The sequence below is a fragment of the Cryptomeria japonica genome, chromosome 2, assembly GCF_030272615.1.
Source record: "Cryptomeria japonica chromosome 2, Sugi_1.0, whole genome shotgun sequence".
Lineage (NCBI taxonomy): Eukaryota > Viridiplantae > Streptophyta > Pinopsida > Cupressales > Cupressaceae > Cryptomeria > Cryptomeria japonica.
Window position 1 is genome coordinate 403,424,403 of NC_081406.1, and position 72,089 is coordinate 403,496,491.

Genomic DNA, 72,089 nt, shown 5'->3' on the forward strand with positions numbered 1-72,089 from the left:
ACTTGATTACAAAGTATAACTCCCAATGAGATATCACAGTGGTCTAGACTCTGAGTAACCTAGCTGTCTACTCTCCATGACCCCCCAGTCACTCACTTGGAAGACCACTCCCCCTAGCATGCACCTAGACCTTATGGATACACATATACAACATATAAACATAGCATAGCATAACATGACCAAGGGCTCTCAAAAAATCAAGACCTAGTAAACTATAGTTCCAAATCAAATCAATAACAACAATTGCAACATGACCACCTCTTAAGAAATATATGAGAAAATCCACCATATAAGGATATAACCAATATGAGCCCAGTAAAATTAACAACATATATCCAATAACCAGTCCTGGTACAACTTAGGAGTCAAAATAATAGCCTCTGGAACTCAAAATCTAAATATAGAAAAACTCAAAAAGCTCAAAAATTGATCCATATACAAGGATACATAGATTAGTGCATTCATTGACTATTTTGGCACTTCCACAAAGTCTTATAATGCATACGACACCTCAATTAATGCATACACAAGAAAATTTGGCATACATGAACAATATTTTAGTGCTTTTGTGACAAAAAGTGCTCCTCTTGGTGCATTTGAGATAGGAAGTAGCACATCTACCACATAGTCTAGTGCATTTGTGATAGGAAGTAGCACATTTGCCACCTAGTCTAGCACATTAGCGATAGGAACTTGAAAAGTCTCAGGCACAAAAAGTAGGAAATTTTGAACAAAACCTGGAATTTATAAGGACTACAAATGACTCTAAAAATTTAGACAATAGGGCGTAATAGGCACACAAAGCCAATGGACAAGATTAAACACTCATATAAGAATTGAACATGACTCAATCGTGGTTTTATTCATGACACAACAAACACGGGATTGCACTGAGACATTCCCATAAAACATAAGGAATATAAACAATAATTTTCCCCAATATATATTTATTTCCTCTTAACTATACAATTAATTTCCAAAATATTTAAATCCTCCCAATTCCTCACAAACAATATTTACATAGACATGGTGCAGACAATCCTTTTGAAAATCAAATGCAAGAGACACGGGAGTAAAATCTCCAACCTGAAAAATATAGAAGTGATGGCCAAATGGAAATGAAGAAGAGAAATCCAAACCTTGAACAAGCCAAACCAAGAAAAGCTCCAAGCAAACAAAATCTAGACTCAATCTTTAACAAATGCAAAATTCTTCCCTGAAGCCAACCCAGGCAAATGCATAGAAAATTCAATAAATAGAAAATCATAGCCAAAACTGTAGAAAATGTTAGCCAATAGAAATAATTAAATAAAATATATCTCTTACCAACCCTTTCAAAAGCCAAGGAAAATATTAATAAAATAATATTTAATTAACTCACCCAATACACTCAACCAATCATAAGATAGGGTAGGTAAGGAATATAATATTTAATTAACCTAGTAGATAAGGGAGCAATAACAATATAATCAACCAATAATAAATTAAACCATGGACACAATTAAATATAAAATCCCATTAATAAAATAACCAAGGGTGTATAAATAAATACCCAAATTAATATAGGATAAGTGCACCAAGATGGTGAACAAAAAGGGGGTATAAGTGGTCACTTTTTTTCTTCTGAAAAATAGGTAAACCTGAACTTCAAAGAGATATTTGAAGGTCATGCACTAAAAAATAGGAGTTGAGAAAATAATAAGAATTGTATTGCTCTAAATCTAGTTTCTAAACTACTAAAGTTTTTAAAAATTGGATAAGATTACGAGGGTCAAACCTCTCACACACGAAAAATTGTTCTTGATTTTTTTAGAAAACTATAACATAGCTGTTTTCGTGCACTGCACAAAATTTATAGTTAGATTTACTAGTTTTAAAAACCCTTTGGTAGGATGATAGGTAAGAGTGAGATCTATAAGTTGTGTATTTTTTTATAATTTTCTGTTGAATATTTTTTTCTATGTTTTTTTGAAGTGACCGCATCCTGAAAATTTGGTACCTGTTCGTGCGCTAGCCATAACTTGAATAAAAATAATTGAAAATATAAACTTTTTTTTTTTAAAGTGTATAGAATCTAGTGTAGAACAATAATATGTAATTTATTTTTAATTTGGTCAAGTATATCAAAAGTTATTAAAAAATAGTAGACATATGTCTGTGAGGACTGTCAAGGCACTGGTAAAGAAAATTAAAGAAAGTTATTAAAAAAATGGTAGACATATGTCTGTGAAGACTGTCAAGGCACTGGTAAATAGAATTAAAGTTTACTATGCTAATGTTGTCCAAAAATAGAAAAAATTATATGGTTAGAAAACTGAGAAGACGTGTGAGATTATGGTGGTAATTTTAGAGATACCCACTTGATCATTTGTAAACTTGATGATGACAAAGTTGAGAAAAGATGTTGGAAGATGAAAAAATGTGTAGGGGACAAAAATGGGGGGAAAATGGGCTTGCAAGCCTTAGGTTCATTTTCCAACCCTTTTACCAAGCCAAAACCCGCATGGGTTTTGAAAAACAAAAAGTAGTATTCACAGTTCTTCATAAACGGCATGGGTTTTGAAAAACAAAAAGTACTATTCATAGTTCTACATAACCCGTACGGGTTATGTAGAACTAAAACCTTTATTTTGTGTTTCACAAAACTCGTATGGGTTATGAAGACATAATAATGTATGCTTGTAAACTTAGCATTTACTACACATGTATAGACATACATATATAATATGTGTTTATGTATGTATATATGCATATCTCTAGTTATATATACATATATTTATATAGATATATGTATATATGTTTGTATACATGCATGTCTCTCTTCTTTTCCTCTCTCTCTCTCTTCTTCCTTCCCCCATCACCGTATTTGTCTATTCTGAGCTCTAATTATCCTCCTTGAGTTCTATCTCATCTCTCTCCCCCACACACTTCTCTCTCTGTCGAGTCTCACCCTTTTCTCCTTCTTGTTCTCTCTCTACCTCATGTCTCTCACCCTCTCCTCCTTTTCCTCCTCTCTCTCTCTCTCTCTCTTGTTATCCTATCCTATTATCACCCTCTCCCCCTTCTCTCTCTTTCTCTCCCCCTCCCCCTCCCTCTCCCCCCTCTCCCTCCCCCTTTCGTTATCTTATCCTATTATCTCTCTCCCCCTCCCCCTCTCTTGACCCTATTCTCTCTATCTCTCTCTCCCTCATTTTCCTAATCTCTCTCTCTCTCTCTCTCTCTCTCTCTCTCTCTCTTTCTCTCTCTCTCTATTATATTCTCCCCATCTCCTCCTTGCCTCTCCCTCTCTCCCAATATCCTCTCTCTCTCTCTCCCCCTCTCCTTATCCAATTATCTCCCTCTCTTCCTACCTCCTATTATCTCTCTTACCCCCTCTCCCCTATCCCTCTCTCTGTCTCTCTGTCTCTCTCTTCTCTCTTTCTCTCTCTCTCTCTCTCTCCTTTTCCCAATCTCCCTCTCTCTCTCTCTCCCTCTCCCCCTCTCCTTTTCCTAATCTCCCTCTCTCCCTCTCCCTCAATCCCCCTCTCCTTATCCTACACTCTCTCTCTCTCCTTTTCCCAATATCCCTCCCTCCCCCTCTCCTTATCCTTCTCTCTCTCTCTCTCTCTCTCTCTCTCTCTCTCTCTCTCTCCTCTCCCCCTCTCCTTTTACTAATCTCCCTCCCTCTCTCTCTCTCTCTCTCTCTCTCTCTCTCTCTCCCTTCTCTTTCTTTCCCTATCTCTCTCCCTCTCTTCCTATCCCCTTCTCTCTCTATCTCTATCTCTCTCTCCCTCTCCCCCTCTCCTTTTCCCAATATCCCTCCCTCCCCCTCTTCTTATCCTCTCTCTCTCTCTCTCTCTCTCTCTCTCTCTCCTTTTCCCAATCTCCCCCTCTCTCTACCTCTTCCTCCATCCCACTCTCCTTATCCTATTCTCTCTCTCTCTCTCTCTCTCTCTCTCTCTCTCTCTCTCTCTCTCTCTCTCCCCACTTCCTATTTGGTTCCTAGTTCTATATAAACCGTACAGGTTATGTAGAACTAAGGCCAAAACTTCTAGTTCTGCATAACCCGCGGGTTTCTAAAAAGTATAATGTTTTTGAGAAACTTTTGATTTTTTTTATAATAAAATATAATGTTCCTCAAAACCAGTATGAGTTTTGAGGAACTTTTGATTTTTTATTATAAAATATAATGTTCCTCAAAACCCGAACTTTTTGGTTTTTTAATTGTTTTTGGCTCACGTTTTGATTTCCAGAACATGCACGGGTTATGAATTTTTTTTTGCATGTGGCCACTTTTATGTTCACCATCTTGGTGCACTTACCTTATAAAAGCCAAAAATTAATAATTAAATAAATAAAAAATAATCCTTGATAGATAATAATGATATAAAATCATTAACTAAATATAAATCCAAAGGATAAGTATTTTTAAATAATAATTCCTAAATAATAATGACACATCAATATTAAAATTTTATATCAACTATTTATTAATTTATTATTATAAACTATGTAAATCCATTAATTTAATTTAATATTATTAAACTATATAAATCAATTAATTATGATTAGATATGTTCTTTCTGCCATTCCTGTGTATAGCATGTCGTGCTTCAAAATGCCACAGGCTATTGGAAGGAAACTTGATAGTCTTCTAAGGAAATTTGTATGGGAAGGAGCAAAAGATGCAAGTAAAATACCACTCATCAATTGGGAAACTATGTGTATGTAAAAGGAATTTGGAGGAGCTGGCCTTCAGAAAATGGAACTTCAAAACATAGCCTTAGGGGCAAAACTAACATGGAAAATGTACAGAGAACCTAAAAAATTATGGTGCAAAATTTTTAGGAAAAAATATTTGGACTCTGACAACCCAAACAGGATTCTAACCATTGCAAATTCTGAAAGAGGATCGACTACGTGGAATTTTTTATGGGATTGCAGATTTGTGATTACTGACCATATATCTTGGCACATAGGAAATGGTAATTCTACCCAGTTCTGGTTCGACTCTTGGGATGGGGAATCGACAATCTGTGACCTCATTGAAGATCAATCATGGATTAATTTGGTTATGTCGATATTTGGGACAAAAGTTAGTGATTACTTTGACACAAAAACAACATATGGATAGGATATGGAAATAGGAAAACATAGGTAACCCATCAATGTGCAATTTACTTCGGGAAATTTTAAATAGCAGACATATTCCAATCTCAAATGATGATGATGATATCTTCTGGTGTGCATCCAAGTCAGGAGAATATAAGGTGAAACTGGGATATGAGGTACAAAGAAATAAAGGAGTATTTTTGAAATGACCATATAACCTCTGCTGGAATAAAAGAATTCTTCCTAAAGCTAGGGCCTTTCTATGGATTGCACTTCATAACAGAATCTTAACTGGAGATAGACTCAAACAATTTGGAATCTCTGGACTGAACTGGTGTGTTATGTGCAAAATGAGTGAAGAAACCTCCAACCATTTACTTTTTAATTGCCCAATAGCGGTCGCATGTTGGAATTGGTTTTTGGATAACATCAATTATAGTACTATAATGAATGAAACACTTTCAGATTTTCTTTTGTCCTGGCCATCTAATTTGCATTTGAGGTGGAGTGATATTCGGATGTCAGGACCTTCCCTAATTGTTTGGCATAGCTGGAAGGAAAGAAATAGACAAATATTCAAAGATAAAAGTCTTCCCCTCGACAGAATCATCAAAAATATAAAAATGGCTATAGAAGAAGTGGTCAATGGTAAAATCAAAAAACATGTATAGTATTATATTGATTGGGATAGGTGCATGGAAAAGAAGTGGCTGCTTAAAAATTCCAATCCGAGGAATGTACTATATAAAAATAGAAAGGACAGAAAACAAATTAGATTGAGGCCACCTGCTGCTGACTGGGTAAAAATGAATTTTGATGGAGCATGTAGAGGGAATCCCAGTGCATCAGGCTTTGGGGCTATAGTTTGGAATGCTGAAGGAAACATATTAATAGGCACATATGGCACAATAGGGAAAAGAACCAATAATGAGGCAAAACTTTAGGCTCTTATTGAAGGACTAAACCTCTATGTTAGATATGGTCTTTCCAAAGTTATTATAGAGGGAGATTCGTTAATAGTCATCAATGGGATCTCCAAATCAAAATTTTAGAATAGATGTCTAAATAAGTGGATTCCATGCATTACCAAACTATTAAATCAAATTGGGACATATGAAATTAAACACACATACAGAGAAGGAAATCGGGTGGCGGATTTATTAGCCAATTTGGGAATTAATTATGCTAATGATTCGGTAATTTTTGATAACGTCTTTGTCACAGAGAATATCAAAGATCAAGTCACATTGGACATCTCAGGATAAGGGAAAGAAAAGGCTAATCCAACCAGACATGTTTGAGATGTGGTGGCAGCATAGTAGTTGAAAGTACCTTCTCATCAGCTTTTGACATTTGTTGTTTGAGAAACACATGTATTGTTTGTACCTAATCGGATCAAGAGGGAAGATTTCATTCTGATTTTTTGGCATTCGTTCTACCTCTAGGGTGTTGATGTGGATTCTTGGGATTAGTAGAGCTTCTTAGATCAAATGGATTACTAGATAGAAGGTACATTCCTACTGGTACGAATTGATATGAGGTGGCATCAAGAAGTTAAATCATAGATAGAAAGTACCCCCTCTTCGATTTTTGCCCTCTAAGATCGAATTAACTTAAGAGATCAGGTGAAGGATTTATTCACAACAAAGGACCATGTCCATGATGCTATTGAAGGTTTCATCAAAATTTCCCTCAACCTTCACAGACACTGGTGCGACACGTCGGTGCTTGAGGCTGTCCTGCTGCTGGTAGTTGATGTACTGGAGTCAAATGAAAAAGTTGTGGAGCTTCTCAATGGGTTCATTAAACCAGCTATCGTAGATTGTGTTGCCAACTCACTACTTAGCCTGCCAACGGATAGAAGGTTGAGCATTCTCAAGGTGTATTTCTACCCTAAGAAGTAGAACAGATTGGTTATGAGGCATCTGGCGATGGAAGTGGTAAAGGAAAGAATAGAGACATTTGGTAAAAATGCCTAGGAGGTTTGTCACTATGTTGTAAGAAAGAGAAACATGGCCCCCTTCCGTAGACTTTCCAATTCTGATGAATGGCAGTACTTAGAGAAATCCACCAACAACGTGGTTAATGTTGGAGAGTATACTGCTGAAACAATAGAGGCCATTCATGGCAATTATTATGAATAGTTTGTTAAATATGAATATGATTAAAAATGCCATTTTAAAAATTTTAGGCATTTGGGCCTAAATATGCCATTTTGTAATTCTCAGTCATTTGGGCAACCCGTTATGTAATAGTTTTTCCTGCTTTTAATATAGGGCGCTATCCCCTGACCTGATAGCACTTATCCTTAATTTTTTTTTTTTAAAAATCAATTAATTAATTAATAATATAATCATTCAATCATCATAACACTACAAAGCAATCCAACATAGGACAATTCAAGAGACCACTTGATGGTAAATAACAACTCACACCAAGACACTAAACTGACAAGGGTAATCAACTTAAACCTAGAGTATAGAATGGGTTTTCATTATTGGATGGTTCCAGCTATGCATTCGGGAATGTGCGAATGCAAAATTATCTTATGTCTCTTGGTTTTGATGTTTGGAATAGTGTGGTGTTTGGTTACACAATTCCTTCAAATCCTCCAACTGATGTTGATGGGAAGATGGCTTTTGAAAGCAATGCAAAAGATATGAATGCAATCTTATGTAGTTTATCAGAGACCAAAGTTGTGAAAGTCATGCATTGTGATATAGCTCATGACATATGGGAGAAACTCCAAAATACATATGAAGGAGATGATAAAGTTAAGAAAGCCAAACTTCAAACTCATAGGATGTAGTTTGAAAGTCTCAGAATGAGGGAAGAAGAGAACCTTGCTTCGTATTTTTTGTGAATTGATGAAGTTATAAACTCTCTTATGGGCCTAGGTAAAAAGGTTGAAGATAATGTTGTAGTTCAGAAAATCTTAAGGTCTTTACCTTTGAGATTTAATGCAAAATTTTCAGCAATTGAAGAGATGGCTGATCTTGACAAGATGGTTGTTGACAAGATTCATTATATTTTAACAACCTATGAGATGAGGACAAATTATGGTTCTTTATAGTTTATCCAAAAGGGAGAAAATCTTTAAAGTATCAAAGAAAAGTAAAGATAAGTAACATGTGTCAAGTTATAGTTCTGATGGAGAATCTGATTTTGAAGAGGTACACTTTGTAAGAAAGTTAAAAAAGGGTATTGGTAAATATAAAGGCAAGTTGCCTTTCAAGTGTTTTCATTTAAGGAGGAGAAAAAAAAGGGGAGATCAACTTGGGGAATAATTTATTACTCAAAGGTAGCAATGAAGGGTGGTGACTCAAGTCTTATGAAAGGTGGTTACCTTTTCACCAATGAAATATAAAAGACATCATTCCAAATCATTCAAGGATCACTTATCAATCATCATTCCAACCAAGAAAATAAATCAATCAACAAATCATTCTATTAGATCAACATTCATTCAATCACCATTATGCATTATATCAAACCAGCGCATCATTACATTATCACTCACCAATACCTCAAATAATATAATCGAAGGAATTCATTCAATTGATCTGACTTTGGATATATTGGATAAGGCATTGAGTATACATCAGAGAAATTAACTAAAACAGTGTGGTATGAGTTCTCTATGCATATATATTGGGCATCGTGACTGTGTAGGCACTGTGATTATGTATTTATATTTTTGCCTATTTGTTATTATTATTGATATATTGTTGTCATAATTAATTATACATACTCTAATAGATACCAGTTTGATTTAGTAGAATTTTGCAATTAAGTGTGTGTTACTATATTCCTTCATATTTTATGAGTCTTTCCAGCCATGAAGGAAATGGATCTGTAAGAAGGGTATAGTGAAGAGGTATTCCTCTAGGTATGCCACCTCTATGAGGGGACTAAATTGTCCCATGAGGCCATGGGTTACAAAGGGTACTTTCCTTGGGCCTAGAGGAGATGGTTTATAGGGTACCCTATTGCAACCTCTTTCTCCTATCATTGTGCATAAATACAAGGAGACCAATCAAAAAGAGAAGGAGAAGGTTGGCAAGATGAGGGGATAATGGAAAGGGGGCACCTCATTGGGTAGACCACATCATATGGATGGCATGGGCCACACAAGGCCAAGAGGGATGGTATATCCGCTCTTGGGCCTAGGATAGAGGGTCTGAGACACCCCATTGAAGTCACATTCTCCCATGCTATCCTATGGTTGAGCCCCCTAAGGCATTTAGAATGTTGAATGATTGAATCAATAATTATGCTACTAATTATTATAATCTGATTTATTGTTCTAAGATGAATTCACTAATCTGATTTACCGTGCTAACATGATTTCTTGTACTGATATGGATTCACTAATCTGACTACTGCTCTGATATGAACTCACTAATCTGTTTATTAGGATTATTGTTGTAAGAGATTTTCTAATCTGCTTGCATGGCTTCAATTAGGTAAAAGGTACTCTCTAAATCCACTTATTCATCTAGAAATCAAGAATTAGGGTAAACCTAGGGCATACCCAATTAGTAGACATTATATATGGTATCAGAGCACCGTTCCTACAAACCTAAGGGAACGAAGAGTAGATTAATAAGTCATAAGATGCAACACTTATCTCAAAGAAAATTAAATACAAAGTGATTAGTTACATGCCTATCAGTGAATTGAAGACATATTGACATTGTCATTATTAGAAAATGGTAGCAATGGAGTCTAAAAGGAAAGGACGGCTCTACTTGAATAAACGTCTCCTTCCATAAAGTCACCCCATTCCAAATGGTATAAATAACCATAAAAGGAGAATGAGAAGTGTGTCTAAATAGTACATGAGAATGAGATGTTCTATCATAAAAACATAAGTTGATGTATGAGTTGAAGTGAGATATATGAAGAGTTTATAAGGAACAAATAATAAATATTTTTATAAAAAACAGATTTATGTATGAAGAAAATATAAGAAAACAAGATATAAACTCAGTCCATTTAAGAGTAGGCTTTTGAGTATAACTGCAGATACATGAATATGTTGTAAGAAGATTCAAGAAAGAGAGTAGTATGGAGTAAAAAGGAAAATCTTTTAAGGGATAAATGTATGAAGAATACAAGGGATAATATATATACTCCAACAAGCAAGGAGAAGAGGTAGATCTTGTGAGAAATAAAGTTATATCAGATATATGTATTAGAAAAGGAGTTAATGCAGATATAGAAGAGATGTAATATGAATAAAAGACAACAATTAGTGAATATTGTGCAAAAAATTGTTAAAACAGAATAAAATTATAATTAAGGAGAAATATAACAGCACATGGGAATCTAGGATAATAAATCAATATGGAACTAAAAGTCATGTCTTTTGGAAAGAAGTTTTTTGTTGAAGAGATCCATCATTCCATTTGGTGATGAAGATATAAATTAAGTTTGTGGCATGTAAAGAATATGATGCGGAAGAAGTGGAAACTGCATTAAATGTGAATGATAAAACAAATACATACCAACAGATAAAAGGCATTCCCAGGGAGATTATTTGCATATTTTATGAGGTTTTGAGGAAAATTGGAGCATAATTTAAAAGGAATATATGCAGATTTGTGGGAGAGATTTATTGTGAATTGTGGAATAATGATTACCCCAAGAGATGGATTTGGTCCTGGTTGTACGTTCCTGCATCTTGTGGGCTAAGTGATGAATTTTTTACCCCAAGAGATGGATCTGGTCCAGTTGCACATTCCTGCCTCTTGTGGGCTAAGTGATGAATTTATTACCCCAAGAGATGGATCTAGTCTTGGTTGGACACTTCTGCCTCTTGTGGGCTAAGTGATGAATTGATTACACCAAGAGATAGATCTAGTCTTGGGTGGACATTCCTGCCACCTATGGGCTAAGTGATGAATTGAACACCTCAAGAGATGGATCTAGTCCTAGTTGGACGTTCCTACCTCTTGTAGGCTAAGTGATGAATTGATTACCCCAAGAGATGGATCTGGTCTTGGTTGGATGCTCTTGCTTCTTGTGGGCTAAGTGATGGATTTATTACCCCAAGGGATGGATTTGGTCCTGGTTAAACGTTCCTACCACTTATGAGATGTGATGCAAATGACCATGACTTGGATATTGTGTGCTCCTAGGCTTAGTTGGGTTGCGCAGATTGTAGGTGCCCTTTTGAGTCTCCTACCAAACTAAGCAATGATTGGTTATAGGATAATTAGCTAGTCATAATGTTTATCATAACTTGCTTATTCACTAAATTCTCATTATTTCTTAAAACCATCAATGGTAGATTGAATTTACTTAGCACCTTATATTTGAATTGTTGTCTCCTTGCATAAACAAGTTGATTCCAAAATGTGTTATGGTAAATCTACGGATGTATTCTAGTCAATGAGAAGGATCTAAAAACACTTGTATTTGTGTGTGTACATTGTGTGTACATATATTCAAGTATATACTACATATTTTTATGTGTATACTCTCTGTTTGGCATATCTACTACATGAATATTTATGATTATTGATTTCTATCATCATGAATTATATTTTTTGTTGACCTCAAAAATGAGAATAACAAGAGTAAACCAAAAGAGATGAGTTTATTTAGGAAAGAATGTTGCAATTAAGGTCTTATATGTGTGTCATTCTTGTAATCCTCATCTTGATATATAATAAGTCCTTGCATTAACACAAATATAAAATAAACATAGCGAAAGGGAAGATTACAAACTAGATTCCATGATCATCCCACTATTGCTTGAGGACAAGCAACTTTGGGAAGAGAAGACTATAATGTCCCTTGTTGAAAAAGGATTTATTAATAAATAATAATAATAAATTACAATATCAAATAATAAAAATAAAATTTAATATAATGAAAAATTAATTAACTTTAATGAATGGTAAAAAGTCATGAAATGAAAAGTTGTGACTCCCTCAAACATGAGATATAAAAGGGAGAGAAGAGACCTGCATTTGGGAAGAAAAGAGACTAAGGAAAAAAGAATGGAGAAAAAGAATAAAGGAATCATTAATAGGAAGAAGATAAGGAAGTGACTCTTCCAAATGAGCAACAATGATGAAGGTTTGTGACCCTTTCAAAGGGTGGTAATTCTGAAAGGTTGTGACAATTATGAAGAGGCGTGAATCTCCCTCATATTGGAGGATATAAAGGGGAGAAGTTTTCATTTGAGGAAGATAAAAACAAAGGGGAGATCAACTTGGGGAATGATTTAATTATTCTCAAAGGTAGCAATGAAGGATGGTGACTCAATTCTAATGAAGGGTGGTGACTCGAGTCTTATGAAAGGTGGTTACCCTTTCACCAATGAAGTATAAAAGAGATTGTTCCAATCATTCAAGAATCACTTATCAATCATCATTCCAACCAAGAAAATAATCAATCAACAAATTATTCTATCAGATCAACATTCATTCAATTGCCATTCTGCAATATATCAAACCAGCGCATCATTACATTATCACTCACCAATACCTCAAATCATACAATCAAAGAAATTCATTCAATCGACCTCTGACTCTGGATATATTGGATAAGGCATTGAGTATACAACAAAGAAATTAACTAAAATAGTATGGTATGAGTTCCCTATGCATACATATTGGGCATCCTGACTGTGTATTTATATTTTTGCCTATTTTTTATTATTATTAATATACTACTCTCGTAATTGATTATACATACTCTAATAGATACCAGTTCAATTTAGTAACATTTTGCAGTTAATTTTGTGTTACTGTATTCCTTCATCTTTTCTGAGTGTTTCCAGCCATGAGGGAAATGCCTCTGCAAGAGGGGTACAGTGAAGGGGCATTTTTCTAGGTATGCCAAATCTATGAGGGGACTAGATGGTCCCATGAGGCCATAATGTACACAAGGGTACTGCCCTTGGGCCTAGAAGAGATGGTTTCCTAGGTACCCTGTTGTGACCTCTTTCTCCTATCATGGTGCATAAATACAAGGAAACCAATCATAGAGAGAAGGAGAAGGTTGGCAAGATGAGAGGATGATAGAAAGGGGGCACCTCACTAGCTAGACCACCTCATCTAGATGGCATGGGCCATATGAGACCAAAAGGGATGGTATATCCACTCTTGGGCCTAGGGTAGAGGGTCCAAGACACCCCATCAAAGTCATTTTCTCCCACGCTCTCCTATGGTTGTTCCCTCCAAGAAATTTACAATGTTTAATGATTGAACCAATAATTCTGCTACTGATTATGATAATCTGGTTTACTATTCTGAGATGAATTCGCTAATCTGATTTACTGCTCTAACCCGATTTCCTATTCTGATATGGATTCACTAATCTAACTACTGTACTGATATGAACTCACTAATCCATTTACTATTATTAGTGTTGTAAGAAATTTTCTAATCCACTTGTAGTGCTTCAGTCAAGTGAAAGGAACTCTCTAAATCCACTTATTCATTTGGAAATCAAGAATTTGGGAAAACTTAGGGCATACCCAATTACAAGACATTACATACCTCCTTGTCGTGTGCTCCATATTTTGAGTAGCAATAAAATTAAATAAAAGATACTTATGTTGGACCGACCTTGTGAAGTTGAGAAGCCATTTTTAGAGGCAAATTTAACCTTGCTACCTTGGGTGACCTAGTGAGTAGGTGCATGAGATAGATATAAATAAGAGATCATTTGAGGTCTTTCAATTAAGTATTCAATTGAATATATTTCCCATTCATAGCAATTCTTGTGCAAACCTTAGAGGCAGATTTAGGAAACATAGATGAGCAGTCATCATTGAAGATGGTTGCAGACATATGAGGAGATAATTGCAGACCTTATGATCAAATGATTGCAGACCTTATGAGCAAATATTTCAAATCTTACAGAAGAGATAAAGAGTATATGTGAGTAGAAATTTTTTAAGGATATGAGCATATTGTTGTAGACCTTATGAGCAAAATTTTACGAGGACATGAGCAAACTATTTCAGACTTTATGAGCCAATTATTGAAGGCCTTATGAACATAAATTTTAGAATGGCGTGAGCAGATTGTTTCACTTCTAAGCGTCGATCTCGAAGGTGAATTAATGTAGATCTAAGGGAAGATTTTGGAAGAAAATTGTTGCAAGATCTTGAGCAGAAATATTGCAGATTTACTGATATATTTTGGGTAGATTTTTGAGATATTTAAGGTAAATCCTGAAGATTTTTGGAGCAGCCATTTAAAGCAGATTTGTAGCAGATTTAAGAGACCCAATTCTTGTCTTCTGAGGTTGGCACCTCTCATTAAAAGAGATTGGTGTCTCTTGGTGAGTTAGTGCTCAGTTGTAGGGATTGGTGTCTCTAGTGGGTTGGTACCTACAAATCATCTAAAGGGGATTGGTGTCTCTTGTGGGTTAGTGCCTAGTACAACCGTGTGCTCTTCAAATGGGTACATTTAGGTATGTCGATACAAAAATCATAAATATATACATGAAAAATTTAAATACATTAATTATAAATATAAATATAAATATAAATTATGTAACTATATATTAAAAATTAAACGTATACATTACATGAAAAGTCCCCTTCCTAATTTTCCCTAAAATCACAATTACAACAAATTAGGGCCAGGCTTACATCTTTACCAAATAAACATCTCTTTAATGATGCAATTCTATGATTTGAATCATACAATCACAACATGACAAATATATATATATAAGGCTAGGGTTAGACAAATCAATCATAATCATAGATTATTAATAATACTACCAAGCACATTAGAGTTTGAAGGAAGTGACACAGTGGGTTTGCTGAAGCCATCTCTACACCAAGCCCAAGGGAAAGTCTACCACAACCCTCTTGCTTGCTTGGCAACTTGTCCCTACTTTCCCCATTCATGTCGCATTTTCCTAAAGAGACATGCCCTCTTGCAGGATCGAGGGGAGGTTGTAAGGGGGTTACTTGACTCTATAAGTGCCCTGTTTGTTTAAGGCTACAATGGTTCTATTAGGACGACCTCCTTACAGACCTGCTCGCCACCCATCTCTTACACCTTAGGGCTTCTCCCACAAGAGGGGTTTCAGACTAGTATATATGAACATTATTTATTAACAGTCCCTCAATGTAGGAGTTGCAAGAGAAATTTCAATAGGGCTCCCTTAGTTGTTCTCTCCCTTTCATAGTGCAATAGGGTGCCCTACTAGCTATTCTCCCTACTAGCCACTATTAGCAGGGTTCCCTAAGTTGTTCCCCCTAATTTCAAATTCTTTCCTTAATTACTCTACATGATGGATCATTGTCATCATATCATTAAATACATAAATGCTTAGATTAGACAATCAAGCACCCTTATATACTTAAGAATTATTTATTATGCATAAGCCAACCATAGTAAGAGTAACATATACATAAACATACAAAATAACAAGGTGTTATCTATATAGTATTCTACTTTCTACCAATGTGTTGATGCACAAAAAGTATGCTTCTCTTTCGGTCAGCACAAAATAGAATTCTAATTATCTTATCCTCTCCTTCATAAGGAAATCCGTAATGTAGTTTTCAATGATCAAAGAGGACAACCTCAAGGTTCCAATTATCAAGTCTTGCTTGCTCAGGATAACTCAGCGGTTTATATATTTTGTTTCTAAACACAAAGGGGCTTATGAATGTAACAAGCTACTCTACATCTAGTGATGCTTTGAATTTAGACTGGAGAAATAAATAACAAAAGGAATAGGGTTTAGGAATCCTAAGGACAATTATAGTAACAATTGGTGTTGTGGGTAGACAGATTTCAAATAAACTAATTCCTACTTATCCAAAGATATAATCACAACTCCACATGAATAGTGCAAGATCCAATGGAATGAAAGGATTTTTAGACTATTGACATTCATTCAGACACCCAATTCTAGCGCAACCTGAGATAAACACCTACAGTTGAACTAAGTACGATGTTGGGTTCAAACTAACCATACACAAAGACCTACAATCAGCAAGCCTCTAATGGTATAAACCTTAAATCAAATCAAATACCCTCACACTTCGCCGTTAAAATCATTGAACACTAACTAAATAGATGAAGAGAAACCATGCAAACAAATTAGGACAAACAACAAAACACCTATTACACTAAGTAATTGGTAAAATTAGATTGTATTAACAATGAGCAAGAATTATCAATAAATAAAGTACAAGGAATTTACAAATAAAAAGGTTTCTAACAAGAAACTTAGGATACAATATATTACATGATTGAGCATTAATAATTAAATTAGAAAAATATTATTCTAATATACTCCTGTAATGCTCAATCTATCAATTACACCAAGTTGCCCCCTGAATTTGGCAAACTTATCTAGATTGGGTGACTTGGTGAGAATGTCTACCGTCTGATCCACAGTTGGAACAACTACAACTGAACTGAGTCATCTTCAACAAGCTTTTTGATGAAGTGACAGTGAGTTTCCACATGCTTGGTTTTTTCATGGAAGACAAGATTCTTGGCAAGTTTGAGCACTCCTTGATTATCACAAAACAAGGGACTCGGACTTGCTTGAGATATTTGCATATCCACAAGCATCTAGTGAAGCCAAACTGCCTCACATGTTGCCTTAACTACTCCTCGATACTTTGCTTCTATCAAGGAGAGAGCTATTGCCTACTGCTTTTTACCAGTCCATGTGAATGCACCAGATCTCAAAGTGAACACATAACCAGAAGTTGATTTCCTGTCATCAACCGAACCTGCCCATTCTAAATCTGTGAACCCACTAAGTCTAGGATCGTGACTCCTAGTGTAAAGAAGTCCATAATAAGGGGTACCCTTTACATAACGTAGTACATGCTTTGCTGCTACCCAATGATCATCCTTGGGGGTTGTCATGAAGAATGAAATGTAGTTCACTACAAAACTAAGATCAGGTCTAGTAGCAGTAAGATATATGAGACTTTCCACTAATTGCCTGAATTGTGTTTCATCTACAGGTGGAGAAGCAGACTTGGCTGACAACTTCAGTCTTGTCTCCATAGGTGTGGAAGTAGGTTTACAATCCTGCATTCAAAATGTGTCAAGCAAGTTCCTGGAATACTTAGACTAAGAAATAAAAATGCCACCATCAGTTTGTCAAACCTCAACACCTAAAAAATAATGGAGAAGCCCCAAATCTATCATATCAAATGCCTTGCACAAGTCTTGTTTCTTTTTTGCAATCAAATGTGTTGAACTGCCAGTAATGATCAAGTCATCCACATAGACAAAAAGAAAGAGAATATCATCACCAGAGTGTTTGATATATAGATTACCGTCAGAAGGGAAATGCTAAAAACCATGAGAAACCAAGTACTGATCAATCTTGATGTACCATGCTCGAGGATCTTGTTTGAGTCCATAGAGTGCTTTCTTGAGTCTACATACTTGATGTTCTTTTCTATCAACCTTGAAACCAAGAGGTTGCATCATGTAGACTTCTTCCTATAACTCACCATTAAGGAAGGCACTCTTCACATCCATCTGATGAACTTTCCATCCAAACTGAGCTACAATAGTGAGAAGAAGACAAATTGTACTCATCTTGGCAGTAGGAGAAAAGTTCTCTCCATAGCCAATTCCCTCCCGCTGAGTGAATCCTTGAGAAACTAATCTGGCCTTATACTTATCCAAAGTACCATCTACATGATACTTGACCTTATACACCCATTTGCAGCTAATGGGCTTCTTTCCAGGAGGAAGATCAGAGACAACCCATGTGCCTTTGTATAGGTTTGGGGCTCATAAATACTATGAATGTTGGCCATGAGAGAAAAGTTAACTATATTTTGTTGCTTGCCTTTATTTCTGGAAGATCTACCCTCAATGAGCTCATCAGGATGAAGATCTTTGATGGTCTTAGCCCACCACTTAGGCCGAAGAGTAGAAGTGCCAACATCAGATGCAAGAGGAATAACTGGAACTAGAGGTGGAACAAGTACAGATGGAAGATTAGCATCATCTGAAGTAAATTTAGGTAGTGCATCATCAAATTCAGAATCTGCATCATCCCTACCATTAGGTGAAGCAAATGGAAGAGAGACACCTAAATTAGAAGCCTTCAAAGGATGATCCTCAGAATTCTGCTCAGACGAGGAAAGCTGAAACGATCCTCGTTCTTCATCAAAGACAACATCATGACTAAAGATGAGATGATCAATGTCTACATTAATCAACCAGTAAGCCTTATGGTTGTCATTGTACCCTATAAACATAAGATTCTGACTCTTGGAATCCAACTTGGAGTGCTTGGCATTAGGAATCCAAACATATGCAAGAGAGCCAAAAACTTTCAGATGACTGATCCTAGGTTTGTGACCAGTCCAAGCTTCCTCAAGAGTCTTCCCCTTAACAACATGAGTGGGTGACCAATTAAGGAGATAGACTACACAAAACACTGCTTCTTCCCAATACTTCTTGGGAATATTTTTGTGTTCCAACATAGACCTAGCCATTTATGTAATGGTGCAGTTGTGACATTCGACAACGCCATTTTGTTGAGGTGTGTAGGGTATGGTTAACTGATGTTTGATGCCATGTGCATCACAGAAAGTGGAGAAAGGAGTAGAACAAAACTCCCCCCCATTATCAAATCTAAGAGTAATAATAGAACAACCAGACTCTTTTTCTACTAAGGCCTTAAATTTCTGAAAAATAGGAAACGCATCTGATATCTGTTTAAGAAAGTACACCCACATCTTACAACTAAAATCATAAACAAAGAGTAAGAAATACTTGCACCCAGTTATAAAAGGAGTATTCATTAGACCACATACATCAACATGGACCAATCATAGTACCTTAGATGCTCTCCTTGAGTCACCATCCTTGAATGGTGTCCTGTGTTGCTTCCCAACCTGACAAGCTTCACAAACTCGCTGATTCTGAGTTTAAATATCAGGTAGGCCTTGTACTAAATCTTCTCAAACAAGCTGAGCAAGGTAGTGAATGTTCAGGTGACCATATCATTGATCCCATAGATTGGTGATAGATGATGATTTAGCTAGGAAATCATGCTCAAGAGAATCACTCATATCCACAAGTCTGTATAGACCATGATCCTCAATGCCAATGACTACAATCATGCATGCCGCATGATTAATATTTGAGCACTTGTGAGCATTGAATATCACATCAAGTTGAGGAGAATAACACATAATTTGACTCATAGAGAGAAGGTTCAATTCCATACCAAGAACATAGTATACATTAAGGAATATGAGATTCCTCCCATCAGATTGTATCTAAACATTTCCCTTGCCAACAATGTTATACTCTTTACCTCCTCCAAAGATAACTGAATCAGTATAGGGAGAGAATTATGTAAACCTATCATGCTTGTGAGTGAAATGCCAAGAAGCACCAGAATCTATATACCAAGCAAAAGACTTCACATGGTTTGCAAGTCTTTTAGCCATGAAGGCATAAAAAGAAGACTCTTTTTTCTCTATGTGCTCAACAACATTAGCTTTATGCTCAGACCCCCCCTGCTTTCGCTATTTGGAAGCTATTCAATTGCGACAATCCTTGATCATATGGCCATATTTGTGACAATAATTGCACTAAACCATTTTCTTCTTTGAACCTTCTTAAGACTGACTGGAGCCCTTCTACTGAGATGACTACGATGGCTGAACTTGTCCTTTATATTTGTGAAAGGATTTGGCTGCAAATGCTGGCTTTGAGAAGGATGAAGTGGCACCGCTACCAAACTATTGTTTCTAATGATCCTACTGTAGAAGTTTGGTACACAACTCTGGAAATTTAAAATCAACATTCATTGAGTTAATGTTGAGAATCTTTATGAAGTGCTCGTAGGATTTTGGTAGACTTTTCAAGGTTATTACTATTGGAAATGTGCCTCGAATTAACTTGATTTGTGTTTAGGCTGATCGAAATAACCTACTCTGATGGAACAGCTGGAGAACATGATGTATCCTTCTTCATTGGGTTTCAGAGAAGCAATGCTCATCTTAAGCCAATGGGCCGATGGGCCGATGGAACATCCTTCTTTTTGATCGGCTATCGAGTGAGCTTGGTTAGCGTTACACTGATGAATCGATGAAGTCGCCTTTGGCGATCAGGATGTCATCTGCTATCGGAGGATTTTGCTGAATGCTATGCTGATTACCTGATGGATCCACTTTGGTCGACTTTGGTGTTATCGAGGATCGAGGTAGCCAGTTTGGGTGTGTTTTCGATGACCTGATGAAACTGACTGTGCTATCGGTGATCGGGATGACATGGTTGGTTGCTACACCGATACCCAATGAGTCTGCTTTCATTGGTATCAGGGATTGAGGTAGCCAGTTTGGTTGTCTATCCGATGACCCGATGGAGTTGCCTTCGGTGATCTGGGTATCATCAGAGATCGGGAGAGCCTGTTGGGTGGTACATCGATGGACCCATCTTCTTGGTCATCAAAGATCAGGGTAACTTGGAAGTGGTCTCACCAATGATTTGATGCTATGCTGATGAGCTGGGTGGGCCATGGGCTCAAACCAGTTAGAGGTAAAAGAGTAACCGTGTGGACACTTGAAGATTATGCGCTCGTGTATTTAAAGGCCAATTGATTTCTATGCTGGACAAATGTGGGATAATGGACGAGTCGTGAATATAGGATGGTCGACGGTTAGACTTCTTGGCAGTTGGAGCGACTAATTGTTGTGCAGACTGCATTCGATGGATGTAATCAGAGTAGCTAGAGGAAACTGGAACGAAATGTTGGTTAGGTGGATGGATGTTACTGAATGAAAGACCGTTGGACTCCATAACGGTTATGCTTAACCGATGTGCTGTAATCGATGACTGATATATATGTTGCCAAAGATGTAACCGATAGAGTGAGAGAGGTTACTGTGTGACATATGGTGTGGAGTCCTATATGTTGGAAGCTTGAGTGTTCTACATAGGTGATGACTATGTTCTAAACATAGATTCTGAGAGAAAATGCCTGTGAAGAGGATCTATAACTTTATTGTAACCTTTTGTTAACTATGAATAAAGTGATCTCTTTTTGGTGGTGGGTTTTTTTTACCTGTAAGGGTTTTCCCATGTAAATCTGGTGTTAACTCTCTGTTGTGTTTTCTGTGTGATTAGTTTTTCATTAGTCTATGTATATCTTAATGTTCTGCAAAAGAATTTAAAGACATACTTTCTTGATTCCCCTTAGAATTGGTGTTAGGAGAGCATTTTCCGCACTGTGCTTTCCTTACAATTACTACCATATCTACTTCCTCCATTTTCTGACCAATAGCTTTGAGCTAATCTTGAATATCCTTAATCATTGTGAGGTTCTCTTTTAAGGACATACGTTCATCCATCACGATGGAGAACAAATGGTTATTCAAAAAGACCGCTCAATTCTTGTCAGATGTTTCATGCAATTCCTTCAGATGCGTCCAAATTTTTGATACTGATTACCAAAAGGAATTTGAGATAACTAGTCATCTGTGATAGAGAGCTTAAGGAGAATGATGGCTTCGTGATTGCAATCATTAAATTTTGCTTGATCTGATCCGACTGCGGTAGGACGAGACTCTTTTCCCAAAACCAGATCATCAAGGCAGAGATATTCAAAAATTGTCAACATGCCCTGCTTCCAAGTGTTATAATTTTTGCCATTAAATCATTGACTGCCTTCCAACATTAAGTTGGTCAATGACTCCATTATGCATGCTTCCCAATGCATAGAAAAATAAAAAATATGAAAAATGCATAAATCTAAAACAGAGGCATAATCAAGTACAGACTTCAAAAAATACAAAGTACGACTGACACAAATGTCGAGAATTTTTTTTGGCTAACCTAGAAAAATCTGATGAAGACCCAAAAGAGAACTCAAAAAACCCACAAGGAATTTGAAATCAGAATATTTTTTGACTCTAGATGAAGGGAAAAAACCTAGCTGAAAATGCAGAAACCCTAGGTTGCCAAATCTGGAAAAAAAAATTTAGGTTTGATGAAGAAAAATTGGAGGGTTGAGAAACCCTCATCGCCAAACACAAAAGCTATGCAGAGAAGTCACTATGTAGAACATACAGAAATTGCAAGTGAGGAGAAAATCGCGTGTTGAGAGCAGAAGAAGTGACGAAATCCGTCGCCAAATAGAAAGGTGAGAAAAACCACGAACTACTGTCAGCGCCCAAGCATAGGAAAATAACATGCGTCGCAATTTTTAAAATTGTGTAGAGAAAAACTTCATCGGACGCAAAAAAAAATCGCATAGGTAGGGGAAAGTCGTGCAAAAAAATGCATCGAGTTGCAAAAAGTTTGACGTGTAGCCCAGAACACACATAGAAGTCACCGAAAATAGTAGAAAATAGGGCCATGAAAAGAAGAAACGTGATTTTAAATCAGGTTTAAAAATCGCGTGATGAGAGCTCTGATGTGCAATAAAATGAAGCCACAAATAAAATAGAGTCATGGATAGCATAAGAGAAACCCACAAATTACAAGCCCAAAGAAATTTTTTTTTTAAACAAAAAAATTCCTTTCAAAATTTTAAAAATGATTTTTTTTCTTTCTTTCTCACTCTGATACCATATTACACTAAGTAGTTGGTAAAAGTAGATTGTATTAACAATGAGTAAGAACACTCAGTAAATAAAGTACAAGGAATTTACAAATAGAAATTTTCTAACAAGAAACTTAGGATACAATATATTACATGGTTGAGCATTAATAATTAACTTAGGAAAATATTATTCTAATAACACCATGCTTCAATGTTCCATTCACTTGTTCTAACTGCCATTATAAAAATTTATACCCAATAGTCCTATTCTACTTCTACTCCTAATTTACCAACTATCTAACTCTAAAAATTGTAACTAACCTTTTACAAAGAGAGAGAGATTGGCCTTTTATAGATTTTACATTTTGGATCAAAGGCCAGGATTTAACCCATCCAGAGGCTCTGATCTGCCTTGTAGAAGCTCTGACAACTTTAACCCATACCTAGTAATTCTCATAACTTCCCAACTACCCCTTTTCAACCACTTCAGCTACCTGCAACTGTTCTCAATCAATTTTTCTAGAATACAAGACTTCATTAGGCTCAAGGTAAATCAAGTAGCTGAGAAATAACTAACCTGTGTCCCCCTTTTATTTTGAATTACATTAATGGGGCCCATAGGTACTCATTTTACAATAAAGCAAATTTTTTTTTTATAAACAAACTGATTTCTTCTATTGCTTCCAACTATACACTTCTAAATCTATATGTCTTGTAGCATTCTGAGTGTTTTTCCAACTTTCAACTTGTTGACAGTGGTGGTGGTCCTTATCCCCATGCTTTGTCCCTAGCTCTACAACATGCTCTTCATTGGCACTGCTTTGTGATCATCATTTTGATCTTGCACGCTAAATCGTCATCCTCCAGCTTGATCACAATCATGTCTTCAATTTGTGCTTTCAGTTTCCCCTTAGCTGCTTCTAGTGGCATTAATCTATAAAAAACAAGTTCAACTTGAATCAATCATCATAGATTATTTAAACAATTAGAGCTAATATTATGAATTATGTGAATAATCATAATCCAAGTTGTCAAATGAAACATCCCAAGTATCCTCCATCATATCTGTGTACATTCTCCACTTAAACACATATTGCAAAATTTCATCATTTACATGTGTTGGAGAACTTGGGTTACCATGACCACTTTTGTGACAACCTAGTCTTTCACTTACTAAAGAATTTGTATTCCCCCAAGATTTTAGTTACTGAGCCGACCTTTCTCGTATATCAAGCTTCTTCATTCTTATCGAACTTACATATATTGAGCTTGACAACTTATCACCATTCATTTTTGCCTGGGCTTCTTCCTTGACTGGCTTATTTTCCTTTCAACACCTCCCCACACAACCCACAGAATGTTGGTGGTGTATCACAATGTTTGAAACAAAACATTTAAAATTTCGGCAATAGGAATGTTTATAGGGATGCCTTTGATGGCTAATGTCGAACTTTATTTTGTCCCTTTAGAATGTCAACAATCACTTCGATATTCTTAATGTCTTGAGCAAAGAATAAATGGTTTTACTCTTAAAAAACATTAAACTTGACTTTCCTCCCAAACATTTAAGCCTCAACACCACTTTCAGTGTTTGTTCTGGTGAAAACAAGGGGCAAAGAATAATCGTTTCTTCCTTCATGGTCATAGTAATGCCAAACCTTTATTTCCTTCATGATTTAATTTTTTCTTGAAAAAGTTTAGCACCATTTTCAGTGTTTGTTTTGAGGATGATGAGAAGCTTGAAACATGTATATTTGGCCCCTTTTCTTTTCCATTAAAAAGAAAGAGAGACAGACCTTATTTTATGCATTTTGACCTTAACATGCCTGGCACCTTTCAAGATTTTTGATGAGGTTCATATTGGCTTTAGAAAGCCCACGACAACCAAAAAAAGAATGATTTCATTTAAATGAAATTCCCAAACTTTACATTTGTTTCGGTTATCATCTTGGACACCCTTTACAAGGTTTTCTTTGGGGATAGAAGGTCAATTAGAGAAAAATGATCCCTTCGTGCTGCTGACAAGGATCCAAAAGAGGATTTTGGTTTTCCCTTGCCAAATTTTGTCATGTTTTTTGAAAATGCCTTCACCATTTTCAATATTTAGTTCAGAGCTAATAAGATGATTACAAGACTTTCTAAAAATGTCTGAACCCTAAAAATGTCCGAACTTTCTTTTTGATCACTTTTTCCTTTAGAAATATGCTTTTAGATTTTATTGAGGACAACAAGGGGTCTAAAATGATATCTCCTCACTTCATGGCATTGTTAATGTCGAACTTTAGGTTGCCTGGCAAATATTTTGAAGCATTTTGATGTTTTGAGGCAATATCAGGCCTTTCCTCAGTAAAAACCAACAACAACCCTCCACTAGTTCTCTCACGTGGACGCGTCTATTCTAGCTCCAAAATGACAGTACGGATTGAATATGCATGTTAGTCACGTGTTTTACACTGTCAATTTTGCAATTAACGGCTGCAATTGACTAACCTATCGCTAACACACTATACGAAAGGTCCATTTTGGAGCTAGAATAGACTCAGCCCTCTCATGCGGGCAGGCTGGATGAGGTCACTATTTGGGATGGGGCATGGTGTGATACACAGAACACAATGTAAGAAAGATATCAATTCCTGCATTATACTTCATACTGAGATGTTGATTAGTATGACAATGTTGTCTAACTTGTTAATAGCGAGATTGTTTTTGATTAAGTAAAAACAAGTTTTAGGGGACCCAAAACCCGATTACAATTCAAAAGATGAGCATTAAAGAGATGAAACAAAACAACTGCAAAACACCAGCACAAAAACCAGTAGCTAAGAAAAAGACAACAAGAAGCCAACAAGAAATTGGCTCCAAACCCAACATTACAAATTAATTGAAAACTTTAATAGATTCCTCAGCATTCTAAACCAAGAGCATCATCACCTTAGCTACTTCCCTTAGGTCGTTGCTTTCCTCTCTCAACTGGCTATCTTTCATATTGATCTCCATCCTAGTAGTGTTTTGCCTTGTTCTACGCCTGGGAGTTTGGTGGGTGGTGCTGGAAGTTGGAATATCATCAATGACAACCAGATTCTTTTCCTAATTTTTCCTTTCCAGATGATCCACCAAAGCATTCATGTTTTGTGATGAGACTTTGAGGACCTGGAGACTATGGTTCATGAAGTCTTTTAGAGCCTTCTTGGTATGGGCAAACCGGGTGTTGATGGTGTCTTTATCCTCTTCAGCTTGTTCTTTCAAGCTTCTTATAACATCCTCTAGGTGTTTCAAAACCCCTTTGATCAAATCTTTTTCCAGGCAATCCTCCATCTTCTTGATTTCCTCTCCAGCTTCACTAGTTTCCATCTCATCTTTCTTTTTCCCAGAGTCCTTAATCAACTTATTAATCTTGTTTTCCAACTCCCTCTGTTTACTTTGCATGCTAGTAATGTTGTCGACAACCCATTTTTGGAAGTTGAAGGACTCTAGACTACAATTACGGGCAGTATTCAAGATGGTGTTCAAAAAATCCCTACCCTATTCAGTGCCCACAGAATTAGAATTGTCATCCTCCTTAGAATTCAGAGCAACATTCCTGTTGTCCAAGCCCATAGGGTTAGAGTGAGGGTTTTCAGAGTTACCCCCTTCATCCTCTTCACCAATGTTCTCATCCTTTTCATACTCCATATAAGTTTCAAAATCCTTACCCTTTCCTCCTCCACATCACAGTGCACCTCCATATCCACATTATCTGTGTCAGCTCTCCTTTTTTTGTGGGTAGATGCATTAGGCTATTCCTCATCCGAATCTGAATCTTTGCCGCTCTCAGAGATATGAGCATTCATGATTAGAGGGTCATCTTTGGTCGCCCTAGCCTTGTCCTTCAGATTGTCACAACCCTCCTTTATCACCTTTTTTTGATTTAAAATACAAAACTTTATTTATACTCTTTGGATGAATTATTGAATGAATATTGTAAGGGAATGAATTAATAAACCACACACACATGGAAAAATGCTTATATATTTTAAATTGTTATTTAATTTCCCTCACCCAAATTAAGGCACATGTTGTAGGAGGAATAAGAAGCTTCTAGAGGCTTCTCCACCTCCTTGCATGTAACTCCTCCCACTAAGCCTAATTAATTTGCATGGAGGCCAAATTGGGAGAAGAATCTCTTTTTTTTAAATTAAAAAAATAGGTAGTGGGAAATTGTGATTTCTTTTATAAAATGGGAACAAGTTTCAAAGGAAAAGCTAGCTAATCTTGATAAGAAATTTCTGCAAGTTGAATTCTCTTTGGTAGTCCACTTCATTGGCAGCTAGGATTTTGTTGGAGGATTTTTCTTCAAATTGGAGGATCAAGGAAGACTCCACACCATCTTCAAGCATCCAGGTTCCTCCAACTTAGTTCATGCATCTCATTTTTATGGTAGATTAGATTTGATTGGATTAATTATGAGTATGAAATTTTAATTGTATTTTGTTAAAGAATTAGTTTAGATTTTGTAGAAAATGAGAATCCTGGTTTTAATAAGATTCATTGTTAAATTTCTTGATATGGAATTAGTTTTTGGATTTTGTAAAGAATGAGATTCATTGTTTAAATTTTTAATAAGGGATTAGTTTCAGATTTTTAGAGAATAAAATTCATTTTTTTTGATAAGAAAAATTGTTTCAGATTTTGTAGAATGAAATTCATTTATTTTGAAAATAAGATTCATTGTTTAAATTTTTAGTTTCAAATTTTAGAGAATAAGATTCATTGTTTTTGTCTTAGATTTTGTAGAATGAAATTCATTTCTTTTGAAAATAAGATGCATTAGTTTCAGATTTTAGAATGGAATTCATTGTTTGATAAGAAAATTTGTTTCAGATTTGTAGAATGAAATTCATTTTTTCTTGAAAATAAGATTCATTGTTTTCTGATAAGAAATTAGTTTCAGAGTAAATAGAAATTAGATTATTATCTTTAGTTTATTTTGAATGAAACTTCCCTGTGTGTATAAATAAATCTTCTCTCTCTGTGAATGAAACTTCCCTGTGAAAAGAAATAAATCTTCTCTCTCTGTGAATGAAATTTCCCTGTGAAAAGAAATGAATCTTCTTTCTCTGTGAACGAATCTTCCCTGTGTAAAGAATAAAGGAAATGAAGAAAAAAAAAACCTCTCTGGCTATTGCTTCAATGTATTTTATCTCTGAATATCAAGCTGCCACATTGTCATTCCCTGTTATCTACCCTGCTCTGGGTGATTCTCAATAGATTAAAATACAATACTCCTGTTAAAAAAAAAAAGTAATAACAATAATATTATAAAAACGTATATATATATATATATATATATATATATATATATATATATACGAATATATATAAACAACAAAAAAATGGAGATCGTTCAAACTTAGAAAAAACCTATTAAAACCCCCGTAACGCCCGGCGTTTCGCGCAAGGCAAGCGTCGGCATGCAAGGACAGTACGTCGTAACTGTCGCAGTAGTGCGGAGGGGCCCGCGGGTCCCCTCACCTCTGCGGACCTGCGCATGCAGAGCCGCAGGGGTGATGGGACCCGTGGTCCCCACCCCGCGCCCTCATACTACCCAAGTAAACTCATTTAATTAAAGGCTCCTTTCGTTTTGTGTTTTTTTTAATTGTAAGTCGAAAATTTTAAATTGGAGATTTTTTTTGTATGTAAATTAATATTTATTCAAAAAAAAATTTTGTATTATTTTATTTGATGGAAATGGCATTTAGGAATAACAAATTCTTTTTTTTTTTATTATTTATTTAATTTAGCTATAAGATATTGTATTACGATTTAGAAAATAAAATAAAATAAAATTGGGCAATATGTAGCAAGCTCACAATTAAATTGCCTTAGTAAGTTTTAAATTTGTGGACTATTTTCCTATAAAATTTAGTTACTCAACCCATTAAGAATCGTTGGGACACTTGATTGGTCTTAGAGACTAACTTACATTAATACAAATGCTTAAACTTAATCATTATTTGGGACTCGTTAAACCTTCTTACGTCATGCAAATTCCTCATAGATTAATTGCTCTTATTAATGGATCATAGCATGCGAATTATAGAATAATTATATCTTCATGCAATTACTATTATGCAAGTTTCATTGTTATGCAAATTATACTACAAGTAGTTACTTCAATTAATTACGCTTTCCTTTTGTTATTCGTAGTTAGAAAACTAAATAAAGGAAGTTGGAAAACCAAAACTAGCAGCGTTCGGTATATATGGTGCCTCTGGGTCACGCTTACGGGTAATGCCGTCGTGTTGAACTACTGCACTTAACGCCTAATAAAGCTGCATTAACGACGTCTGTGGCATCGTCCCTATAAATCGTCGGGGAGTAATAAGGGACATTTGGAAGTTAAAAATCCAAGGGGCGGGTAATCCCTCTTGGATCGATAATTTAATAAGATAACTTTTAACTGAATTCCACATCCGTTGAGATAAACCTTAGTAAACCCCTCTTAGGGATGGTCAAGTTAAGAGCTCTCATGAAAATTACTTTATTTATTTATTTATTTATTCACCTCGAAGGGATATTGGTGATTGAAATTGGGTGACGCTCGTGATAAGAATTAGGTTCAAGTTATTTTGTTAGGCCACAAGCAATAGGCCATCTTGAGCCTTCGCTTAAATGCTACCTTCGTGGGTAGCAACCGCAGAGAAACTGTCTGGGACACTGACCCTAGAAAGGGTTGCGTACCCACAAAATCAGTTTACATCAAACCATAGATTAGAAAACAGAACTACATACTTTACGCCTTGATCCCGTGCCAAAGCGGGTATGTAGGCAGTCTTGGGACGGAGTTGTCCCTCGTACTCAGGCGTTCGTGGGTGGGGTCTAGGCTTGGTTGAGTAAGAATCCTAATTGAAAGATAAGATAATCAAACTCAATTCAATGCATACTCGGAAGGAATCCCGTATGGATTCGCTTGACTTCCCGAGGCTTTAAGCCAAATTCCGAGGCGGAATTCAAGCTTGTCTTATTTTCTTATTACTCCTAAGGACGGCGACCTCGGTGCATTCTTGTTAGAAGAATGTAGTACTTAGTGAGTGGCTCAGGACCCGAATGGTCCCGATGAGTCTAAGTCTCTGGCCAGAGCACCTCCTATCCCGTTTGGATGGATGCCTACCCCGTATGGGTAGATGCCTATCCCGTATTGGATAGATGAAATTTACGTCCCGTATGGACAATTGCCAACCCGTATGGTTAGGAGCTCATCCCGAATGGATGAATGCCCAATCCTATTTGGATGGATGCCCAGAGTATGCAATTGAATAAAACATAATAAAGAAAAAAAAATATATATACTCAATTTTGTTGGATGAATTAGGGTGGTTGTTACACAGATGTTCATAAATGAGAAATATAAGCCCCTGATGGGCTATAGGGTAAGAGTTAGGCTTTTTAGTGTGGTCAGCAAGACTCTCATCTAGATAGGACGCTAAATAAAAAGGCAGGGATATTTTGGCCCCATGACGGAAGTGGTTCAAAATAACAAAGTGATAGTTATATATTTTTGTAAATCTAGCATCAACAGTTAAATACTCCATTAAAACCCTTAAAACTTTTTGCCAAAAGGGCTTTACCTGTTGGGGAATGTAATAGGAAATGTTGTCTTTCTTCACAAGCTTGCCCTTCTCATCCTCTGATTTTGGGAAGATTTTGAATGCTTCAGCTGCATACTTCCGATCTCTGTAAAATTTGGTGCCCTTCGTCTATAGACCCGTGACCTCTGTGACCAAGTTCTCATCAATTTTCCATATCTCCCCGAACAGGGTAACTCTATTGTTACTCCAACCTCTAGCAAAACCGTGAGAAATATAATTTCTTCTTCCGTGAAGCTTTTCCATATAGTCAGTAAAGCCATATCTGTTAATAGAGAGATTGTTGACCTCTTGTGTGTTTCTAATTTATTCTTTTGATATTCGATCTGGCTATATAATATTTGAACTGCTGATGTCTTATATTCCTTGGGACTTCTTTTCTGATGCTGATTGTTATGATTTTGTGATTGATGTTCTCATGACTCCCCCCAAATGAAACCTCCTCCTTTATTTATCTCCCAATGTGAGGAATGGTCACATGGTACACCTTTTCACCATTTTTTCCCTTTGCAGTAGTCACAACATTTCACATTTACCACCCTTCAAAAGATTTACAACCCTTCATCACGTCTCCCTTTGAAAGAGTCACTTCCTTATTTTCTCCTCATTCCTTTCTTCTTCCATTAATCCCTCCTTAATTCCTACACTCCTTTCTTCTTCCTCCCCATCTCTCTTTCAAAGGAAGTCTTCTCCCTTTTATATCTCATGTTTGAGGAAGTCACAAATTTTGATTTCATGCCTTTTGACCATTCATTAAACTTAATTAAATTTTAATTATATTTAATTTTATTCTATTATATTTTATATTTTAGTCTTATTTTTATTCTTTTGTACTTTAGTTTTATTATTATTATTTTAATTAAATACTATTCAAAGATGAGACATTACAGTCTGCCCCACCCAAGATTGCTTGTCCTCAAGCCATGTCAATTTTAATTTCCTCAAACCGAGTCATCTACCAATATAAGTATCCCCCAAATCAACCTTTGAGATTTTGTAATCTTTCTTGTGACGTAATTAGCTTCTTCTGTACATTGTTAGACAATTTAGGAATTGGAGGTTCTACACCAAGTGATGTTTCTTTCATTATCTTGGTTATGTCAACTTGTGCTAACATGATACACATGCTGGAAATACATCAGTTCTAAACCAAACATGGGGCATACACATGGATATATGCAAACACAAAGCATACACACAAATACATATATTGTTAGATTCCTCCTCATTGACTAGAGTGATTCCTTGATTAATGTTTACCATGTAGGATGGCAGGATCATGCTCTAATAACCATTGTAATGTCCTCTTCCTAATTTGCCCTAGAATCACACTTGCAACAAATTAGGGTCAAGGTTATGTCTTTACCAAATAAACATCTCTTTAATCATATGATCTTGGGATTTGAATACTTATACTTTATTATTAGGGTTAGGCAAATCAATCATAATCATAGATTACTAATAATACTACTAAGCACATTAGAGTTTGGAGGAAGAGACATGATGGGTCCGCTTGAAGCCATATCTACACCAAGCCCAAGGGAACGTCTACCACAACCCTTTTGCTTGCTTGGCAGCTTGTACCTACTTTCCCCATTCATGTCTCATTTTACTAAAGACATGAGCCATCTAGCAGGATCGAGGGGAGGTTGTAAGGGGGTTACTTGACTCTATAAGTTTCCTCCTTGTCCTAGTCCACAATGGTCCTACTAGGACAACCTCCTTACAAACCCACTCACCACCCATCTCTCACTCCTCAAGCCTTCTCCCACAAGAGGGATTTCATACCAATATATATGAACATTATTTATTAATATTCCCTCAACATAGGGGTTGGAAGGCAAATTGAAATAGGGTACCCTTAACCATTCTCTCCCTTTCACAGTGTAATAGGGTGCCCTACTAGTTATTCTCCTTGCTGGTCACTGTTAGCAAGGTGCCCTAAGTTGTTCTCTTTAATTGCAAATTCTTTCCTTCCTTACCCTACATGATGAATAATTGTAATCATATCATTAAATGCATATATGCTTAGATGAGACAATCAGACACACTTATATACTTAAGAATTCTTTATTATGCATAAGCCAACCATAATACGAGTAACAATTTACAAAGAAATACACAATAACAATATGTTATCTATTTAGTATTCTACTTTCTACCAATGTAAGATAGATATCAATTCCTGCAGTATACTTCATAGAGTAACAATATACAAAAACATACACAATAACAATGTGTTATCTATTTAGTATTCTACTTTTTACCAATGTAAGATAGATATCAATTCCTACATTAAACTTCATACCGAGATGCTGATTAGTATGACAATGTTGTGTAACTTGTTAATAGTGAGATAGCTGATCTCTTGTGTGTTTCTGATTTATTCTTTTGATATTCGATTTGACTGTATAATATTTGATATGCTTATGTCTTGTATTCCTTGGGGCTACTTTCCTGATGCTGATTGTTATGATTATGTGATTGATGTTCTCATGATCATCCCCAAATGAAACATTCTCCTTTGTATATCTCCCAATGTGAGGAAGAGTCATACCTCTTCACCATGTCTACCCTTTGCAATAGTTACAACCTTTCACAATCGCCACCCTTCAACAGAGTCACGACTCTTCATCACATCTCCCTTTGAAAGAGTCGCTTCCTTATTTTCTCCTCATTCCTTTCTTCTTCCATTAATCCCTATGTTCTTTCTTCTTCCTCCCCATCTCTCTTTCAAACGAGGTTCTCTTCTCCCTTTTATATCTCATGTTTGAGGGAGTCACAACTTTTCATTTCATGCTTTTTTACCACCATTCATTAAACTTAATCAAATTTTAATTATATTTAATTTATTATTTTATACTTTATATTTTAATCTTATTTTTACTCTTTTATATTTTAGTTTTATTATTATTATTTATAATTAAATCTTATTCAACGAGGGGACGTTACATTAAAAATTAAAGATAAATATATTAATTACACTGAGGCATGTACACTCACATATAGGACACCATCAATCTTTGTCACTAAATAAAAAAGACATCTAAAATCGCAATACAAAGAGTACAAAAAAAAATGGCAGGGAAAAACACAATTTTTTTGCTTTAAAGATGATTCTGTTCCTTTCGTTGCATTTTTTATTGGAAATTAGTTGTTTTTTCACTTTAAAGCTTGGTATTCAGCTTGCAATCTTTTTATTAGGTGTAAATGCAGATTAAGTGAAAATGTGATCATAATTTCACTCACCCATTTGCTATTATAGTTTACAGACCAGGATTGTTGCATAAGGAAGGCACAGATATGTATATTGGAGTTGAGGTAAATTTTTTTGATTTTCCTTAGATTGATTTTTATAGTCTATGTGTGCATTCACCCTTAAGAGTGAATAGTTGATAGAATTAGAAGACGAGAATGGTGAAGAAATGAATGTCCATATAAATAATTTGGTGTTACCATCTTCTCCATTACTCTACTTCTACACAAATTCCAAATAGAACTAGATTTACATAGTTTTTTGTTGAGTTACTTCGGCCACTAAAAACAATTTAGCACTCAAAAGTGCCCGGTTGGGCCATAGTTTAAGATTGAACTGGTAATTTTAAAGGTCTTAAAATCAACTTCTCATATTAGAAGTCTCAAAATTAATTTCTCATATTAGAAGTTAACTCCTTCAAGTGGGATGTAGTACATCCCACTTCACTGCTTGATTATGAACTTCCAAAACATATTTGATGATAGCACCCACCCTTCCAAACAAATAAATGTTTTGTTTTAACCTTAAGATGCCATTAGTTGTGGAAACAATTTTCTTCCTGAGAGAAGAAACATCCAAACCTTGAAAAGTTTGATCCAAAGAGCCCGAATCAGATATATCCTTCTTGGGATGAAAGGAAGCACACATCACATAATGGTTGTCGCTAGTGAGCAATTTTCTTCCTAAGAGAACAAACATCCCAACCTCGAACAATTTGATCCAAAGAGCCCAACTCAGATATATCCTTCTTGGGATGAAAGGAAGCACACATCACATAATGGTTGTGGCTAGTGAGCAATTTTCTTCCTAAGAGAACAAACATCCCAACCTTGAACAGTTTGATGCAAAGAGCCTGACTCAGATATATCCTTTTTGGGATGAAAGGAAGCACACATCACATAATGGTTGTAGCTAGTGAGCAATTTTCTTCTTGAGAGAACAAACATCCCAACCTTGAACAGTTTGATCCAAAGAGCCTGACTCAGATATATCCATCTTGGGATGAAAGGAAGCACACATCACATAATGGTTGCGGATACTGAGCAATTTTCTTTCTGAGAGAACAAACATCCCAACCTGGAACAGTTTGATCCAAAGAGCCCGACTCAGATATATCCTTCTTGGGATGAAAGGAAGCACACATCACATAATGGTTGCAGCTAGTGAGTATAGATATATAGCTTGTCGATTTCCAATTCCACATCTTTATTATCTCGTCATTACATGTGGTCATAATCCATGGGTACTCATTATAAAATTATATTGTCCTAATGTATTCAAGATGCCTTATAAGTGTAAAAAGGCATAAATGCATCTTGTAATTCCATACTTTGATCTTTGAAGTCATCAACTCCAAAAACAAACAAAGGCTACGATTTCTAAAAATGTAATCCTTTTAAATGTCCACCATACTCATCAAATTAGTCAATGAGAGTTCCCATAGTTGGATGACTCTATTGTGGAGGTTGGCCAAGATCCATGAGATTATATTCCTTCGAATCATCCCATATTTTGCATACATGTCTTCTGAGAAATTATAACTACAAAATCCCCGTTTCTTAATGCTCAAATGGATATCTATACCTAACCCATTTCTTAATGCTCAAATGGATATCTATACCTGATCCATAGTTCTCATTTGACATGGTCATTTGAAATTGTAATGTCCCCTTTTTGAAATAGGATTAATTAATAAATAATAATAGTAAAATTAAAATATAAAAGAATAAAAATAAAATATAATTTGATTAATATTTAAACAATTTTAATGAATGGTCAAAAAGCATGATATGAAGAGTTGTAACTCCCTCGAACATGTGATATAAAAGGGGGAGGAAGGAAGAAAGAATGAATCATGTAAATCAATAAAGAATTAATGGAAGAAGAAAGGAATGGGAAGAAATAAAGGAAGTGACTCCAAAGTGTGGTAATTGTTAAAGGTTGTCTCTTTCAAAAGATAAAAATAATTAAGGGTTTTACTCTTTCAAAGGGTGATAATTGTGAAAGGTTTTGGCTCTTTCAAAGGGCAGAAATGATGAAGGTTTGTACTCTTTCGAAGGGTGGAAATTTTGAAAGGATGTGACTCTCACAAAGGACAGACATGATGAAGAGGTGTGACTCTTCTATCACATTAGAAGATATACAAGGGGGAAGGTTTCATTTGAGGAGGAGATCCAAGGGACATCCATTTGGAAAATTATTTATTATTCTCAAAAGGTAGCAATAGAGGGTGATGATTCAATTTGTATGAAAGGTGGTGACCCTTTCACCAATAAAGTATAAAGGAGAAATAATTTTAAGCATTCAAGGATGACTTATCAATCATCACTCATGAATCCACAAAAGCAATCAACAATTATCAAATCAAGAAAACAATCAATAATCAAATCACTATATCAAATCAACATTCATTAAATCATCATTCACCGATATATTAAACCATCATTCATTACATCATTACTCATCAATCATCTAATCAACAATCACTTAATCATCACAAACCAATATTTTTTGTGGAACAAGTAATATTTAATAATGGTTATTATATAGCTCTCATGCTTTATTCTGAAATTCAATTTTGTGTAGAAGAAGTAATATTGAATAATGGTTATGATAAAAGTATGGTAAATGGATTTGTTAATCTTTCAATTATGAAACCCTATAATAGGTGGCACCATAGTCGAATAACAAGACAAATTAAATGGTGTTTTCATTGTTAGTGGGTGGGGTATGATTATTAACAATATTTTGGTTTACATGGGATCTTGATAGCTTCTTTTATAACACATGGCTCGAGGGATTGACATTATATATTTGTTTGGGATGGTGAAAAAATAGATCAAAACTTTTTAACCTCATTTTATGACTGTAAATTGCACTGCATGGTTGGAGTGGCTAATGTTGAATCATGTATCTCTTGATTATTTATTTCCACCCTAATTCTCTACTCATAAATTTTCCTTGTTTATTTATTTCAGCCTTGATTCTCACTTTCTAGTGAAAACACTGTTAAGCTGAAAAAAGATTTGTAAATTTTCCGTGCTTTTTTTTCTGTCATTTGACATTTTGGAGGGTTTGTAACTCTATTCAAAACTATGTTAAGGCTTTGGTGCTTTTGAAGTCTAGCCTAGGTTTAATTAATTGTATAATTAATGTTCATTTAGAATTTTGTAATTTGCATCTCTAAATTTTAGTATATGTTTTTATTCAAAGATGAGGGGCATGATGTCTATTATTATGTAGAAAAAAACATAGTCAAAAGAATAAGTTGAATTGACAAGTTTTTGGATATCCTTGGCTTTCAAAAAATATGTTTAGAAATGGAAAAAATAAAATACATAGCCAAAAATAAATCTCTGACAAGAATATTAGATTTGTATTTTGAAATCCAGAAAATTCTCATGCACTTGTCTCATTTGTTAATTATATGATTTAATACTTATTTAGTTGGCAAATATATTTTCCTTTCATTCATGTATTTCTAGGTTTGTGTAAGCCTTCTTATAGTAGGTAGATTCAATAATATAGCATTGTTTTCTTAATTTGAGCAATCCTTCTATTTTATATTTATAATTTAAGAAAATTGTTAGCATTTGAACTTTTTAAAATTTAGAACCCTACAACGACACCTATTTATTATTTTGTTTTATTGATGTATTGTCTACATAATGATGTAAGCATGTATCCTCCCAACAATCCATATGGTTGCCTAATTCTTGCAAGAAATGTCATCTTGCAAGAATCATTCCTACTGCAGTACTAAGTCCTTACAAGGTAGATGGACAATAAAGGATAGAATTACTACAAAGGATCAACTTTGCCATTTCAAAAACACAAAAGGAGATGGAAAATTTTATAGTTTTGAATTGGTTGATTTTGATGGTGGTGAAATAAGAGTAACATGTTTTAACTTTTAAAGGTATTGCAAATAAATTGTATGGTTGCATAGAGATTGGGAGAGTCTTTACAATCTTAAAAGAAAGACTCAAACCTGCACAAAAGAATTTCAACCATTTAAATAGTGACTGGAAAATTTTCTTAGAAAGTAATTCTATAATTGAGTTGTGTTTGGAAGAGGATAGCTTGAGACCAAAGCAGTGCTCTAGCTTTAGACCAATAAGTAAAGTTGAGGACATGGAAAGCAATTCTATGGTTGAAATCATTGGTGTTATTTTATCAAACAATCCATCAAATAGAATATTAAAAAACAATGGCACACTGACTCAAAAAACAACTCTTTCAACTGAAGGACATGTTATGTGTGCATTGTGTTGTCATTGATGTCAACCGGTATAGGATGGCTACCAGTATATAAGATGTATGTGTTGCACTATCATTGATGCTTACCAAATTTGATGTCTTTGATGTCACCTAGTATGCAAGTCAATGGTAAGGGAGAGTATGTCATTCAGTACAATGTCCATTGGAGTCACCCGTACACAGGTTAGTGTTTAACTTGTGTGGAAGATATGGACAGGGGACAGGTATGATATACCAACTAGTAAATGATGATATCTTTAAGAGAGCATGATGTTGGTCGGTTGATTGTGATGAAGAGGGGGGGATGCTATCTAAATCACATCAACAACAGAGGAGAATTATGTGCAGGTCACTAGTATGTTGTGTGGATGTCAAATAGTAGGACTACCATTGGATAATGTTTCAGTTACTATTTGAAGAGATGACCAATAGTGAATGTGCTCCAACCAGCTCACATGTGCCTGTTTCAAGATATGTTGCTCAAACAGGGAATCCACATTGATACATTGCAAGATGCAGTTGACAAGGATCCACTCCCAGCGGTAAGTGGATCTTATCTCCTATTATGAATGGAATGCATCATAGTCTTCTAAGATAAGACAAAAGAGTAGAAAGGCAGGTGATTGAAGGCTTGAATGAATAGGTGAAACACTAAGTTGCCTTAGGTTCATTAAGATCAGAGATGTGCACCAGATCTGCAAAGGTAGACATGTTGAGTTGCCGATACAGATAAAGAATGGTATGTTTGTCATCTTGGCAAACCAGTTAAGAGGAGGATCGGTCAAATGTGAAGAAGGTAAAGTTGTTGCAACTGTAGATAAAGGACATTGCTAGATTGAAGATAGAGTTTGTTGAAGGTTGATGACATGGTGTCATCAAGATGGTTACCAGTAAGTATGTCCAACGGTAAAGCTGACAAGGTGCATGAAGTGTTTTTGCAAGAGTGATAATCGGTGAAGGTGTTCCACCAAAAGAGAAGAAAGGTGCAAGATTGATGACAGACCAGTTAGGGTTTAACCGGAAGGGTTTGTGAACCAGTTGTTGGCAAATGCACACTCCAATGAGATATTTTAGGTGATTGAAGGTTTTGTCATTGATGGCAACCTTGCAATCATATGATACCGGCAAGACAATATATCAGCACCAGCAACAACAGATTCTACACTAGCACATAGAACACCGACAGTAAAAGGAAGTATGCCGGCACCCAGGTTGACATGAATTTTGTTTATAATATATTTTGTAATTAATTGTAAAATCATTGTAAGCCGACTTGGCAAGTTCTAAAATGACTCATATATGTATGAGATCATTATAGAACATTTTGCAAGCAAGAAGATAGGCGAAATAAGGCAGACCTATTATTTGAATTATAGGTTAAGGGTTTATGTATGAAGAAGAGCTAAAACCGGTACTGGATCTGGCATAGTTGAAACTATTTTGAAGTAGTACAAGACATTAGATTTTCATAAGCCATTTTGTAAGTCAGTGAGACTTCCCATTTTGTAATTGAGTAGTGAGCTCTAGGCACTTGGCCTTCCTGCATGTGCAGGCCCCTATTGTAGCAGTAATATTCTCTTATTGGCCAGTAAGTAAATATTGTGGGTCACAAATCCCACTGAGGTTTTTCCCACACTGGGTTTCCTCGTTAAACTATTGTGTTATGGTGTGCTTTTCATGTGGTTGTTGTTATCTCTGTTTATTACATTACTTTTTGTTTACCAGTATACAATATTGATATGCTTTACATGTTTTAAGTTAAGAAAATTATCCAACCAGTTAGATACTGATTCACCCTCCTCTCTCAATATCTTTGGGAATCCTAACAATTGGTATCAGAGCTTGGTCCTCTATTTTCAGAAGCCTAACATCTTGAGGAAGATCTTGACACCGGTAGAGATGGAAAACTTGATGAATCAATTAGAAGCAACTCTCTCAGACTATGATATAGAAAAGTTGAAAAATATCAAACTTGAAGATGATCTAAAGGTTGCACAGGATATTATTCGAGCACTTCAAGAAAATCTTACCATTGCAAGAAACAAGAGAAGAGAACTTTGTGAAAAAATGCAAAATGAGAATGATGAAAAAGAAACTCTTAGTGATCTGATGAATAAGCTGAAACAAGAAAACATGACAACAAAGAATGAGATGCAGGATATGACTATGAGATTTTATAAAGAAATTGAAGATATAAAGAAGAATGAAGAATACTTGACTAGAAGACTGAATGATGCTGCAAATGAAAACACAAGACTTAGTTATGAAAATGATATGTTGAAGATAGATCTGATGCATGCACAAAATGACTCAAATGAACTCATGAGACAAAAAGGTATCTTGGAAAGAGAACTGGCTACTACAAATCAACACAAGGAAAAATTCAAGAAAAGATCAGAAGAACTTGGTGACTTGTTGAAAAATCAAAAACCAAATGGTGACACTAATGGCCTTGGCTTTGAAGTTGGTGAAAGCTCCCGTACTGCAAACACACATGATCATAGAAAACCGGTAAGACAACCAAATGGTTATAAATTTAATGGCAAATTCTTTAACTGTAACAAGTATGGTCATAGAGAAATTCAGTGTAGATATAGAAATTATCAGAGCACTAATACACCCACTGGTCAATGCTCCAAATGCAACAAAACTAGTCATAATTTAGAAATTTGCAGAATGAATGTAAGATGTTATGTTTGTGGAAGATTTGGACACTTATGTAATCAGTGTAGAACACAAACCGGCATAGGATATGGGAAAGCTATTCAGAAAAACAATGTGACCTATTATGCTTGCAATAAGATTGGACATATTGCAAAATTCTGCAGAAGTAAGGCATCACCGACAAGTAATAATGGTGCTAGTTTGAAAGGTAAAGAAAAGGTTGAAGAGGTAAAGCAAGAATTCTCAAAACAATGGATCAAAAAGTCAGATCTAAATGTTGATAGGAATAATCCTCCACCGACAGAACAGAGTAACACTCCATTGGCAGAATAGAGTAACACACCACCGGCAGGAGACTCTTCATCTAACTGAAGAAAATTCCTTTGAGGGTTTAGCAACCAAATGTGAAACATGCTATTATTCCCTCGATTGATGGTGAGAAGTTGAAATTACTTCTATACCGGTAGATAAGTTAAGTCATTACTGAACCGACAAGCATTAAATGTGTTGGTTGGCAAAATTAACATTATAAAGAAAGTGTTTTGGCTCCATTTTCATTTCACCGAGCATTCAAATCTTTAAGAGCGTAAAAATTCCAGAGTGAAGGCATTCCAAGCAAAGAAGTGAAGTAATTCGTCAAGCAATCATTCCTTAAGGCAGATAAAGGTATTTATATCCATGGATTCTTCATTTGCTCTTGAATTCATTGCAAACCCTACTATTGTCAAAGTTATTAAATACCCTAGACCCGTCTTCCAGTTAGTTCTTGAAATTGCCAAGAAAGATGATAACATTGGTGCATTTTCTAAAATTCCTAAGGGAGTAGTTTTTGCTGAACACCCTAGAATGTATATACATTGTCATATAGAGGAATTGGGTGATGAGGAAATTAAGAATATGTATAAATCTATAATTTGTGATGAATCCGGAAATATCAAACCTGAACACAAGATAGTTGAAACCCTAGGTTTCACTAAAATTCTCAGTATCCCAGATTTTCCCAAGGATGTTATAAGGATAGTACTAAGCAGGGTACATGGTGCATTCTTTTGGTTGGACCCAGTTTACAAAATCACAAAAGAAGCAGTAAAGGTTGTGATAGGGTTACCTTCCATTGGTAACAGACCTGACAAAACAAAGGTCTCAAATGACCTAGTGATAAACCTAACCGGTGCAACATCTAATAAGAGATCTTTAAGGGTAAATGATGTAATGAATATCAATGTGAAATTCATCAGTATGATCTTAGGCTACAAAACTACACATGCAAATAGGTTAAACTCAGTCTCTAGCCTATGCATTAAAAGTGCCTATGATATGATTAATGTTAATGCAAGAATAGATGTGTGTGAATGGCTTAAAGATGAACTGATTGACAATTTGGGAAAGATAAAGAAAGACAAAAAGGGAACATTCAGATTTGGAAACCTACTTGTTTGTCTAATGCTGCACATAACCAAACAAGTACCCAGTATTGGTATTAGAAATTTTGGTTTTGATATACCGGTAGGCAAACAGTTGTTAGATTTACTGAACAACATGGGAGAGAATAGAGAAAAGAACATAAATGAGTATTTTCAGGCATTGAAGGCCTGAATAAAGACCAGAGTTAGATTGTCACAAGCAATTGTGGACAAGTATAAGGATGAAATTTGGATGGAGGCAGTTACCCCAAAAACCATCTGGGTTACTGAAATGGGGTATGAAACTGATGACCACATAATAGAAACATATGCAAAAGCCCTCCTAAAAGCACCTAAGGAACCTAAAGCAGCGGTATTTGGCAGTGTTGAGACTATTGGAAAATAAATTCAATCCAAGAAAAATATTAAAAAAGGTTGAGGCAACAGTTAGAAAAGGATCCAGACAAGCAAAAGCTATTAAGGAAGATGTACTTAAACAAACTGGTATTACTGAAGAAAAGTTAGAAGCACTTCAACTGGAAATTCACCTTTCACCGATTGGAACTTCTTCAGAAAATGACATAGCAGCTACATTCAAAAGAGTTGTGAGAAAAAGGAAATCTTCACCGATATCTTCACCTTCTCCTAGAAGAACAAGACATAAACAATAGGCAGTAAGGCCCCCAACAAAGAAATTAACTCTGAAGAAGAAAAAGGTGACTCCTAAGAAGAAGTCCATAGCTCCTATTGATAAATTACTAGATGAAATTACTGAGGATGGTAATTTGAAAAATATCAGCAAAATGTATAACACATTATCAGATGATGACAAAGATAAAGTAGATAATAGTGTAATATTGCACTTAGATATTTTTAATAAATTTTTGATGCAAGTTGTTGATGAAATATCAAGAGATCTCTACAACAGACTTGAAGCTAGGAGAGTAGGTATTATTGAACTTGATAATAAAATAAAAATTGAAAAATTACTTGTTGTACGTCCTGTCAACTCACCTGATGAGATAGATAAATTGATCTCAGAGGCTAACCAGTCAGTATTTTCAACTACTCACCGGCATGTAGCACTAATGGCAGGGAGAGTGAATGAGGTAACAGAAGAAACAACTAATGCATGGGACATATTCCTTGTAAAGAAGGAAAAGAAGGAAGAGTATCGAAGTCCTAAACCCATCAAGGTATATCAAAAGGATAAGGGAAAAGGAAAGCTTGGTGGACTACATAGCATAAAAATAATAGACAACTTATCCCCACCACCTCTAGATACTTCACCAATAGTTACTACTAACAATCAACTGGCTAGTGAGAGTGTTATATACAATGAACATTGACACTCAGAAAGTCAATATTGTGGTAGATAAGGAATCAACAGGGAAAACAAATGTGGCAACTGGGCCATCGACAATAGGTAGCACAGAAGAAAAACCAATAGTGGACAACACTAAGAAACAGGCAAAGCAAGAGGCTCCCTCATAGGAATAGGTTCATGTAGAGACAGTGCCACTGGCAATAGCTGAGCAACCCAAACCTTTGCTTAGAGAAATGCAAACACAAACTAACCTACCAGAGGTCACTACAAGCAAAGAAATTACTCACACCGGTGGAATACAGATTGTTGGTTCTTCCAATGCAGAATTCAGACCAATAAATGTGACAAAAGTTCTTTTGGATTCTATCAAGAAAATGACAGAGTGTAGCGCACAAGCATACAAAGCTATTGATGATACAATCCCAATTTTGAAAATGATAGCACCCAAATGTAATGTGGATAATAAAGATTCTTTGAATCAACTTGACACATTGTCTAAGTATATTATTGCCAACATTGTGACAGTTGAACAAATAAATGAGGAAGCATTCAAAGAGAAAATAGAGAAGGAAAAACACAAATTCTTTGAAGAGGAAATAAAGAAGTGCATGAGATAATTTGACACTCTTTTATTGGCACTATGTAATACACTAAAAGAGTTTAAAACTTTGTACAAAGATACATGTAAAACAAACTTTTTGACAGTAGATATAGACAAGAAGATTAGCAAGGTACGTGAAGAAATAAATAAATTAGCTAACAACTTAATTAATTCATCTGAACCATTATAAAATTTTTGAGCAGAAAACAATAGGTTTTGAGGAGGAATTTCTAAAATTGGAAAGAGAGAAGGAAAGTATAAAAGGAAAGGAAAAATATCTAAAATGAAAACTTAGTCCAAGATTGGACTACCTCACCTCCTTGAGAAAAGAGATATCTGAGGCTCTAGTTCAAGGACAAAAAACACCGGAATAGAAAATGCAACACCTCACCGGTACAATTCATGGGACAGAGGCCGCATTAAAGGACAGTGAACGATTCATTGAGAGCCTGAAACTGGTATTGGTAGACCTTTTTCAGATTGTAACCAACCAGTTATAAGGATGAAGCTGGAAACCGCACTCAATTGACACTTTGACAACCTTTGTCATTGATGCCAAAGAGGGAGTAGTGGTAATGAGAAAAATAATCAGCAAATGGCTCATCAGCTCAAGGGGAGCACATATTTTTTTGGGTACACAATTTTTGGTAAGACAATTCTGGTAGATTCTTTTTGGATGACACTTTTTGAATTTTTCTCATGAGTGTTGCCATCAATGCCAAAGGGGGAGATTGTTGGAAAATGCACACTCCAATGAGATATTGTAGGTGATTGAAGGTTTTGTCATTGATGGCAACCTTGCAATCATATGATACTGGCAAGACAATATACTGGCACCAGCAACAACAGACTCTACACCGGCACATAGAACACCGACAGTAAAAGGAAGTATACCGGCACCCAGGCCGACAGGAATTTTGTTTATAATATATTTTGTAATTAATTGTAAAATCATTGTAAGCCGACTTGGCAAGTTGTAAAATGATTCAGATATGTATGAGACCATTATAGAACATTTTGTAAGCAAGAAGATAGGCGAAATAAGGCAGACCTATTATGCGAATTATAGGTTAAGGGTTTATGTATGAAGCATAGCTAAAACCGGTACTAGATCTGGCATAGTACATGCTATTTTGAAGCAGTACAAGACATTGGATTTGCATAATCCATTTTGTAAGTCAGTGAGACTTCCCATTTTGTAATTGAGTAGTGAGCTCTAGGCACTTGGCCTTCTTGCATGTGCAGGCCCCTATTATAGCAGTAATATTCTCTTATTGGCCAGTAAGTGAATATTGTGGGTCACAAATCCCACCGAGGTTTTTCCCACACTGGGTTTCCTCATTAAACTATTGTGTTATGGTGTGATTTTCATGTGGTTGTTGTTATCTCTATTTATTGCATTACTTTTTGTTTACCAGTATACAGTATTGATATGCTTTACATGTTTTAAGTTAAGAAAATTATCCAACCAGTTAGATACTTATTCACCCCCCTCTCTCAGTATCTTTGGGAATCCTAACACTAGTATAGGGGTTGGTTGGTGATCCTATCCAGGCCAACACAGAGGTCTTTTCTAAGATGGATATCGATAAGGATGCCACTTGGAGTTGAGGTGGCATGCATGCGCAGGTCGGTGAAGTGTCTGTCTACAAGGTATTTGGCGACAGGTTGACATTTATGTCAATTGCGTGATTCACAAGATGCGTAGCAGAGGTTTATGGCTTGAGGTCAAATGAACAACAAAGATCAAGAACATATTGTTTTGAGAAGATCAAGGTAGGTGAAGGAAAATGCAAAACCATTCCTGGTGATTAGCCAAGATATCAGCTGATAGATTAAATTTAGATTGCCAAATAAGGAAGGCATGTTCTTGAAGGCATGACAATAGCGAGATTGATTAATGAGTTGTAGTTCATCAATCAAGGTGATCAAATCTGATGAGATCTGATTGGATTTGGTTTACCTCGAGGTCAATGAAGAAACCCTAAGTGCCCAAAGTTTGAATTGGTTTTTGGTGTGAAAACTAGTTTATAAATATGCGAAAGCCAAAATTGATGAATCGTGCCACTGAATGAGAGTGTGTTGCTACTAAAGAAGGGAAATCAGTCAAGTGCTCAATGAGAAGAAGAAGAAGAGACTGAGTGTGAGAAAGAATGGGGTTGAAAAGTTCAACCGGTAGGAGTGAGGCAATTGGTAGTCTGCCATTGAGCCTGAGAGATAAGTATACCGGTGGTGAATGAACCACTAGAGAAGAGGCAAAGAGGATTGCAAAAAAGAGAAGAGCATAGTGAGATCCAGAAGAGAACCGATAAGCTGAGAACCGATAGTAATCAGATAGTGGATATCTAACTGAGTGAAGTAGACTGGTGGAGAGCAACAGTGTAGCAGAGAGAAGAACTGGCAGAGAGTTGAATCAGCAAAGAAGAAGAAGAGGTTGATTTGGTAAGGTTGTAGTAGGAGATAAGGCTGTAGCAATGAGAGGGTGAGCAGAGTACCGACAATGAACTGGATAGAAGATCTGGTAGAGAGATTTGCAAAAGAGTTACAAAATTCATTTGTAACAAGACTATTACTTTTATAATTGAATATACTCATAGTAGACCACTGAGTTGGAGCTCGATGCAGGGGTTGGTGCTCCTTGGGTTGGTTCTCCCTAGGTTGGTTCCCTAAACATTGTAATTAGAGTTTTACTACGAGGCTAGATTGGAGCAGTAGACTCCAACAACATTTCTCACCGAGGTTTTTCCCATCTTGGGTTTTCCTCATATATGTTGGTGTTATGTGATGTCCCTTTCATGTGTGATTGCATTTATGATAGTCTCCCATCTAATTGGTAAGTCTTCTTTCTATTAGATCTAATAACCGGTATACACACATGTGATAGATAAAGCAAAAAGTTTTGGAACACTAATTCACCACCCCTCTCAGTGGCACATTGTGTCTAACAATTGGTATTAGAGCGTAGGTTCCTGGTTGATAAGATTTCTCTAGCTTGAGTAGATTCTTGCTTAAGGACACAATGGTCTTTTTAGTGTCAATCCCATCTCCAATATTTGATGGTTTAAACTATTCTATTTGGATTTGTAGAATGGAAGTTCACTTATCCTCTCTACGGTATGATGTCTGGATGTTTGTTGTAAATGGATGCCCTAGTAAAGTCAGTCCTCCCATTCATTTAGATGCTAAAAGAAGAAACCATTGTAATGATATAGCAATGAAGGCTATACTTTATGGGTTATCTGATGATGTCTCCTCACAAGTGGATAGATGCAGATCAACAAAAAACTTATGGGATAGATTGAAGAAGCTCTATACTACAGAACTGACTTGTGAAGGAAAAATGAGAAATGCAACTCATGTATCTATAGATGATGAAGGCAGATTTGTTTGCAGCCAAGGCAATGATGAAGAAGGAAAACACCTTTTCATGGCTCAAGAATCAGAAGATGAGAGGCACACATCTGAGAATGATCATGCAGATCACTCCTACCGGCAAGATGTGTTTGACAGTGATAATGAAGCGGAAGAAGAAGATGAAGTAGAAGTTGATCTTGAAGGAGAACTTGTAACTGCACCTGAGGAGCTTATTAAAGTGAGAAATGAATACAAGATATTCAAGAATGTTGCTATTGTGGAGCAGAACCGGTTGATCAAATGCCTTAAAGAGTCTGAGAAATGCATCTCAGAATTGAAGACTCAACAAGAAGACACCAAGGAGTACCGGTATAAAGAGCTAGCATCTGAGCTAGAGGCAAAGGATAAAGAATATCAGCAGTTGGTTGGAGAAATGGATATTCTCTGAAATGACCTTGATAATTTTCAAGATGAGCTCAAGGTGAGAATCTAGTTTGATGGGAGTAGTGATGCCTTGGACAAAATGTTGAAAAAGAAAAAGCATGCCAAGGACACCGGAGGATTAGGAAGTGGTGTCGGTGAATGCTCCACCAACAAGAATGTTCCCCACAATGACATTTTTTTTGTCTCCTCAAATGGAGATAACAAGGGTCAAACCTTCACAATTAGAAATGCTCTACCACAACTAGTGAAGACATACATACAAGGATGAAGACCGGTGCTGTAAGAAGGAGGAATAATGCAGATCCCAAAGGAAAAGGGAAGATGGGAGAAGATAGCTTCACCAGAAGAAAGAACATGAGAAGACAGCAGAGAAGACTTCCTATTGGTAGAAGACAAAGAAATGCTACTGCCCATAAGACAAAGCAAGTGTGGGAAAAGAAGAGATCAAATGAAAGAGATGTAGAGCATGGACAATCCAAATTCCATCACCAGAGAAGTAGAAATGGAGATGTCATCCTGGTAAGATCTCCCCATGCATGGCAGAATAAGTTTGTAAGTTATAAACCTTTCTTCTCCAGTTATTGCTTTGCATGTAATGGTCATGGCCATAGGGCAGAAGAATGTAGAAAGGGATTTAGAAGGAACAATATAGGATCTCATAGATATTATGCATATGAGAAAAATGTATCAAGGAGTAGAAACTTGCATACTTCCTCTCCCGGTTATGCAAATAGTGTTTGTTATAACTGCAATAGATCTGGCCATCGAAGTTATGTATACAGGAAGAAGAGATCACAACTCTATGGAAACCAGTGGAACAATCATGCTCAGTATAGTAGCAGTTATAGAAGATATGAGCAGCAAAGACCTTCATGGAACAAGAAGAGAAGTGTACCTGCACATGCAAGGAATCCATGGAGACCAACAACTGACTACAATGGCATGATCAGAAAAGGAAGAGTAAACTGGTATGTTATAAGGTTACCCAATCATGAGATTGGCATGGATGTTGTGTGCTACTATAGCACTACTTTCAATTATGTGGCAGATCCTAGAAATGGAAGGACCCATCAACAAAAGAAGGTAAGACCTGCTCCCAAAATTGATAATGGGAGGAAGAATGAGATCAAGCGTGAATGGAGGAAGAAGCAAGAAGATGCAACCTTGGACTGGCACTATGCATTCAATGCACATGTGATATCTCCTAAGGCTTAAAAGAGATGCAGGACCTTAGGGGGAGTAGTACACTGATCTTATCATTCACCCCCTTAGTGGAAGAGGACACATAGAGAAACAAGCCGCTACCGGTATGAAAGAAGAAAACGAGATGGAAAGTGTGTCTAGTAGTTGCCTTGGCTACACACCTACAAATGAGAGATGGATCACTACTGCATGTGTCAATGGATGAAAAATTTGCAATTGGAATCAAATACAAATGGAGACAACATATCAAGAGTTATAGGAAGGTTCTCTGGTACAAGAAATCGGTATAAGCAAGATGTTACTAGTATGATTGCTAACAAGTACCTGCAGGTTATGTAAGACAATGAGGTTCGAGATCATTGCATTAGCCCCAGTAGAATGTAATGAGGAGTTTATATCTCAGGTGGTGTTGATGAAGACCTGAATGACATATGATGGCCCAATTGCTAATTATACATGCATGCATCCTTTAAGGGCTAACCAGTTTAATTTATGACATGATGATAACATTGTATGGCATTGTGTACATCCAGGATCATGTCATAGGTTGTGGTGGATATAATTGAGCTAAAAGATCATCAAATGATTGCATTTGCACAACTCAACTAGTATATGGTGAATATTGGAGCTCAGGTTTTGTACTTGATAGGCAATGAGGACCTGAGATGTATGACTCAGGGGGAGTTCAAGTGCTTATGAAGCAAAACCAACATGCTTGAACTTATGGGTGTACTATTTGCATCAACTGTAGAAGATGGAAATTGGTGTAGGAATACCCAAGATAATTTCATGATTATTGGTATCAAAAGGGTGATGATGCAGTTTGACTAGTAGGAATATTGTATTCACTGACACATGGGCCTTCAATTGGTTTCAGTCATGCATATGCATTAGTGTTCTGGTCTGCATACACACTTGGTTGTTGAGAAATTAGTGTAAGTTGGTGGTTGTGCCCTCACTCTCCTATGTTATGACATGAGTAGATTAAATGTATGATGGTCAAATGAGGAGATGCATTTGGTAGAGATAAAGGGGAGAAAAATCTATGTCAGTGCCCAGTAGACACAAGGAGGAGAAAATCCCTGATAGTGCCCTTTTCCATTGTTGTTAAAGGGGGAGAGAGAATATATAGTATGTTGGATACTACATGTGTTGACATCAATGACAAAGGGGGAGATTGTTGGCATTGTGTTATCATTGATGTCAAATGGTATAAGAGATGTATGTGTTACACTGTCATTGATGTCACCTAGTATTGCAGGTAACTGGTAAAGGAGAGTATGTCATTTAGTACAATGACCATTGGAGTCACTAGTACACAAGTTGGTGTTTGACTTGTGTGGAAGAGATATGGATAGGGGACTGGTATTATATAACAATCGGTAAATGATGACATATGTAAGAGAGCATGGTGTTGGTCGGTTGATTGTGATGAAGAGGGGGAATGTTATCTAAATCACATCAACACCGAAGGATAAGTATGTATAGGTCATCGGTATGTTGTGTGGATGTCAAACAATAGGACTCCCACTGGATAATATTGCAATCACTATTTGAAGAGATGACTGACAATGAATGTACCCCAACTAGATCACATGTGCCTATTTGAAGATATGTTGCTCAAACAGGGAAGCCACATTGATACATTGTAGGATGTAGTTGATAAGGATCCACTCCCACTGGTAAGTGGAGCTTATCTCCTATTATGAATGGAATTCATCATAGTCCTCTGAGATAAGAGAGAAGAGTAGAAGGCGGGTGATTGAATGCTCACACTGGATGAAGAGGTGAAACACTAAGTTGCCTTAGGTGCATTAAGATTAGAGATGTGCACTGGATCTACAAAGGTTGACATGTTGAGTTGTCGGTACAGAGAAAGAAGGGTATGTTTTCCATCTTGGCAAATCGGTTAAGAGGAGGACTGGTCAAATGTGAAGAAGGTAAATTTGGTGTAGTTGTAGATAGAGGACATTGCTAGATTGAAGATGGAGTTTGTTGAAGGTTGATGACATTGTGTCATCAAGATGTTTACCAGTAAGTATGTCCACCGGTAAAGTTGACAAGGTGCATGAAGTGTTTTGGCAAGAGTGATAACCAGTGAAGGTTTTCCACCGGAAGAGAAGAAAGGTGCAAGGTTGATGACAGAATAGTTAGGGTTTAACCCATAGGGTTTGTGAATGAGTAGATGTGTTGGCCATTTGGAGGAATTGATTATGTGTTGCATTGATGTTTTGTCATTGATGTCAACACTAGCTATTTTGGATGCTTTATCGACACCCTTCTGGTCCTAATAGGTTGTGTGGTTTTTGGTTGGTTTGGATCTGGCATAATCCCATATGCTCTAGTATGATTTGGTTATGGAATTGTCTTACTCATGTTCATATTCAGTCAATTGTTTTGATCTAGTGATCAGATGCTATCCTGTTTGCTTGGAAGCTTGGTTTGTGGTTTCGATGAGGGTTTCACCGGCAGACCTTTGATGAAGGTCTTTGATGATATGCATGTGTTGTTGGTGCGGCTTCTGGTGGAGATTCAGGATGTTGATGGTGATCATGTTTGAGACTTGGTTGATGGAGATTATTGTTTTAGCATGTGTGGACCTATATTGGGTCTCGGTGTATCTAGGTTATTGACTAGCTTAGTGTAACATGTGGATTGAACCTCTTGATGTGTTTCCAGGATGTCTTATGGGTTGGATATTTTTTTTTTGGTTGTAGGCCGGCATGCTTTGTAATTATGTAATTGGTTTATTGTTTGGTGGCCGACCTTATTGTTTATGGTCAAGGGTTTGTATATATATGATGTAAGATCTCACTGTAGATCATCATGGTCAAGGGATATGGACATGTAATGTGCGAATAATGTAATATCATTAAGGCAAAGGATTTGGTTGATCTTTGGAGATCAAGTTGGGTTTATGTAAGAGGATTTAGTCCTCTGGTATTGAGCTTAACCAGAATTGTACTCAAGCATAGAAGATGTTGTCTTTTGTAGTTCATTCATTCTTCTGGATTGTAGTCTAGATTTCTATGTAGTCAGTAAGACTCCTTTTGTGATGAGCAGTGTGCTATAGGATGTTGGCCTTCCTACAAGTGTAGGCCCCTCTATTGTAATTCACATACTTACTGCAGAAGTATTATCTGGCTATGGGTAGGCTTCCCACCATGGTTTTTCCCTTTATTGAGTTTTCCACATATAAATCTTGGTGTCATGTGGATGCTATTTATTCTATGATTATTGTTTATGCTTAATTGGTTTATTTTCTATTCTGGTATTTGGTTTAAGCATTCCGGTATTAATATATTGGGTTTTGGTAATAAAGTTTTAATTGCTTAAGGCTCTAGTAATCTATGAAAACTGATTCACACCCCCTCTCAGTTTTCTTCTGGTTAGTTGAACTATCTTACAAGATGAAACTGGTTTAGGGGTTGGTCAGTGATCCTATCTAGGCCAACACATAGGCCTTTTCTAAGATGGATATCAACAAGGATACCACATGGAGTTGAGGTGGAATGCATGCACAAGTCGATGAAGTGTCTTCCCATGAGGTAGTTGGTGATAGGTCAACATTTATGTTGACTGCGTGATTCATGGGATGTGTAGCAGAGGTTTATGGCTCGAGGTCAAACAAATAACAAAGATCCAGAACAAACTTTTTTGAGAAGATAGAGGTAGGTGAAGGAAACAGCAAAACCATTCTTGGTGATCAATCAAGAAATCAACTGATAGATTAAAAGCCTGTTGCTAAATGAGGAAGGCATGTTCTACAAGGCATGACAATGGCGGGATTGATTAATGAGTTGCAGTTCATCAATCAAGGTGATCAGATTTGATGAGATTTGATTGGATTTAGTTTACCTTGATGTCAATGAAGAACCCTAACTACCCAAAGTTTGAATTGGTTTTTGGTGGGAAAACCAATTTATAAATATGCAAGCCAAAATTGATGGATCCTGTTGCTGAATGAGAGTGTGTTGATGTTGAAGAAGTGAAGTCAGTCAAGTGCTCAATGAGAAGAAGAAGATGAAGAGACTAAGAGTGAGAAAGAACAGGATTGAAGAGTTCAACTGGTAAGAGTGAGGCAACCGATAGTCTACCATTAAGCCTAAGAGAGAAGTGTATCGGTGGTGACTGAATTGGTAGAGAAGAGGCAAAGAGGATTGCAGAAAAGAGAAGAGCACAGTGAGAGCTAGAAGAGAATCAGTAATCTAAGAACCAACAATAATCAGATAGTAGATATCTGACTGAGTGAAGTAGACTGGTGGAGAGTAGCAATGTAGTAGAGAGAAGAACCGACAAAGAGCTGAACTGAAAAAGAAGAAGAAGAGGCCGAATCTATAAGGTTGCAGCAGGAGATAAGGCTGTAACAGTGAGAGGGTGAGCAAAGTACTGACAGTGAACTAGATATAAGATCCGGTGGAGAGATTTGCAAAAGAGTTACAAAATTCATTTGTAACAAGACTATTACTTTTGTAATTGAATATACTCATAGTAGACCACTGAGTTGGAGCTCGGTATAGGGGTTGGTGCCCTAAACATTGTAATCAGAGTTTCATTGTGAGGCTGGATTGGAGCAGTAGACTCCAACATCATTTCTCACCAAGGTTTTTCCCATCTTGGGTTTTCCTTGTATATGCTAATGTTATATGATATCCCTTTCATGTGTGATTGCATTTGTGATAGTCTCCCATCTAACTGGCAAGTCTTCTTTTTGTTAGATCTAATAACTGGTATACACACACAGGATAGATAAAGGGAAAGTTTGGGAACCACTGATTCACCCCCTCTCTTAGTGGCACATTGTGTCTAACATGTATAGGTTTCATAGTGAATTTAAAAATGCGGGGTGGTTTCTGCAATAAATACAACTCCAAGTACTATGCAATTTAGGAACTTTTCCCATTCTTGCAGTAAATAATGGTTAGTGCTATAAATGCAATACATATGGACATAAAATTTCAGATTGTAGACTCATGCTTAGACCTGCTCCAAGTTATGAAAACAAGAATCATTTTGTTGTCCTAAGAGATATATGTAATACATTATCACTATAATGAAATTTCCCATAAGAGCTATGAGTGTAGAAGGAAAACATTTATGTGGAATGACACCTCTTCTACCTCTTCATTCAACAAAAATGTAAAATGTGTTGGCATTATACACTCAAATGAGAATGGTTGATATTGTCATTAATGGAAACCAACTGGTAATAGGGTTCAAAGGTTCTATCGGCAACAAACTTCACCTACTGGCACCTGCAGTCACTACAAGGTTTATTCACACTGACATCCAGTTACATCGGTAGCAGATTATACCGACAATCCAAGCCGACTTGGAAATAATATTGTTTATGCAAATTGTATTGTAATGTAACATTATATTTGTATAGCCTACATGATGTATTGTAAAGACTCATATATGTATGAGATCTTGTAGGTCATTTGAATTGTGTGAGAGTATGTATGTAGGTATGTATGTAAGTGGTATATGAGAGAGAATAATTGTATATGCATTTTGATGTATTTATCTTAAGAGTGAATAAGAAGCAGAGCGAACCGAAGCAAGGTTTTCACAGAGGTATCAGACAAATCTTAAATTGGTACTAAATCTAGGATTGCAGATGCTATTTTGAGCAGTACATTGTTATTAGATTTAACTGTCCAGTTGTGTAGTCAGTGAGACTCCATTTTTGTATTGAGTAGAGAGCTCTAGGCAGTTGGCCTTCCTACATGTGTAGGCCCCTATTGTAATGAGTAATATTTATTCATATTGGCCAGTGAGTAAATATTGTGGGTCACAAATCCCACCGAGTTTTTTCCCTTACTAGGTTTCCTTGTAAAAAATATCTATGTTATGGTGTGCATTGATGCTTATTATTTTGTTTCTCTTTACTGCATTATTATTTGATTACCGATATATTAATTTGGCTTGTAAAGTTGCAAATAAGTTTAAATATTTCATCCACCAGTTAGACACTGATTCACCCCCCCTCTCAGTGTCTTTGGGACTAACCAAGTATCTAACAATTGGTATCAGAGCCTAGTCCTCTATTTGCAGAAGCCTACCAACTTGAGGAAGATTCTGAAACCGGTACCAATGGAAAGTTTGAGACAATAGTTGGAAGGAGCTCTTGCATATTTTGATACAGAAAAATTGAAGAATATCAAACTGGAAGATGAACTTTGATCTGCTCGAGAATTCATCAAAGCACTTCAAGATAACCTGGTCATAGCAAAGAATAAGAGAAAATAATTACATGTTTAACTGCAAAACCAAGATGATGAAGAAAAATAAACTCTCAGAGATATTGTAGAGAAATAGAGACAAGAGAATAGTAACATAAGGAATGAGATTCAAGATTTAACCATGAGACTATGTAAGGATATTGAATATAGAAAGAGGAATGAGGAAGATTTGGCCAAAAGACTTAATGAAAGATCAGATGAATCTCTAAAGCTTAGCTATGAAAATGATATGCTTAAAACAGATTTGATTCACATGAAACATGACAAAGAGGAACTTATGAGACAAGTTAGTACTTTGGAAAGTGAGTTGGTTGCTGCAAATGAATACAAAGACAAATTCAAGAATAGTTTAGACAAGCTTGATGATATGCTGAAAAGTCAAAAAACTGATGGAGAAACAATTGGACTTGGATTTGAACATGGAGAAAGTTTTGGAACTACAAACAATCATGATCACAACAAACCAGTAAGGCAGCCTAATGCTTATAAATTCAATGGCAAATGTTTTAATTGCAACAAATTTGGTCATAGAGAAAATCAGTGCAGATTTAGGAATAATCAGAATACAAACTCACCCACTGGTCAATGTTCCAAATGCAATAAAAATGGTCATAACTCAAATAATTGTAGAATTAATGTGAAATGCTATGTTTGTGGTAGATTTGTACATCTATCTAATCAATGCAGAATTCAAACCGGTCAAGGTTATGTAAAAGCTATTCAAAGAAACAATGTAGCCTATTATACATGTAACAAGATTGGGCATATTGTAAGATTTTGCAGAAGCAAGAATGTACCGACAAACAACAGAGGATCTAATGACAAAGGAAAAGAAAAGGTGAATGAAATCAAGCAAGAATTCACTAAACAATGGATCAAGAAGAGAGATTAGAGGAATGATGAATTTGTCTCTGCACTAGTAGAATAGAGTAATCCTACACCTGCAGGAGATTCTTCATCTAACTAAGGAATAATCCTTAGGGGCAAGGAAACTAATTGAAGATCATGCATTTACCCTCAGTTGGTGGTAAGAAGTCATATTTCTTCTTTACCAGAACATATGTTGAGTATTCACTTCATTGGCGAAGTATTTAATGTAGTTGTAAGTTAATCTTTTGGTTATAAATCACTTGAATTTGTCATTTCAACTTACCAAAGCATTCAAGAATTCGAAGAGTGCATGAGTTGAGCACCAACATTCAAGAAGCGAAGCAACAAAGGTTTTTTAGAGAACCAACATTCAAGAAGCAAAGCAACAAAGGTTTTTCAGAGCATCCAAGGTTTCCACTTGCATTCGACAGTCAAAGGTATTTATCTTATGAAATGGCTTCTTCATCTTCTACTCTCGAGTTCATTGCAAACCCTACTATTGTGGAAAATTTTGAGCTTCCTAGACCAGTCTTTAAGATCATCCCTAAGATAGAAAAGTTGGATGACTCCATTGGTGCATTTTCAAAAATTCTGAAAGGAGACGCATTTGCTAAAGACCCTAGGGCATACATTCACTGTAACATCAAAGATTTAGGGTCCAAAGATTTAAAGAACATGTTCATGAATGTTATCATTGAAAATCAAGGTATAGTCAAACTAGAACACAAGATTGTTGAAGATTTAGGGTTCACTAACATCCTTCACATGCCTGAATTCTCAGATGAGATTGTCCGTTATGTTCTTAGCTGAGTACACGGTGAATTTTTGTGGTTAGATTCAGTTTTCAAAATCACTAAGGAAGCAATTAAGTTTTTTACTGGTTTACCTTCTACCAGCACTAGGTCTGATAAGAAAAAGATAATTCCAAACAAATAAGTTATGAACTTAACCAATGCTACATTTGACAACAGATCACTTAGGGTTAGTGATATAACTGACAACAATGTCAAATATGCTAGTATGGTTATTGGATACAAAGTTGCTCATACTAATAGGCTGAATTTTGTTTCAAGTTTATGCATTCATAGTGCCAATGAGATGATTGTGAATAATGCAAAAAATGACATCTGTGAATGGTTGAAAGATGAACTGTTAGAAACTTTGAGCAAGATCAAAGGTGACAAGAAGGGAACATTCAAGTTTGGGAATCTGATTGTATGCTTAATGCTATATTTCTCAAAGGAGATTCTTGGTATTGGACACAAGGACTTTTCCTATAATATTTCTGCTAGAAAACATATTAAGGAGGCAATTATCGGCACAGGCTCAGATGGTAACAAACTAGTAAAAGAGTATTTCAAGAAATTTCAAGAAAAAATGAGACAAAGGGAAAGAATCCTTCAAAACATTGTAGATAAATATGACAAATAGATATGCTTTGTGATTAAAAGAGATGAAGTATGGATGGAAGCAGTTAGACCTAGAACTGTCTGGATAACAAAGATGGGTTATGAAGTGGACACACACATCTTGGAATCTTATGCCAAGATACTCCTAGATGCTCCACCGGAACCCACTAAGAATGTCTTTGGTAATACTAAAACTATAGAGAGTGATGTTACTATGCAAAAGTAGAGGAAGAAAAGAGACAAAAGTAATTAAAGATGATTCAAAATTTGTTGAAGTTGTTAAGAAGAGATTGTTGAAACTTGATCCGATGAGAGGTGTTGCTGAACAAGAAAGAAAAATAGAACAACAACCAGTAGCACATATTTCTCCTGTGGCTACCTCATCCAATTTTGACAATGACAAGGCTGTAGAATTCAAAAGGGTGGATAGAAAGAAAATAAAACCCTCACTGACACCTGTTCCATCTCCAAAGAAATCAAGAACACTTAGAAAGAAACAACAGGTTGTGAGAGAGCCCAATGGTTAGAAGAAGAAGGTCACACAAAAGAAGCAACCAGAATAAAAGGAACCAGACACTCTTTCACCAGCTGAACTGATAAATAAAATAACTCAGGAAGGAAATCTTAGTGATGTCAGTAAGTTCTATCATTCTTTTATTGTTTCTGATAAGGACACTTTTGAGGAAAGCATTATTTTATATCAGGACATATATAAGAAGGTTCTTATTGAGGTTGTAGATGTTCTTCCTAATGATTTATACTTGAGACTTGAAGCAAAGAGAATGTCTATTATGAGTTAGATAAAAAATTCAAGGTTGAGGCACTATTAGCCATTCATCCTATTAATTATAAGCAAGAAATATATGACTTAATATCTGAAGCTAATATGTCTATTTTTGTGAGTGGTCACCGACAAGTTAGTCTTATGGCTGACAAAGTAAAAGAGATTGCAGATGAATCAACTGAGAAATGGGATATATTCTTTGTTGAGAAAGAGAAAAGGGAAGAGAAAGATAGACAAAAAATTGATAAATCATTTACTAAAGTATATCAAAAAATAGATAAGGGCAAGAGTAAGGTTGGAAGTGTACCTGACATCACAGTTAAGGACAACTTACTGCCACCGGCATAGGACACCCCACCGGTGGTATCAGAGGCACCGACACATGCAAAATGAGCCTGAAAAGATATCAGAGGAAGTGAAAATAGATAATGTTGATTTCGAGCCAGGCATTCTATTCACAATGAATGTTGGCACTCAGGACATCAATATTGTATTGGACAAGGAAACTACAGAAGAAAAGAAATTTGAAGCTATAAATGTTGAGAAACTTGAATCACCGGTCAAGACTATTGACACTCAATAGAATATTGAGATACCACCAGGAATAGAAAAGGAACAAGAATAGACACAATCATAACTGGCAAAAAATAAGAATGAGGATAAGAGTGAAAATAAGAAAGAGAAAGTGGATAAGGAAGAGGTTAAGGTAATTGAACAAGTATCTGGAGAAGAGAAGAAAGTTATTGTAGAACCTAGCACTCCTCCTAGTACTTCTACTATGGATTATAGACCAACAAATGTTACTGATGTATTATTCGATTCCATAAAGAAGATAACATAATGAAATGCCTTAGCATTTAAGGCTATTGATGATTCTTTACTAATTTTGCAAATGATTACACCGGCATGGAAGGTGGATCACATTGTTGGGTCTATAGGTAAATTGGATACATTGGCCAAATTCATTTCTTCTAACATTCAAACTGTAGATAAGATAAATGAGGAGACCATTAAGGAAAGAGTTAATAAGGAGAAGGATGAATTCTTTGACAAAACAATAAAGGATTGCACACAATAGATTGATTCATTGTTACCGACATTGAATTCCACCATTCTAGAATACAAGGAATGGTACAGGGAAGCATGCAAACCTCACCACCTAACATAAGATATTGATGAGAAAATAAAGAAAACACAGAAAGAAATTGATGACATTGCTAACAATATGATTGATTCTTTCGAACTAACAGTTTTGGATCAAGAGATGGCTACTTATGAAGAGAAGATTGAGAAATTGGAAAGAGAGAAAGCAAGGTTAAAGATAAAAACCCAGGAGTTAAAGAACAAACTTGGTCCTAGATTGGATAATCTGTTAACACACCGGAATGAGCTATCTAAGGCAACTATTCAAGGAGAAAGATCACCAGAGCAGTAGATGCTCTATCTCACCGGGATGATCCAGCAAACAGAGACTATAATTTTTGACAGTACAAAGTTTTTGCAAGGTCTTAACTTGGTTTTGGCAGACATTTTTCAAATTGTATATAACCGGTGTAGACACCTAAAATTGTCCAGTCTAATTAAATAAATATTTTATTTATTTAATTATCTAAGCCTAATTCTTCTATTAATTAAATAAATCTTTATATATTTAATTAATTCATTTATCCTCTTCTAGCCTTATTTCTCATTTAAATAAATACATTTATTTATTTAAATTATCATTTTCCTAAATTAAATAAATATCTTATTTATTTAATTGATCCCACTTCTTCTATTAATTAAATAAATCTTTATTTATTTAATTAATTCATTAGCCTTTTCTACCTATGACACATGTCATTCATCTCTTAATTCATACACTACCTACCCCTTTCATTATTTTATTATTTCTTTTACCTACCCTCTAATCATAGCCGACCTCCTTTTACACCTCTCAATCTTATCCCTCCATTTCATATAGTGTCTTCTATATAAGGAGATGCTTCCTTCATTATCAAACCCTAATGAGCTAATGAGCTAACGACTTGATCAATTGACTACACTACGATGCTACTTGCAACCACATTCCGTTCTTTGTTGAGCTCTTGTGCACATAAAATCTGAGAGCAAATATATCAAGCAAGATCAATGGAGATAGGAAGAATGGAGATCAAAACCCTATTGGACATGTGATGGTATAATCTTTGTGATTTCATGTGATTTGCATTGTCTTAGGTAATCTTCATATGTTATGGTGGATCTTTGTTGATTGTTAGGCTAGGGTTTTGTGGTTGAATTCATTTAGCCTTTCAATGTTGTTAATATTATTATCCATTTTCACCATATACATTTTGGCACGCCTGGTGGGACTCTTGTCCCTTTTGCATTTAACCTTTTGTTGCCGATTTTGTGTTTGAAGTTGCAGATCTAGCATTTCCATCAACATTTTCGACACTTTCGCGTCTGCATACTTTTGGATCGCGTTTTTGATTTTCTGGCGCGTCTATGACATCTATAATCGCGTTCGTGTTTTTGACAAATTTTTATTTTGCAGGTTTTCGAAAGGCGCGTCTGTGTTAAGGAAACGCGTCTGTGTCATTTTTATCCGCGTCTGTGGTTTTTATTCACGTCTGTGCCTCACAAAACCGCGTTTGTGTCACAGAGTCATGTCTATGTCGAGGGTAATCATGTCTGTGTATCATCTGTTTCAAAATTTTGGAAGTTTTATTGATTCAGTTTTCGGATTTTGCATTTAGGGTTTCAGATCTGGTTTATTTTTGGACTAACATTTTCAGATCTAGCTAACAAAATTGGTGCAGCTTGTCTTGGAAGAAAAATCGTTTGGTTGAAGGCCCCTATTTTCACAAAGTCTTTTGGGTTTTAAAAATTTACCTAACTTGTGTGCTTGCAGGAAGGGGCGATCATTTTAAAACAACCCAAACTACTAACAAATCTTTGTTGCAGGTCCTTGGCAAGGGTTTTTGGATTTTTATTGTGTGCCTTGTTGTCATAGACTAGCAAACACGTCCATTGGTGCACTAAAATTGAATCATTGTCTTTTGTGTCTTGAGCAATAGGCTCTTTTTGTTTAATCTTTAGAGGGCCTGTCTTCCCGTGTGGTCATTAGGACTACTAGTGAGAAGAGAATGACCCAAGTGGTAGCAAAAGAAAAGCCATCTTCTTCCGAACCACTATAAATAAATGTATTCATGGTGAAAACTATGAATAACGTGTGCTAATTAGTTCATACCGACACTATGTCTCCCATAAACCCATTTGATCAAATTTATTTGATCATTTGTAGGGCGTAACCCCTACCGGCTGGGAGCCTTTTGTATTTACAGAGCTGAAAGTGCCACATGTATGGCCACACGAGTGGATGCCTTTACTAGCACCTTTTTGTTTTAGAAGCCCAAATCCTTCTAGTTGTTGGGGCAGGAGGTTGGACCTCTGGTAGCGGCCCACATACATACGGTTCTTAGTAGAGATACAAAGTTCGCCATGGGGAGTTTTCATGGGGACTGATGCTTGGCTAACCCGAGAAGTGAGTGCCGAGGGTGGAGCCAGTGAGGTCAAGCATCTAAGTATCCACTCTGAATAGCGTAGCCTCAGGGGTAAAACCCCATGTGGGATCAACAACTATTGTCTTGGCCAGCCATAAGAATTGTGCTTGACTTATGTTAAACATTCAAAACATTCAAGACCAAACAGCAAAACATTGTGTCTTTTGTGTCTTCAAGTGTATGCAAAATATTTTTACATCAAACAACACACTTTTCTTGGAGTCATTTTGAGTCTAAACACTTGCAAACATTGAGTATTCATCAACACTGTGTCTTCTTGTCAAGAAAAATAGTCAAGCAATCAGATTGGGTCACAACAAAATAACTTCACAGATTGGAAAAATTGCACAAAATTTGCAGAAACGCGTCTGTGTCAGGCATAATAGCGTCTGTGTTGTCTGGCCACGTCTGTGAAGGACAGAATCGCGTCTGTGTTCCAACAGTCAACATTGCATTTGGCAAACAAAAAATCTTAGAAGCGCGTCTGTGTTAAACAGAGCAGTGCCTATGTCGGGAAACCGCATCTGTGAAGTATACAGGCACGTCTATGTCCAGAATTGAAAAACTGTTACAGTCCAGCAAACACAAACAAAAAAATCTCAGAAGCGCATCTATGTTAAACAGAGCAGCGCCTGTGTTGGGAAACAACGTCTATGAAGTATACAGGCACGTCTGTGTCCAAAATTGAAAAACTGTTGCAGTCCAGCAAACAAACACAGTCAGTTTCAGAATTCTTGAGCTTCCTAGGTCATTTCTCCAGGGTTTCATTTAGCATTCAACCTGTCTTTGGGTCTCACAAAGTCCATCATTGCTTTACATCTCACTTTACATTCACATTTGTGTAAACTTGAGTCAAAAGGTAACTTGCTTGTCCTCATCATACTTTGTCAAAACACTACATACAACAACACTTTGCTAAGTGGTCCCTCATCAAGGTTTCTTACCTTTGGGTCTCATTTGGTCTTACTTAGAGTCAAGGTCAACTTACCTCATCAAGAGAAACTATCCTCTCTTTGGAAGTCACACCTACTCTACTACATACATACTTGGTCTTACACTTTGGACATTGCAAGTACACTTCAGACTCATTTACATTCCATTCAACTCTTGGTCTTCCATACTCTTTCCATTTTTCATCTAGTCTCTCACATCTTGGTCAATACCTAGTTCATGGTTGAAACCCGTCTTCAAAAATCTAGGAGAGAAACTAAAGAGGCTCAAGAGTCCGCAAACATGAGTTCTTATGAGTATGACAATGAGGTCTTTTTCAATTCTGATCATACCACATTACCTGACATGGATGCCTATAGAAACATTCCAAATGTTGAGAACATGGACACTATAAACAACAATGCTACACACAATGACAATGTGGACAACTTTTCAGTACATTCAGCAGATGTGGAAGAATCCATTATGAATCCCCATTTCAATCGATTGGTGGAGGAAATAATGAGGAGGGATTACTTCTTACAAATGATGGCACAAAGTGGAGCCAAGATACCTCATGATTTTGACATGTCTCAAATAATGGAACATAGACCTTTGCAACAACCTCACTCCAATATGGATCAAAGGAGACCTAATAGTGGAGGAAATAGAGGACCACATATCGTACCTGAATCACCATCAGCTTTGCTTCAAAAACCAGAGGTCCCACATACACATGGTCAAACATATGATACTTACCTTCGCAGACCATTATGGAAGTCTTATGGAGAAAAATATGCTCAATCACATACCAATGCTAAGGATCAACCACCAAAGCAATGGGATGTTCAAAGGCATGCTCAAAATTTGGACACAAGGAAACCTCATGTCAAATTTGGGGGCAACACAATGGAACATGACATGCCTGTAGAATATGGTATACATGCACAAAATAGATATGGTGTTCCTCAACATGAATCTATACCAAGTGGTCCACATATGCAGCATCATTACAGACCTCCTCCATATGAACATGTGTATGATCAATACCATCCATATATGCAACATGCTCTTCCTCTAATGGGTACCTCAAACATAGGATATGGTCCAAGAAGTCGATCTCCACCTAAGAGCAATTTGGAGCAACAAATCAGGGACTTACAAAATAAAATGGAGGACATAAATACACCGAAGCCAACATACACAATGAGAGACATATGTCCTTATCCATTTGACAAGAGCATTCCAATGCCTCCTTTTCCTACACACTTTGCGACACCCAAATTTGATAAGTATAGAGGAAAAGGGGATCCTAAGGCACACATAAGATAGTTTTTCATAGCTTGCATTGAGGTAGCAGCAGAAGAGACATATTTGATGAGATTATTCCCACAAAGCTTAGGTGATCAAGCTATGGAATGGTTCTCCCAACTTCCACCTGGAATTAAGTCATGGGGTGACTTAGCAGAGGCATTTATTCAACATTTCTCCTACAACATAGAGACAGACATATCAGTCACTACTTTGTGCAATACTAAGCAAAAAGAGGGAAAATCTTTTGCATCATTTTTACAAAGATGGAGAAATCTAGCCAGCAGATGCTCTTGCGAAATTCCACAAAAACAAATGGTAGAAATGTTCACCCAAAATGTTAACAAAGAGATTGGTTATGACTTAAGGAAAGCTTGTTTGTCCACCTTCAAGGACGTCATTGAAAAAGGCTTAGCGACATAAAAGGTCCTAATTGAACAAGGAGTCATTAAAATATTCAAGGAAAACAAAGATGACTTTAAAGGAAAAGACAAGCCAAGATTTTGGAATAAAAACAAGAACACAGTCAATGATGGTGTTGTTGATGCCAACACAGTGTGACCCAAATTCATTTTTTCTAGATCAAGTTCTACAAACAATCAAGTGAATACTCAAACAACTTCTAGATCATGAAGGAAGTACACTCCATTGGGAGAACCACTTGAGTCAGTTTTCAAGAAGCTTGTGGCAAACAAAGTAATCACTATTCTAGATTTTCCTCCATATGAACCAAAGGTTAAACCAAATTGGTGGAATGATGATGAGTATTGTGAATTTCATAAGAGCAAGGGTCATAAGATAGGAAATTGTCATAGACTGAAGAACATCATACAGGATCTCATTGATAGAGGTGACATTGAGATTGAGGGACATTCATCTAATCAAGAACATGAGATGTTTAAGGAACCATTCCCAAAACATGACAAGGGAAAAGCTAAAGTCACAGAGGATCAAACCAACTATACTAGAGCATCTTACAATTATGATTCAACTATTAATCACATTTCAATGGACAATTATGTCTCTACCATTATCATTAAGGACAAAGCGTCCGAGAATTCTACTCAGAGACCCAGGATTGTCCTAAAAGGTGTTGGATCTTCTTCCGAACCTACCTCTGAATGTCATGTTACAACTCATCGAGGCAAAATCACTTTGCAAGGTGCTCCAACTAAAAACATAGCTTCTTCATCAACCAAACCTGAGTATGACCTTGTAGATCAGCTAGAGAAGATACCCGCGCTCATCTCCATTCTTGAACTATTACACATATCTCCCACACATAAAGCCATTCTTGACAAAATCTTGAGAGATACTACCGTCCCTACTGATCTAAACATGGACCAGTTTCAAGCCATGGTGGGATACCTTTCTATTCCACATTCACTTACTTTCACCGAAGCCGATGATACCTCCGTAAGTCAGCCACATAATGCACCATTACACATTGAAGCCTTCATACACAAACATAGAATCAAAAGAGTCCTGATAGATGGAGGAGCAGGTCTAAACATTTGTACATTGAGTACTATTAAACAATTGGGATATTCCGATAAAGCTATGAATTCTACAAACAAAATTACCATCAAGGCATATGATGATGAAGAACGTTCATCCAAGGGCACAATCACCTTACCTCTCAGAGTTAGTCTAGTTACAAAGGATGTGGTTTGTCAAGTACTTGATTTAGATCTCACATACAACATACTCTTGGGACGTCCATGGATTCATGAGATGAGTGCAGTCCCATCTACATATCATCGATGTATCAAGTTTCCACACAATGGAGTTGAAGTGACTGTCAAAGCTGACCCAAATCCATTCATATATTGCAACAATCTGCAACCTCAGTCAGAAATAACAATCCCAGTCAATCGAGAAGCTATTCCTTCATCAGCATATGTGGATCCAGAATCCTTGAAAGCTTTTACATCAAAACAAGCAGAGATCAAAGAAAATTTCAAGTTTAAAGAAATGGGATGTGGTGAGTATATATTTCATGTTGAGCAACTCCCACTATCTCCTAACACATTCAGTCAACATGAACAATCTACAAACAATTTGCAATATCAAGGAACTGGGTGTGAACCACCTAGTGTTGTGGCTACTAAGTTTGAATGCAAATCTCCTCTAGTGGTGCAAGCAACTCTTGATATCAATAGTCCTAAGAGTGGTTCCAACAAAGAATCTATTGAGTCTATCGCCAACCCTCTTGATAACTCACATAGCCTTACCATTTCATCCACTCATTCCATTTCCACTCCACTCCCAGACTTGGATCAACAAGAATCACAAAGGCCCTTGCTCATTGGGGATCAAAAATCAAGTTTTGAAAAGAAAAATCTACAAGTCAAAAATAAAGAAAAGTCCTTTAGTACAAATCAAAATCAAAAGCTATTGGACTCTGCAAAAATCAAAGTCAAGGATAAAAATCCTATGAAAGAAAAGAAACAAGAGATGATCTCCCCTAATACCAAAATAACTGGGGGCAAAAGTTCTAAAATTTCAATTCATAAAGCATACTTGTTGATCCTAAGTCTCCATCATGCTATCCTACTTTCACTTCTTTTCACAATCATAAGCCTTCATAACTCATCCACTTGTTCCCCACATCCATTCCCTTCTGGCGATACATCATGGACCTTTAATGGAGCTTCCTCGAAGGACTTTGTTATCAGGGATGCCCAAGCTTCTTTAGGTGACACACATACGGGCTTGTGTAGTCCACACACTAGTAATTCTATCTCAGTTCCTTCATCAAGGAAGACAGACACTAGTGCTACACATCATTCAATCAAGGAAGAATGCAACTACAATCACAAGGTAAAGCCTCACACATTTGAGGTAGGTGACTTGGTTCTCAGAGAAAATCCCAAAAATCAGCAAGACAGAGAGAAGAAGGGCAAGTTCGAACCAAATTGGCTTGGTCCTTACATCATTACAGCAGCATATGGATCTGGGGCATATCAACTCTCAAATACAGAAGGTGAACCTTTGGAGGATCCTATTAACAGCATGCACCTTCGCAAGTTCTACACATAGCTCTTCAGAGTATCCTAATTCAAAAATACAAAAAAAAAAAATAAATTTATAAAACAAAAAAATTGTTACTTGGTGAAAACCTGGCAGACAGGCGCCTTGTGACACAAAAAACATTGAAAAATAAAAAAAGTAAAGAGAAATAATTTCGTCCAACAGTGAAAACCACTTTGGTGGCGCCCTGGGCAAGTACCATGGTGAAAACTGGGTCACCAGCACCATGCGTAGAGACATTGCTCCTCCCTCCTTCAGGATTCCACTTTCATCCTTTCACTTTGCACACACTCACAACCTATTCATCCATAATAAACTTACCCATTCCCATCATGGCTTGTTATTGATCTACCTAAGATTGGTTAGCCATTCATAATAAACATCCCTTTTCACCTCCCTTTCCGTCCATAATAAATCAGATCCTATCTGTGGCTAAGGCAAAATCCTACATCTAGTAATGGGTGTGGAATTGAGAACATCACATGTTTCGAGGAGTACAGTTTCTTCCAGCTTTCTTTAGTTTATCCGCGCACAATCCACAATAAAGCAACATTTGCATCATAGATCCGCAATAAAGTTTCATCTTCTCTATAATAAAGTATTAGTTTCATGGATTCAGTCAGTTTTAGATGAGACACAGCAGCAACAATGGGCTTCAACAAATCAAATCTTTCAACAGACTCAGACAACATTATGGTTCAGTGCTATCTATCCTTTCTGTGAAAGTAAACATTGTGACCACAATCAAATAAGACTTATACAAGTGACAAGAGACACTAAACTTGAGGACTACAGTGGATGTTGGTGTCGAGTCTTGGTTTTCTTTTGATTTCATCTTTTTTGGTGACATGTCTTTTAGCTTTTCCGGGATGTCTTTGACTAGAGATTCTATCTCCAGGATGTCTTTGACTAGAAAGGCGAGGATGGGGTATCGTCACCTATTTGTATTTGCTGTCTGTGGATTGTCTCTTAGTAATGCTATGACTTGTCCAAGGATATGAGGACATTGTGAGTCTAGTGTGAACTGGGGCATTCCTTGTTTGTGACTGTCTTATCTCCATGCAAACAGGTACAATGACTTTCTGGGTCGAACATATGCCTTGATTGTCATAACCTACTTGCCATAATAAAGCTCAATGATGATAACGCACAAGAAGCTCTTTCACTTTCATATCTTCTGTCTTCCATCCCCCTTTCTTGATTGACTTCCATCATCCTTCTCGAGTCCGCGTAGCCTGCTATCACATGACTAAGTATAATGACACACCAAAAACATTTGCATTTCATGTAGCTGCACCTACATTACCACATATAAGTATTTCATACATACATATAGATATCACAACTGCATCACATCCTACACACAACACCTGTTAGCACAATTTACATTTGCATTATCATATTCATCTGCACTTCATACATTTACATTTGCATTGGCATAACATTTTAAAACATAAAAGAACAAAAATATTGCATCACATACATATTTGCATCCATAGCATAAAAATAAGCATCACATAAGAACATCTCATCACATAGGTACACATGCATATAGCTGCTGCAAAGATGAATCATCTCATATATATATAAAAGTGTCATGATACAATGATGTCAAAATCATATGGCTACAAAAAACCACCCGTAGGTGTCTACAATACAAAAATGGTACAAAACTGATACATAGGGAGCCCTCTAAGGCTATGATGAACTCCCTCCCTCAGATCTGCCTGGCCTCGGTGGAATCTGAGCCCCCTGAAGGACCCACCCCAGGATCATCCCTCCTGTCTCCTCTATCTGGTGGTGGTGGAGGACCCATAACCGCACCACTCGATGCATGTCTCCTCCAGCTCCCTCCCATAGCTGTCGGTGTACGCGACGGTCTATGGAAGCTCCTCGCCCGCTGATCTGCTGGCACTGCACCATAGTAGAGGTCTCTCCAGTAGGCTATCTCCTCTCCTGCCCCTGTGTCCTCAGCTACCTGTCTCCCTGCCCTCAGTGCTGTCTCAGCCTCTATGTAGCGCTGGATAGCCTGATCCCGCTCTCGCTCAGTATCCCTGAGCCTCGTCCTGAGCTGATCCCTCTCCCTCTCCAGCTCCTAGATCTCATCTTCCTGGCCTTGACAGATCTCCCTCAGATCTAGCAACTCAGGTTCCACTGGGTCATCCCCCTCTGCCTCTACCTGTGGCTCCCCCTGTGCCTGTACCTGTACCTATACTGGTCCCTGTCTCTATCCCTATCCCTGTGCCTATACCTATCCAGGACCCTGTGCTGCTAGTACCTATAGCGGCAATCCACCGCGACCCCTCACCACCCAAGCCGGCCTCTCCTCACCACCCTCCCTCCAAGGTGCAACCCTCCTCTCTCCAACTACTCCCCTCCTCCTCCGTCGGCCTCGGCCCCCATCACCTCTACCATCATCATCATATCCCCCACCATCTCCCTCCAGTGCCTCTCCTGGATCTATCAACTGTGGGAACGGATGCTCTGCCCAATAAGCTGTATACTCAGCATCCATGCCAGCATCCTCGATCTCTGGCCACATGTCCCAGGGTAGAGGTATCATCTCCACCAGCTATGTCACTGCCTAATCATACGACAGCAACGGCCCAAACTGTGCCTGATCTCTCACTATGTGGGCATACATGCCTGAGCCCCATGGCATCCTCTGAATCCGGCCAAACTATTGGCCAATCCTGTCTACCAGCTGCCTCTCCAGCACATAGGGCATCCACCCAATCAAATACCTACTCTGGAAGGTGTAGGGAAGCTCAACTGCATCATCCTCCCACTGCTCGCAGCCCAGATAGGGTCGCCATATGACCTCATCAATGTCATCAATCACCCGCCGCCAATGCTCTAGCCTACCAATCCGTGGCTGCGATGTGATCATATCATATAAATACACAAAGTTGCGTCCATAACCTCTGCCCCTGAAGTGTATCGGTCGAGTAACCGGCAGATGCTCGTAAGCCCATACCTGCAGCAAGGTAACTCCGCAACCCAATCCCACTGACCCATGATAAACAAACTGATGAAGCTTATAATACAAGTGGGCCAACACACATGGTCCCCAGGCATATCTGGTATGCTGTGTCACCAGCATCTCTAGTGCTCCTCCCTAGCCCACAGCTAACCCCCGTGTCGCCCTGTCCGGACATAGGAACCCACTAATAGCTCCTCCGATCACTACTGGCAATGCTAACCCGGTGGCTGTCATGGTGTCCCATGCCACGTGTCCTGCCCTCATCTCCAGTCCAGGGTCCTGGAATACTCATCTCAGGGCCTCTCTGTCGCCATCTCGATCATATGGGATCAGCTCCCCATCAATTGGTATCCACATAATCCTATATACATCCTCTAGGGTGACTGTCATCTCACCCATCGACAGATGAAACGTGCACGTCTCAGAGTGCCATCTCTCAGCTAATGCAGTCAGCAGTCCCATGTTTGCTCGAAACTCAGGCACATACAGTACATGTCTCAAACCCATCTCCTCGATGGCAGCTCTGCCCTCGAGCAACAAATCAGGTCGCAACCTCTGAGTAGACGGGAATCTCTCCCGTGACTCTAGCATCGGTAAATACTCCTGCAGTCACACAACTCAATCATGTCAGTTATAGTGGCATTCACTATTTATCACAAAATGCTACTCGCTATCTAAATGCATATGGCTATCTACCCTCGTGACACTCACTGTTCATCACAAAGTGTTACTATTTATCCTAGTGGTACTCACTATTCATCACAAAGTACTACGTGTGTGACACTCCCTGTTCATCACAAAGTGTTACTCACATTTGCACTCCCTATTCATCACAAAGTGCTGCTCATATTTCAGTACTCCCTGTTCATCACAAAGTACTCTATCTTGGTACTCACTGTTCATCACAAATGGCCTTGATCTATCCTAGTCTTCCTAGAGGACCTGCTTGAGTGTATCCTCTCAACAGCTTATCCAATCGACAGTGTAGGTTCATCACAGAACTGCTGATTTGACCTAGAAGATGCAAATTTACACTTTTCAAACGCAAACGTGCTTACATGACATAAACGTGCTCAAAGACTGCATAGACGCGTCTGCCTGACATAGACGCGCCTATACTCTGCATAGACGTGCCTAGTTGACATAGACGTGCCTTCTTGGCACAAACGCGCCTGAACAGCATAGACGCGGCCGCAATTGACGCACACGCGGGTCCAGACATAGACGCGCCTGGCACAAACACAGACGTGCCTAGCGAACACAGACGCACCTGGCACCAACGCAGACGCGCCTAAATATTTTTTGACACTTTTTGGACCCTAGTCTAAGCGCATTTATTACCCTATTCGACATGCATTAATGACAAAATTAAATGTGTCAAAGTACGAGGAGGTTTGGTGGTACTTACCAGCTCTCCTGCCTCTGCTGGCCTCTGAAATCGGCGAACGCGGTTGAATCTGTGAGTGAAGGCCATCATTGCTGACTGCTGCTGCTCTATTCTCGCTCTGCAATATGCTCTCGTGGATGTGTAGATGACAATGAGGATGTATTCTCCCCCGTGGTCTATCTTATAGACTACCCTAGCCCTCGCCTTCATTTTCCGAATCAATCTTCATTATCCCGTGACTTTGTCACTTTATCCGGTCAGTCCATTCTAGCCTTTCTTTCTTATCGAGAGATTGTCTGCAATCTTTTCAGACATTTTCATCCAATCTCTCGAGGGGGCATATCATTCCCATTCTGGGGCAACTCTGTATCAGTTCATATTATCTTCTTTGAAACAATGCGACAAGCCGCATTGTCTCAAAGAGGGGCAAAATGTAGACACCTAAAATTGTCCAGTCTAATTAAATAAATATTTTATTTATTTAATTATCTAAGCCTAATTCTTCTATTAATTAAATAAATCTTTATTTATTTAATTAATTCATTTATCCTCTTCTAGCCTTATTTCTCATTTAAATAAATACATTTATTTATTTAAATTATCATTTTCCTAAATTAAATAAATATCTTATTTATTTAATTGATCCCACTTCTTCTATTAATTAAATAAATCTTTATTTATTTAATTAATTCATTAGCCTTTTCTACCTATGACACATGTCATTCATCTCTTAATTCATACACTACCTACCCCTTTCATTATTTTATTATTTCTTTTACCTACCCTCTAATCATAGCCGACCTCCTTTTACACCTCTCAATCTTATCCCTCC